This window comes from Misgurnus anguillicaudatus, chromosome 5 (genome assembly GCF_027580225.2).
Source record: "Misgurnus anguillicaudatus chromosome 5, ASM2758022v2, whole genome shotgun sequence".
NCBI classification, from domain to species: domain Eukaryota; kingdom Metazoa; phylum Chordata; class Actinopteri; order Cypriniformes; family Cobitidae; genus Misgurnus; species Misgurnus anguillicaudatus.
In genome coordinates, this window is record NC_073341.2 from 11,573,422 (window position 1) to 11,643,047 (window position 69,626).

The 69,626-nt window shown below is 37.8% G+C and overlaps 2 protein-coding genes and 5 long non-coding RNA genes across 8 annotated transcripts; 6 read left to right on the top strand and 1 right to left on the bottom strand.

Annotated features, from left to right (window-relative positions):
- The first annotated feature begins 3,208 nt into the window (after nucleotides 1-3,208).
- Nucleotides 3,209-10,148, top strand: LOC129413425 (uncharacterized). The gene is made up of 7 exons (XM_073868199.1): nucleotides 3,209-3,890; nucleotides 6,292-6,456; nucleotides 7,382-7,485; nucleotides 8,205-9,153; nucleotides 9,315-9,415; nucleotides 9,593-9,643; nucleotides 9,753-10,148. The coding sequence occupies exons 1-7, from the start codon at nucleotides 3,659-3,661 to the stop codon at nucleotides 10,146-10,148; spliced, it is 1,998 nt and encodes a 665-aa protein (XP_073724300.1). The 5' UTR covers nucleotides 3,209-3,658.
- Nucleotides 10,149-10,210: 62 nt separating this feature from the next.
- On the top strand, nucleotides 10,211-12,634 carry LOC141363830 (uncharacterized). The gene is made up of 5 exons (XR_012369409.1): nucleotides 10,211-10,350; nucleotides 11,342-11,471; nucleotides 11,578-11,669; nucleotides 11,803-11,874; nucleotides 12,499-12,634. It is a non-coding gene; the product is annotated as an uncharacterized lncRNA (long non-coding RNA).
- Nucleotides 12,635-15,740: 3,106 nt separating this feature from the next.
- LOC141363916 (uncharacterized) lies at nucleotides 15,741-20,930 on the top strand. The gene is made up of 5 exons (XR_012369567.1): nucleotides 15,741-16,192; nucleotides 16,375-16,595; nucleotides 17,962-18,282; nucleotides 20,316-20,404; nucleotides 20,482-20,930. It is a non-coding gene; the product is annotated as an uncharacterized lncRNA (long non-coding RNA).
- Nucleotides 20,931-26,098: 5,168 nt separating this feature from the next.
- Nucleotides 26,099-50,412, top strand: LOC129413749 (rho-related BTB domain-containing protein 2). The gene is made up of 9 exons (XM_055167536.2): nucleotides 26,099-26,296; nucleotides 26,470-26,573; nucleotides 29,076-29,261; nucleotides 29,391-30,340; nucleotides 33,923-34,032; nucleotides 34,968-35,118; nucleotides 36,100-36,188; nucleotides 37,587-37,692; nucleotides 50,311-50,412. Exons 1-9 carry the CDS (start codon nucleotides 26,105-26,107, stop codon nucleotides 50,361-50,363), a joined length of 1,941 nt encoding a protein of 646 aa, XP_055023511.2. The 5' UTR covers nucleotides 26,099-26,104; the 3' UTR covers nucleotides 50,364-50,412.
- Nucleotides 40,735-42,828, top strand: LOC129427531 (uncharacterized). Of its 2 annotated transcripts, XR_012369564.1 has the most exons (5): nucleotides 40,735-41,308; nucleotides 41,849-41,931; nucleotides 42,029-42,160; nucleotides 42,249-42,349; nucleotides 42,460-42,827. It is a non-coding gene; the product is annotated as an uncharacterized lncRNA (long non-coding RNA). The 2 variants fall into 2 exon arrangements; XR_012369563.1 differs by having other exon boundaries at nucleotides 40,736-41,308; nucleotides 42,249-42,828.
- LOC141363915 (uncharacterized) lies at nucleotides 42,346-43,959 on the bottom strand. The gene is made up of 3 exons (XR_012369565.1): nucleotides 43,423-43,959; nucleotides 42,965-43,101; nucleotides 42,346-42,645 (listed from the first exon to the last, which is right to left on the bottom strand). It is a non-coding gene; the product is annotated as an uncharacterized lncRNA (long non-coding RNA).
- A 4,542-nt stretch (nucleotides 50,413-54,954) lies between the features above and the next one.
- Nucleotides 54,955-58,171, top strand: LOC129413779 (uncharacterized). The gene is made up of 4 exons (XR_012369566.1): nucleotides 54,955-55,073; nucleotides 55,306-55,408; nucleotides 56,397-56,577; nucleotides 57,100-58,171. It is a non-coding gene; the product is annotated as an uncharacterized lncRNA (long non-coding RNA).
- The last annotated feature ends 11,455 nt before the right edge of the window (nucleotides 58,172-69,626 follow it).

A 69,626-nucleotide genomic window follows, 5' to 3' on the forward strand; every position in this document is an offset into this window, starting at 1 on the left:
AGCAGTCTAATGGTGTGTAGAGTGATAATCTGTGGAGCGAGTGAGAGCGAGTCAGCGAAAGCTAACAACGGGCTAGCGGCAAGCTAAAAACACACAGTATGGACCACATATTTACTATCACGCCACCGGGACCATTCGATTTCGAGCCAAGCTCGTGGCCGACATGGATTAAAAGGTTTGAACGCTTCAGGATTGCGTCGGGATTGAAAGAAAAAGACGGCGCATACCAGGTGAATTCTCTCATTTATACGATGGGTGAAAAGGCTGACGATATTCTGAGCTCGCTGCAGTTGACAGAAGAGAAAGAAAAAGACTTTGAGGAGGTAAAAAAGGCATTTGATGGACATTTTGTTGGCGTGCATAATGTAATTTATGAACGAGCCAAGTTTAATAAAAGATGTCAAGATGTCGGTGAATCTGCTGAAAACTTTATCACCTCAGTACATAAGCTAGCTGAACATTGCAAATATGGCACCTTACGTGAGGAAATGATCCGAGATAGGATTGTGGTCGGCATACGTGATGCTAAATTGTCTGAGAGGCTGCAGCTCAACCCAAATTTGGATTTAGCTACAGCTATACTTCAAGTAAGGCAACACGAAGAAGTGAAAAAGCAACAAGCTGTTCTGCGGTCAGCTGATTCGCCAGGACAAATAGATGCACTCTCACATAACAGTAAAAGACAAGCTCAAAGGAAAAAATCCTTTCAACGCGGAAGCCATTATCAGCCTCAATTTACATCGACTAAGTCAAAACATTGCGGGAAGTGTGGCAAAACCCCAAAACATTCATAGACTGAATGCCCAGCAAAAGATGTCGAGTGTAGAAAATGTCGAAAGAAGGGACACTTTGCGGCTGCGTGCAGATCAGTTCAAACGCTGGATTCAATTGAAGAGGATGCGGCAGCTTATCTCGGGGCTGTTGACTATCCACTGTCATCCACATGGACTGAAATACTTACCATAAATGGCAACCCATTGTGGTTTAAAGTGGACACGGGTGCGTCTGTGACTGCGATCCCAGAAGCAGAATTCACACTGGATAGATATGGCAGATACTCACCACCGTGTAAGCCGCTACTAGGTCCCGCTGACCAACCTCTGAATGTTAAAGGGCAGGTGCATGCAGTTATTCAGTGAGGAGACAAAAAGATTGAGGAGGAGGTGTTCATCGTGAAAGACCTGACCATACCCTTATTGGGTCTTCCTGCTATCCGCAGACTACAGATGATCCCCCAGCTCAATAGTATCGATGATGCAGAAACTCACTTTCGCTCAACTTACCCAGATGTATTTAAAGGGCTGGGAAACCTTAAGGGGGAGTACAAAATCAAGCTAATAGACAATGCAACACCCTATGCCCTCTCTGCACCGCGACGTGTAGCTATTCCCCTCCGAGCCAAAGTCAAAGAGGAACTAGACCGGATGGAGAAGATGGGAGTCATAGCCCGTGTTGAAGAACCGACTGAATGGTGCGCGGACATGGTCCCTATAGTGAAATCATCTGGGAAAATTCGCATCTGTGTGGACTTAACCCGGCTGAACGAGAGTGTCATCATAGAGAGACATATCCTGCCGGCAGTGGATGAGACACTGGCCAAGCTGGAAGGAGCCAGAGTCTTTACAAAGCTGGATGCGACATCAGGCTTCTGGCAGGTACCACTCCACAAAGACTCAATGCTGTTGACCACTTTCATTACTCCAGAGGGGCGCTATTACTTCAAAAAGGGCTACTGTGAAGTAAAATGTCTTCTGTTCATTTCTCTGGTTACACGTTTAAGTTAAAGAAGGAATACGTAAAGTTGTAAAAAAAAGTGATTGCAACAATGGAGTAGCTATACTGTTAAATGTATCCCATGGTCTGGTAAAACAAGTATTCTTTCATCTTAAAGGAGGAGATGTAGTGGCGGGTTGTGGCCACCTGATGGGGCTAGAGGTCCAGGTTGTTAAGATATGACTGAGTAGAATAAATAAAGAGTTGTCTGATTTCATCCAGTGAGTTGTATCCTTGAATACAGTGTATAGAGGAACAATACAAAAATCTGTAATGTAAAAATATAATCTTGAAGGTTACATTTTTTTAATAAGGTCTATCTCTATTTACAGTTGTATTATGCCACATTTAACCTTCTAAGACCTGGATGTCACATATGTGGATACTTATATGTATATGTAATACTTAATTCTGTGTAACTGGAACCTATTATACACAAACATGGACAAATACACTGCTTCATGTTCATAGAAAAATATTTGGTTATTATATTAATTGGTTCCCAAAAATAGCTGGTAGAAATCTGAAAAAAAAAGACAAACCAAAGCTCGGTCTTAGGAGGTTAATTTAGGCTTCATGTTATCTGACCAAAGATAGGAGATTGTTGCATAAATTGGTTTGGGGCAGAAAATATAATTTTGGTATTGGAAACATTTTTAAGATCTTTTCCTCTCATCTCATACAGGATTTTGTCCACCACCATGACCCTTTAGTCTCTGTGGTGGTTCTTCATCAGTCAAATGTCCTTTAATGTTTTTGGGAATTAATATTAAGTAGTGTTTAGTGAATTTAACCCTGCAGTAAACCCAGCAATATGTAACTCTGTTGATGCTTTAACTGCTGTAAGGGATGAGGGATTATTATCTAACTTAATGTCTGTTTTTGACTGACTGCCAGTGTTGAACTTTTTGATATGCCTGAAGGATTTTGAACAATGAAAAAACCTTTCGTATGTATCATGCATTAAAATATATGACCTTTGATGCTTTTTAATGATTTAAATAAAATCTCCATACAATCTGAGCATGTCTGTGTTTTACTCTCGACTAATACTCTTTTTCTTTTAACATTACTGGTAATTAACATAGCGCCATCTAGTGGTTGTAAATGAATAACACAATAGGTCTAAATATATGAATACAAAATTAAGAAAAAGAAGAAAACATCTCTTATACTGGGAAAAATCTTATCTAGTTTATGATGATCTGGTTCGTGTGGCTTTGTAATGGAAATGTAACTGTTTGTTTTTCTCTGTGTAAACTATGTACGTTAATGTAGTAAGGTCTGTTATGCGTCTCCTCCTGTTATGTATGTTATGTAATGTTGTATGTTTTCTTTTCTGTAATGTTTAGTGAACATGCAATAAAAAAATATTAATACAAAATCTATACATTCTGTAAAATACATTTTAAAATGTAGTAATAAGCATTAAGTAAGACATATTAAAGAGTTTTGATATTATATATATATCTACAATAAAAAGTCCAAAAGTTGTAAATTGTTTTAATGAAACAACACAAGGGACATAAATATATATATAAAAAAACTCATCACAGTTGAACTGTAAACAGAACAAAGTCATTAAACTCCATGACAACCATACTGTAGAACACATCGTTGTCATGGAACCATTATGACATCACACTCGGTGCCTATAAAAACGCTCAGCCAGATGAGACCGGTATCATTTGACTGATCTGAACGCTTGCCTTTGGTTGACTCTGAACGCTACTGTACAGATTACCAAGTGAATTTGCAGACTTTCAAAAAGTTCGCAGCTTTAAACTGCTCGACGCACTGTGTACGGACAGACAGTTTACTTAGATTTCAACCCTCTGTGAACCGAGTCTAGCACAGTTAAGTCTTTCAGTTATTTTTTCACATCATGTTTCGTCCTGTAACACCATTGTCCGACAAGGACATGGAAGGAGCAGATGTTGAAAATATGGATTTTATTCTGCCGAATGCTGTGCCGAACTTTGACTATGTCCTTGATATCGGACTTTCGTCACAAGTCGGGCGCGCTGCCGGCTGTTTAAATCCATGTGGAGGAGAGGAGGATGATGAGGAGGAGATGGTGGATGTTTATCCAACACATGAGGCGAAACGCCAAAGAGGTAAGATGCAAGTTAAGGCAAAACGTCTGACTTTCATGCTGATTACATACAGTTATTGTGTTGTTAATGCACGTGTACATGTAGACACACCAGGTGGTGCTCGTGTACTTGACATTTTACCCGCCGTTTTTCTTGACCGGGAGAATACGCAGACAAATTTTCACTCCATTAATTTAACAAAAAGCGACCGAAATGAATAAAACATCCCCGCAATTTAAGATAAGAATTACGCCGTATGAGGCCTTGTTTTTTAATATCCCTCACGTGGGGATATTATGTGGTAAAAGTGTAGTAAGGGCTTGGGCGTCGTGACGTCATTACTTGTCGTGGCGCTCTGTTTATGGACATACTTTCTCTCAATCGTCTTGATTTGTCGTTATTTTTTTCAACCATGGTAAACCGTTGCTGTATTAATAATTAAAAGTAATTTACATTAAAAATGACAGATAAGGACAAAACTTCATTATGTTTTATTCAATATCGGAAACCAAACATTAACCTCGACCCCTCAGTAATGTGTATACATGCCATATAAATGACATTTATATATACGACAGTGAAGTATAACATCTGAATATTAATTTATATAGCTTAAGTCAACATTGAACATAAGGGAAATGTCCCGGTTTACTCGCCCAAAATACGGGAACATTTCAACATTCATCTTTCTGTTGCTATCCCTCTGCTGACAGCAAAAACTGCTGCATTAACTAAGCTACTTGTGAAGCTAGGTCGTACGTGACTTTGCTTACAGATTGGCGTAAAATCGTGCTCCCACAACAACCACGCTGTTATCTTAAAAGGCTTTTTATTCACTCTTTTTTCATATGGATCCAAACTGTTAATAGTTCTGATTTTGTCCACATACCGGTCCCTGCTTCCCTGTTTAACGTATCCCAGTAAATTCCACATCATTTTCCGGATTTTAACATCTTTATTCTTTCTTTTTATTCTCCCAACTCTGCCGCTTCTCCTACTTGCTGTATGTTTACATTCGCGAGGCCACCAACATGGCCGCCACGTCCCAGAATGCAACGCGGCGCCCAAGCCCTATTGAGTACTATTTGCAAAACCATGGTTATTTTGTGGTAACAATGGTTTAACTACAGTACCGTTAACCAGGTTTTGTTGTATGTAAATGTTTAATTTTCATAAGTGATGTATAACATTATTGAGAGTGAGGAGTCACGTGCCGATTTGGGCGGGGTCTACGCCAGTCGGCCATGACGGTAGGAGACGCTATCAGTTGCCAGGGGCAACTTCACAGAGGCGCGACTTCCAGAGCTCTTTAATTTATTATTTCGGCAGGACAGAGACGATCTACAAATACGATAAAGAAAATGAATAAAGCAAAGCAAAAAATGAGGTGAAAGAAAAGAGATTTTACATACAGGAACAAGTTCACAAACAGCGTTGTACTGGCAAAGGTAACTTAAGTTTCTTCACATGCGTTAAGTGTATTGTAATTAAGTTACATTGCATTTAGCAGACACTTCTTGACCAAAATGACAAAGTAATTAACTGCGACGGTTTCTAAACACTAGGTTGTAACGAGATGTTCAATATACACAAACGTTTCCAACACTTTACTTGAAGGGGTGTGCTTAAGACTGACATAAAACCTTCATAATTATTTATGACATTACACATGTCATGATGAATACAAAGGAGGTTTTATGCATATTTATGACAACTGTTATTAAGTGTCATTCGTTCAATTATGACATTTTTAATGCAAATATGCCATTGTTTGAGATGTCTTTGTTAAGAATAATGGTGTCTCCATTTCGGTAACCTAAAAAACTGTATTCCATTGTTCCAATGTTTTCCGTATGTATCGTGTGAGGTGCTGGAGCAGTTTTTAACGCAGCAGTAACTGCGAGGCATGGTAAATCAGTGTAGAATTGCGATAAGCTCATCTACTAGCAAGCTAAAAACACACGTAAACGATCATGTTCTGCCGCCGGAATCCTGCCAACATGGCGGAAAGGGGGAGGGGCTCTGTACCATGACGACAGCTCCTCACTCTCAATAAATAGTTAGCAGTGCATACCAGACTGCAAATGTTTTGTTTATTTACAGAAGCCGAGGTTGTGTACTATTTTTATTTTTGCTTGCTTGTTTTCTCATGATCACAACTTAATTTCTTGTTATCTCAAGTTAACAAAAGTTGTATTTTTCTCATCAGATTTACAATAACACAATACACAACATCATGTCATTGTTTGCATCCCTGTATGTTACTGTCTGATGTTTGTTGTTTCTGCTCAGCATGATTGCAAATGTGAAATATTTTATACAGTTGAATAAATAATACATTAAAATAAGTGACAAGTTTTAGACACGTATTGATCACTTCAGTTAAAGCATTCATTTCATAACATTATTTATTGAATTGCAGTGTTGGGATGTGATGACCGTGGAATGGATTTTGTTCTTCCGTGTGCTGTCCCTGAAATTGTCCCGAACAACGGACATTTGTTAGACAGACGCGCCGGGAGTTCACATCCACGAGGAGGAGTAAAGGAGTTTACTCCTGCATTTGAGGAGGCGAACAGCCCCACAGGTCAGATGGAAATTTTGTGTTCTTGACAATCTTTAAATCTGTACCATGTTTGTTCCTCAATAGTTTTGTTGGCCCTTGCAGATACTGATATCTTATTACATTAAAGTCAGTAAAATAAAGCATCTTACAATAAGAAATTAAGTTTAGACCATTGCTAGTGTGTTTTAAACAACATGATCTCACAAAGTTCCGTGGGATAGTCACGGAATTTTTTGCTCATTTTTCCGTGACATTCTCACGGATCTCCGCATATTTCCGTGGCCCTGCCACGGACTTTCTTTTCCGTGCCATTCTCACGGATTGGTTACTCAACTGCTTTTTCCTATTTTCAAACCATTGTCGCTTCGGTTTAGGGTTAGATTTGGTGTTTGCATTAGGATGTCACTTTAACTATTGGTTTATACAATTTTTTCTGATGTATTCTTTTATATTTTCTAAACTTTAATCAATTGTCACCTGGCATTGGGGTTAGAGTTGGGTTTGGGTAGGGATGTCATTTTATGTAAATCTAACCCTAAACCGAAGCGAAAATGGTAAGAAAATAGGACAAAACAGTTGAGTAACCAATCCGTGAGAATGCCACGGAAAAGAAAGTCCGTGGCAGGGCCACGGAAATATGCGGAGATCCGTGAGAATGTCACGGAAAAATTAGCAAAAAATTCCGTGACTATGCCACGGAAATTCGTGAGATCAGGTTTTAAACTCTTATTTTAACAGCGTTATTAATGCAATAATCATTGCTGTATTTTTAGGAATTTGTTATAAAGAATTAGATACTCAATTACATATTTGATCAAATAGTATCTGGGTGGACAGTTTGTTAAATGTGTTTATTAAGTATCATTACTGACAACGGTTCAACTTTTGTCATAATGAATTTTCTAATAGTTTATCGTTTGTTTTTGTTTTTATATTTTTGGTGTAGAAAAATGCAAGAATACAATCTTTAAATCAATAAAGAAGGGGTGGAACAATGTAAAGCAGCCATTCCTTCGTAATGATAAAGTGGAAACACTGATTCCTTCAGAGGTTTGTTACATCATTACATTTACTACAACTATCTGTCCATTTATAGACGTGTTTCCATCCAGGTTTTGTTATCGACCAAGTGAATATGTGTAAAAAAGGTTTTCTATTCAAATGGAGCTAAAATGGTGTCCGTGGTGATGTCACGAATAATTGTCACATAAGTTTTGGTGTATCGCAAAAAATCTGACCTTCAGCAAATTATCTACCTAATTTCTCTAATGCACTTACAATAAAAGCTTAGCCAGGTCGAGTCTGATGTTTGTGGTCTCGGTAATTTAAAATAATTGTGCTTTCACCAAAGGCACCCGATTATGAGGAGAAAAAATTGAATATTTAGGAGAATAAACATGAATCATTTTATGGATTGTGATTGACATTTCAGCACTTCATGAAGTTAGTTCAGTGCAGCTTGCGTACCCTCTGCGTATATGGAAGATCGACTCTGCAAATCAAAACAGAAAGTCTCAGGCTGCAATAAGAGCGCCCATTGTTTGCTGTTATGCCCTTCAGAGGTTGCGCGTGTTGAAGATCTATCATGTGACATCACATTTATTTGCGTTAAAGCTATTAAAAAAATAAATATTTTTTGAGGTATTGCGTTTATGCGCTAAGGCATTTTTTGGTAAAAAGCCTTGGATGGAAACATGGCTTCTAAACATGGCTTTGAAACATTTATCTGTCTGTCTGTCTGTCTGACCCACCTCTGGTCTTCTCCACAGCTTAATGCGGATTCAGCTAATCCTAATCTAAAGGATGAAGCTGGTCTGGCCAGCTCTGAATTAAACAATAAGATCAAACCGGAAAAACAACGAATGGCATTCTTTGACTGTCTCTGGAGGGGCAAGGTGGGGTCAGTGCCGACTCCCAAGCTTAAAGCGGATCCAGCTATCCCTGATGTTAGGGAAGTTGTTGATCTAGCATCACAGTCAAAGACCTACGTTGTTCCGAAGAAACAGAAACAAAAGGCTTCAAAGAGCCGCAAATCTAACCTCCAGGGAGAAAAAGTGACTGTTGTGCCAACTCAACAGCCCAAGGCCATTTCAGATATTCCTGTTGGCATGGATGTTCCTGATCTGGCCTGCCCCCAATCAAAACCAAAGATTTGTCCGGATAAAGGCATGACATTGTGGGAACGCTTGCTTGGATGCTTCCGGAGGGGCAAAGTGGAGTCGATGCCGATTTCACAGATTGAGGCCGATCCAGCTATCCCTGATGCCAGGGAAGTTGTTGATCTGGCAGATTCTCAATCGAAGAGTGTTGGCTTAAAGAAACACAAACAAAAGGCTTCAAAGAGCCGCTTATTTCACAACCCTTTGAGAAAAAAAGGTAAAAAAGTGAAAAAAGATGCCGATCCAGCTATTCCTGATGCCATGGATGGTGCGGATCTGGCCAGTTTTGGTGGCATCGCTGCAGCCAATGCCAGGCTACAGACGTTAGGTGCCATTACAGAGAATATTGGGTTAAAAGGTGGTGGAAATCCCGACCCAAATAAAGCAAAAAATCCTGGGTCAAAAGAAGATGGAAATCCTGAGGCAAAAGCCCTTGAAAATCCCAGAAATCCCTTACCAGAAGATGATAAAGTTGTCAGGCCAAAAGTTATAAATTTTGTTCAACAAGCTTTTGAACCGCCAAGCGAGAAGAAACCAGCTGATCCCTCAGTGCCTAAAGGTGAGTGTACTGACTTCATTACTCCTACTTTGCACCAATATGTGAAATGGTTTCTTCATCATATTCTTCTGTACCTGGAAATGTATGCTGTACCTTTCGTCTGTGAGTATATGAATGTTAACATGTACTGTCACCTCATCATTTTTCTGTGTGTTTTTCAGACACTTTTGATTCTAAATATAAACTCTTGAAGGATAAAGTGCTTGGGAAAGGTTTCGGTGGCAAAGTGTACAAAGGGATCCGTAAATCAGATGGCACTCCGGTAATGCACTCGTATTTATATCAAACACAATGTTTGCTGAAATTTGTATGTCCACTTGATCTAAACCATGTTTAAAAGTTTGTAGATTCTCAAACCTTAAAGTTATGTGTGCAGTGTCAGGTGAGCCGCTTCAGTCAGCTCAAGAGAAATAAACTTTTGTTGTTTTTGTGTTTACAGGTTGCCATCAAGCGAATAAGCAAACGAAAGAATAAAAGCCCTATTCAGATTGTAAGTTGTCATAAAGTGAACTAAACAGAAAATAGACAGTATAGCGATTACGCACCAATACAAGATATTTGTTTTATCTAATTGTAATTTGTTGACCATTTTTCTCCAGCCTGGATACCCCAAACCGCTCATTACAGAAGTGGCGCTGATGCTTAAGTTAAGAGATGCGCCCTCATGCACCAATGTCATACAGTTGTATGACTGGTACGAGACTAAACACCTTTACATTCTGGTGTTGGAGTACCCACTGCACAGCGAATCCTTGTTGAAATTTGTTAGTCGTGAAGAAAAACTAAGTGAAAATACAGCAAGACATCTCATGCGTCAGGCGGTACTGGCAGTGCAACACTGTCTGGATAATGGAGTTTTCCATGCCGACATCCATTGCGGAAACTTCTTGGTGCAGCAATCAACAATGAGCCTGAAGTTAATTGACTTTGGGTCTGGACTTTATCTGACGGATGATGATGGCTATGACTTTAGTGGTGAGCTGAATCTTTTTTAATATATAGCGGAGTATTGAAACCTGCTGTTTCTTTTACAAAATGACTCAACATGATGTTTTTGTACAGGAGCTTCATGTTGCATCGAAAAATTCGAGGCCATGCGAAAAAACGTCTGGGCCTTAGGTAATGTGCTGTCCTTTATGGTGCATGGATCTTTCGTGGATTCCAGGAATCGGAGAACTATGAATCGTTTATCAAAGGGTGAGTGAAAATGACTGATCAACATGCACACACAAAGCCTCTGATCAATCACAATAAATATTGTCAGAGGATACGGTCCGTCTGGCAAGATGTATTTTATTGTGTTTAGCTAAACAGTCATTTAGTGGCTCGCCAATGTATTACATCACTGTGCCATCATCTTAACCTGAGGTACTAGCTGTGTCCCAATTCAAGGGCTGCGACCTTATAAGCGTGGGACCTTAAAAATGAGCACTCGGTCTTTCAAGGTGGCAGCCTCAGAAGTTCGTGAAGAGAACTGAAATGAGACGGTCTAACCTTCGGACGACCCATAATTGGCGTCACCTGCTGCGCCTGTCAGCAGGACATAGCGGAAACGTTTCTGACTTATTAAAATAAATATGAAATCAGAAAAATATTAATTTAGTTTAGAAAATATGACACGTTGATGTAGATTAAACTATTCAACAGTATATTAAATTAAATCAATCAACCTTAGAAATATATTCATCATAAAAATAATAATATTAACACAAAACATAACTTGTAATACTAAAACAGTGACAAACTTTTTTTTTGATAAAACACACTTTTATTTAATGAAGTTTTTAATTGTTTATTTTATAATATCCAGCCGCCGTTGCAGGCGCGCAATTAATCTTGGGATATCCTCGGCTGTTAAGGATCCATTCGTTCTATCCTTAACATCGCGGAGAAATGAGGACGCATTTGAGGCTTCATTCTAAGCATCCTTTGAATTGGGACGTCCTTACCAGCCTCAAGTCGCGCTGCTGAGACGCAATCGGTCTTAAAATACGTCCTTAGAAGGTCGCAGCCTTTGTATTGGGACACAGCCACTGTCTGTCTGTGACCAGGGTCCCTTTAGATGATAGACAGACAGACTTTTTTGCAGTATTATTAAATGACAACAAAAGCATCTCTTTATGCCATGATCATTATTGCCATTTGTGCGTCATGATGACTAACCAGCTCTCTCCTAAATCTTGTACAGAAATCAGCGATCTGTTAAGAGGTTGCCTGGCCAAGAATCCAAGTGATCGTCCGACGCTCAAGCAGATCTTAGATCATGACTGGTTTAAAACTAAGTCTGACGAAGTAGAGCTACTCGTATACAAAATGAGGTAACAGACCAAGTAGGAAACTACATTTTGCAGATTACATACTTTTTATTTTCTGTAGTTAGTTGTATTGTAAGATTGGTTTAAATGTACATTTTCATCACTACAGGGCACTATCCGCACAAGGGGAATGATTGGAGATGCTGTTTTCATCATTCTGAGACATATGGAGTTTGCTAATCATGTTTATGGATAAATAAGGTAATAAATGAATGCTTTTTTAACTATCCGTTTGATCACATTATTTAATGGCATCATAATGAATTAGCTAACAGCTGTGTGTTAGATGTTGTTTAACCAACACTTCTGCATTTGTCCTCTTGTGTCTCCCTAGTTTCTACAACCAGAAAGCGAGAATAGCACCGACATTAAAAGGGCCACAATTTCTCAGGAGTTTCTGCATTATGTAAGTACACAACTGCATTTATCTTTGTATATTTTATTACAAAAATCATACATATTGTGCACTGGCGGCCGGTGACTTCTTTTTTCCGAAGGCGCTTGATGCGAAGTTCAAGTTCGTCACAACATGTATGTAGCCCGTCATGTGTGTGGTTCATTATTTCAAAATATGTGTTCTGCATGTCGAGAGATCCTATGTGCATCACATGTATGGTCAAAATAAGTGCCTGCTGCAGACGCGTCTAAAGGGTTTATGATAAAAGAGACACTTGCGTTTGCCAGATACTCGCATAATCTCATGCGGAATCAAAGTTTACTATTAAGGGAGTGTCTTGCGTGTATTTTGTGAACTTGAGCGTCTCTTTTATCATAAACGGTTTTGACGCGTGTGCAGCAGGCACTTATTTTGACAAAACACGTGATGCACATGGTTCACATGATGCAACAAACAAATATTTTAAAAACGCAAGCAACACACATGACACTCCGAACACTTATTTTCAATTAGCGCCCCTCGGATGAGCAGTCACGAGCCGCCACTGATATTGTGGCTTTAAGGTTCTAGATAAACTATAAATATGATGACTAAAAATTAAATGTTGACTTTTCCTTTCTTTCTCATCTTCAGGTTTTATTTCAGCCTCAGACTTCATGATCACAGACCGCTGGCTGAACGTCTGATGCAGATCCTGTCTCATCCTTGAACACATTAAAAACATTTTTTTAATTCTTAGGGCTCTATCTTACACCCGGCGCAATGCGCGACTCAAGTGTCTTTCGCTAGTTTCCACCCTAATTTTCACGTTTAGCGCCGCGTTGTTTAAATAGCAAATGCTTTTGCGCCCATGGGCGTTCTGGTCTAAAAACGAGGTGTGTTCCGGCGATTGTTGGCTGAAACGTGAGGAGAGCCGTTTGTAATTTCTTTATCTCCTGTTTGTTACAAATAAAGTATTTTTAGAGTACAAACCTTATCTTACATACTTTAAATTATGTTTTGATGATATTGGATAGCCATACATTTAAAGCAATTACAAGCCTGCTTTTTACTTCCATGACTAAAAGAAAACGGGTTTTAAAGGTTTTAATAAAAAAAATTTCAATACAAGTGAAAAACAACACAATTATTTAACATTAATCTTAAACTGGGGATCTTCTACCTCCGCTTAGTTTTTCAGTTTACAAAGTCCGTCATCTAAATAGGGATTAGATATAGCGCCAGCGCAACTTGCTTTTAAAGGGGATGAGAGCTGTGACTCTCATTGGTTTACTGCATGTTATGCCCAAAATACTCCCATTACAATAGGACCAACCCTTTTCGACCATGCGCTTGGCGCACAAACCATTTTTCCTGTCGTTAAATTAGCAAAAGTGGATTCGGACACGCCCATTTAGACGTTGCGCTGTGCGCTTTAGACAATGCGCTTAGATCGTTAAAATAGGGCCCTTAATGTTTTTATATTTTAAAGTTGTAGTTTCTAATATATAGTTTATCCTCTATAGAATCAGCTATGTCTGGCTCTCTCTCTCTAGGGTTGTTTTTCTCCTAGGAGTTTAGGGAGTCAGGTTTATTAATGTAAAGCTGCTTTGAAATAATTAAACAATTGTGAAAAGTGCTACAGTATATAAATAAAATTGAACTGATATGGAAGACTTTTCTTATCTTTTTTATTTGATCAAACTGATTAAATAAACTGATTGGGTTACTTATGTACATGTTTTTCATATCCAATATCAAACCCTTGACCTTGGTATAAAATACTGGGAGTTAACGTAGTAAATCCAATCAGACACAATGTTAAACCTGATGCTGTTTTAACTCAAATAAATAAGTACACTTGACCTAAACCTTAAAATATACCCTTCTTTAATCATTTGCATGATTTCTCTCAATCATCAAGACATTTTGATTAACTTATTTGATTTAAATCTGTGAATTGAACATTTCACCAATCATGCATACATTAAACTGCTACTCTGCAGCTATTTCTGTTATCACTGTTGGCTATTATTTTTGTTGTAAAGTTAAGAGATGATTAAAAGTACATTACTTTACGAAATACATGTAATAAATATTTATGATAATATAATTGCAATTGCCCTTAAATGAATCTAGAATAAACTTAAGCTAAATGGAACTTTTTATTAAACAAACAAACTTAAAACGAGAACGAAAGATAACAACTCAAAGGCAAAAATCTAACACGGGTTTCACATTCTTTCTTAACTGTTTTCTAAGCAAGGTTTTCATTTAAGGTTTACAAATTTACATTTGCCATTCTGGCACAAATCTCTTGTATGGGTAGGACTTAACCATACTTTAATCCCATTGGCTAGTGAGATTTAAATTTACAGTTCTCTGATCAGGAATAGTGGTGGGACAATAAATCGATATGCGGATTTATCATTGTCTGTCTTTGTGCGTTACAAGAATCCATACGCTGGCATCAAATATCGATATAATAAATTAATAAACAAGTGTATATGTGAGGGACCGAGCAGTCAATAAAGATAGGGCAAGCCAAAAAATAGTTTCCCAAAGTATAGTTTTAATAAAGTTCAAAAATGAAGGAAAAATAAATAAACAAACTACATAAAGTAAGCAAATTAAATAACTAGGCCTATTAAAGAGGTCAACAGAACAAAACTAACACAACTAGACCATGTGCAAACGAACTGAACTGACCTCACAAAATGACACAAAAGGGCACAATTTGTGTGTGTGTGTGTGTGTTTGCCTCATTTAGCGCATGTAAGACAGAAAGCTTCCTGATTGGCCTGTTTCAGGACATCAACCAATCAATTGTCAGTGTGGGTGGGCTTTTATCTCTTCTCCCGAACCAAACTAATCAGTGTATCTAGAAACAGGAGCGCCATGGCAGAGGGAGAGTGCCCCAAAAGCGAAAATATAAGACACATTTTACACCAGACTACACGAAAGTGTATCCCTGTCTTAAAAGACTTAAAATCTTGCATGGTGTAGAGTTTGTAACAGTGACTTCAGCTTTTCCTATGGCGGGTTAAATGATTGTAAAATACATGTTAAGGTGAGTTCAACAAGTTTAATTTCATGTGCATATTTGCTAGTTGCTATTTAGACCTGTTTAAAGTTGCAATGGAATACAAATAAAAACAGTTTACATAAATAGTATAAGCAGCTTTAATAAATTGTAAACCTGATTGACATATTTTAACATAATGAACAAATAATTGGGTAACACTTTACAATAAGGTTCATTAGTTAACACATAAACTAATAATAAACTGCATTTATAGCATAAAGCAATTTTTTTATCTTTGTTAATGTTAATAATACATTTATTTAAATCTTGTTAACATTAGTTAATGCACTGTGAACTAACATGAATAAACCATGAACAGTATTTTTATTTACTATCGTATCAAAGATTAACAAATACAGTTACAAATGCACTGCTCACGGTTAGTTCATGTTAGTTAATACATTAACTAATGTCAACAAATAAGAATTGTAAAAAAAGAGAATTGTAAAGTTTTGCCAATAATTGCATAGGCCTATAGAAATATTATGCTATTGGGGGGGGGGGGAGGGCTTGTGAGCAAAACAATTGCCCGGGTCATCTATTTGTCCAGGTTTTTTATCAGACATGGGTGGCAACCCTAGGCATGAATGAGGTGTGGTGTGCACAGTGTGCAACAGTTTATTTGAAACTGTTCATGTTTTATTTTCTCTTGAAATTGGGACTTCCCCCACAACCTTACGGGCCTGACTGTTGCATGTTCATTCTGATGGTCAGATTGGTCTAATTTTACTAAGATGTGTGTAATTTCCAATAAATATTGCAAAACCACGAAGTGTTAATTTGATCTGGATTGTTTGGTAAATTCTCTGATCATGTGAATCTACGTATATTTTAAAAACAGAAGTGGTTACATTTAAAAAAAAAAACTGTGGTCAATTAACATGTAGAAGTCTGTTGTAATGACAACGTTATAGTTCATTGATCTAGGCTGAATTTAAGTCACAAAAAATAGTGAAATGATCTGAACAATATATATTTTCAAGGTGGTTCTTGTGAATGCAGTTTGCATGAATTATTGATGTTATAATATTAAGCATATCATTGGGAATTGTTTTATGTAAAGAGATATGATAAAGATCATATTTCAATTTGCACACAGATTTTATATTATATATTTTAAGTCATTAAAGTAAAATGACAATACGGAAAAAACCGTGTGCAATTAAGCCTGCAAAGAATGTCTATCCACTGGTGAAAACCGAAAATAAATATGCTGTCTATCCAGAGGTGAAAATATAAAATAAATATGCTGTCTATCCAGAGGTGAAAACCGAAAATAAATATGCTGTCTATCCAGAGGTGAAAATATAAAATAAATATGCTCTCTTTATCCAGAGGTGAAATATAAAATAAATATGCTGTCTATCCAGAGGTGAAAATATAAAATAAATATGCTCTCTTTATCCAGAGGTGAAATATAAAATAAATATGCTGTCTATCCAGAGGTGAAAATATAAAATAAATATGCTGTCTATATCCAGAGGTGAAATATAAAATAAAATTGCTGTTCATCCAGCGGTGAAAACGGAAATTAGCGGCGAAACGGAAATGACGTAGGCTGTCTATCCACTGGTGTCCAGCCACTGGTGTCTAGTCGGAGGTGAGTCTGCGGGGCTGCAGCTGGATGCTATTGGAAACCTCCACCACTCCAGCCATCCAAAACACGGTAACTTAAACTCAAAGAAAACTATATTAACACTAGTGGTGGGCAGAGCGAGGCTTCGTGAAACACTGAAACAGTTGAATCAATTGTGCCGTATGTTTCGAGGCTTCGAAACATCAATCCGAAACCGCCTCCACAGTGACACCTAGCGGTATTTTTCATGTCTTTACATGAAGCAGCCTTGACAAGATTTTAGACGAGCGCTGACAAATTGTATCCCACATGTTGTTTGATAGACACACAAGTGATAGAATGGGAGAGTGGATAGTGCTCTCGACTCTCATGCGTAACTTAGATCTTAGGATCGAACCCGGGAAATGCATGCGCTGCACAATCATAATAAAGTGCTTTTGTTGTTGTTTGACAACTACATGAGCTTTTACGCTCACAATTGTCGATAACTATAGGCTATTCGGGTCTATTTAATTAAAAAAAATAGAATAGAGATATACCAAATAATAAGAGATTCATAAAATATATCAAGCCATAATATGCCACATTGTTTACATATAAAGATCTTTATTTAAATATATAAATCGTTGATAATGTGTTGATAAACTCAACCAGCTTCTTTTTTACATATAATTTCTCCAGCCTTTGAAAACATTCTCACACAAGGGACACTTGTTGCTGGCATGCATTTTTTGTAAGTAGCCTAAGTGTTACATACCTATGAGGAAAAATTACTTCTTTTCAGTAATTTATAGTATTTGATCTGGCCAAAAACGCATCTATGAGGTATTGTCAGATTTGTTTCATACCCTGTCAGTTTAAGATTCGACGCAGATTCGACAGGTACGCCACCTTTCGAAATACTTGTTTGGTGTTTCGAATCACTTCATCACGTGACATTGGTGTTTCGAATCACATTTCGGAGCAGTGTTTCGAAACATTTACGCTTCGGGATCTCGACACAGTGTCGAAACGTAGTTTCGCGGGAGCAATCCCTAATTAACACAAATATATAGTACAGCAAACAAATTTGTGTGCACTCCAAATTGCTGCTGAAACTTATTAAATAAACATAGTTAAACCAAAAATAACTGAAGTCTGTTTTATTATAAACTATAGTGTGTGTGTGTGTGTGTGTGTTTGTGTGTGTGTGTGTGTGTGTGTGTGTGTGTGTGTGTGTGTGTGTTTGTGTGTGTGTGTGTGTGTGTGTGTGTGTGTGTGTGTGTGTGTGTGTGTGTGTGTGTGTGTGGGTGGGTGTGTGTGTGTTACCAATGCCTAATGTGTGACCGCATCATGACAGGCCATCACAGTATAAATATATTTCCCAGTGTTATTACTTTATGCGTTTCCCAAAAAAAAAAGGGCTCTATTCTGGTGGTAACATCTGTTGTTCATATTTTCTATTTTTGTCTTTTAGAACTAAAACCAAAAAGCCGGAAGAAAATCTGTGCTTTCTTGGCCAGAGCATTGCGGGCTATTAAAAAAGCCTGCTATTGCTGCGTAAATGGAAATGAGGACATTGTGGAGCCATTTGATCCTCAGGCAGGCCCATCCGGCCTGCATTGAAGTGCCCGTATAGATACTGTAAAGCTGACTTGTAGAGAGGTTCTGGTTTTAAGCAAACGTGTCAAGAACCACGCTATTGCCAGTCTGGTTCATCAACCTTGGACATGAGCAGCTTTTCAGGAAGTAGCTGATCTGTCGGGTTCATTGAGCCTGCGGTCAAGTGATAGTGATTGTGAGTATAATGTTATTGTGTTCTGATCTTTAATGTCGGCTTTATTTTTTCCCTTGTCAACTGTTTCTCTCCTTATTGTTTCAAATCTCTGTCCAGTTTTTGTAATACCTGCATTTTAGGGGTGTCACGATTCGTTTCTTGATTTTTACTTCTTTTTTTTTTACAAAAAATGCTATGCCTATTATTATTAGGGGAGAGCGGGGTAAGTTGTCACACGGGTAAGTTGTCACACTGTTAATAACTCCAACACTAGAGGCTCTATCTCAAAAATCAAATAGCCACTTTATGTGACTTCTTCTTCTTTAGTGAACTTCCTGTTCACATGTGGTCAAGATCACTGTAATCTGAGGTTAGCACAATTTTCTTATTTTTCTGCTTAAAAAGTAAAAAAAAATCACTTTACATTTTATGCAATACAACTTTGTTAGGTGTGAATGTTTAAAATGATTATTTTGCACAAAATAGAGGAGACCGTAAAGTGTCTTTTGATACTTTAGCTAAAGTGATATGATGAGCTAAACTTGAGATTTAGACAACATTAGCACACAAGTAAGTATGGGGCAAGTTGTCTCAATGACTTTGGGGCAAGTCGTCACATCTGACAACTTGCCCCTGTACAAACAAACACATCGAACATGCTCAGAAAACATGATATAGAAAAGAATAAGCCTCAATCTAGCAAAAAGCTGTTTCAAAAGAAAGGGAAGCAGAAATCTGGACCTATGAAAAACAAGGCAGCTAAAAGAAGAAAAATCATGCAAGAGTCATCATCAGATGATGAAGAGTGCTTCTGCCTCGTCTGTGTAGAGCCATTTTCAAAGAGTCGTCCAAAGGAGACCTGGGTAAAATGTGTAAAATGCAACAATTGGGCCCATGATGCTTGCACCTCAGGCCAGGCAATTTATGTGTGTCAGAATTGTGATTCTGGAGATGAGTCCTATTAGTCATACAGGGCATCTGTTTTGTTCAGAGGTTAAACATGTTAAGTTAAGCAAGTTATCTGCAGCGTTCCATTCAGTTATCTGGTTTTATGTGAAAGCCATAGAACATTTGAACCAAAGTTCAAAGTAAAGTGGTCTTGCCACTTAATTGAAATGTGCATTATTTGGATTGAAATAATTGTTTTTCCAGATTCTCCAGGCACGGATGTTTATATTTCCAGTTTGGTTTGAGTTTAAAAATTAAAATCAATATTCACAATTAAGTAGTTGTGTTCTTATTTTTAGATAATCTAGTGTGACAACTTACCCGCCCTAGTGTGACAACTTACCCTCCGATGGGGCAAATTGTCACAAGTGCACAGTCACTATTCAACAGTCTACAACTCTGTAATGAGATAAGATATAAAGATGTTATGAATACAACATATGTGCCCAAGACTTCCTTCTTTCATTTGGTATGAGATTTATACCATTTTGATGTATGGTGCTCAGTAAATGTTAGACAGTGTGAAAAGTGTGACAACATACCCCGCTCTCCCCTACTATTATTATTATTATTATTATTATTATTATTATTATTATTATTATTATTATTATTATAGTTTCACATGGTGATTGTGAGTATAATGTTATTATGTTCTGCTCTTTATTGTCTGCTTTAATTTTTTTCTTTGTCGACTGTACTTTATTGTTTCAAACCTTTGCCCCAAATATCGTAATAAGTGTGTTTATACGGCAGATGTTTATGTAATACCTTCTCCCTGTATTCGGTATGTCATGTTATTCAGATGGACTGAGTTCTCTTGATTCATCAGAATGACTCCTGAGCTTTTCTCTTTATCTTGTCCTGATTTGCTTATTAAAAGAAATATTTAGGTTTTTAAAAGTGGTTTCACTCTTACTTGATCTCAAACTTCTTGTTTATTCTGCTAGTAGTTGATTAGCATTGGATGTACTGAACAACTTTCCATTATCTGCACATTCTTTAAATGAATATTTATTTTTGTCTATTATATTATAAGCAGCACTGCTATTGGAGTTCATGTGAGACAAAACAATTCTTGTGTTAATTTTGTATTGATTGTTTTTCAGGAAAAATGTCATTGCTTGATGAAGATTTGAGATGGAAGAGGTACCTTAGTGAAGTGGATGAGGGGACTCGCAAATCTGATGGCAAGAAGGTAGAACCGCTCTTTATCAAATTGTTTTGCCAACCCTACATTATATATGACTTGCATATGATTATTCTCTCTTGTAGGTCACCATCAAATATATTAAGATGTCTGGCAAGGATATCTACACTAAAATGTCCTTGAGACAAACAGACCCAGTTCTGGCCACAGTGGAGGTCAACACACCACTGATCTACTTGCCAACCTTCAACGTGATGCCCAGCCGATGCCTGACCAACGACCACGTTTCATTATTAATACACTCGCTTGTAAAGTTTATTCAAAGCCGCTGTGTTTTGCTACATATTTTCTACTTTAAAAACATTACAATAAATGTGATGCCTTTTATTTTCAATATAATGCATATTTTTATTAAATATAATAAACAAACATAAATATGAAAAGCAGTTGTTTTGTTCTCTTTATTATCAACTTTATTCAATAAACAAGACATTTGTGACAAACAGTAAGAAAGTAAACTTTACCATTTCACAGTAGAATCCATAAAGCCACACAGGTCTAAGAGTTTATGACAAATGGTATTTACATCACTGCTAAAAAAAACAATAGACACCATCACAGAAATTCTATTGGTTCTATGTATTGGTTCTAATGGAATATGGCCCAAAACAGTGTAGTGGTTTTAATGGTAAAAGCTAATGGTTCCTATTGGTATTTTAAACCATTAGAATTTTCTGTAATGGTTTTATTGTTTTTTTTTCAGCAGGGGTCAGTGTCCAAAATTGCTTAGGCCTACTCATTTTCTTTCTCTATATAGGGCACATTGAACGGTTTCAGACACACCCAATTATTTCATGGAAGATACAGTAGTATTTGTCTTTCTCTGGACTGAATAAAATAAATGCTTGTAATGATTCCATTCATTTTCTGTCAGCACTGTTCTTAAAAAAAACCCAATGCCACGTTTTTTGCTGAAGTCATATTTATACTGTATGATTAGATTCACTGTGCTGTTTGAAAACGCGACAGGCATCGCGCCTCATACCCAGGATAGCGCACATGCACAGACCTCTTAACGCTGCAAGATCTGATGCTCACATGACATCAAAGTACCGCGAGATTTATTCGGGAAATAATACTGAGGAGTTGGATTTCAAATCGCTCTCGCGCTACTCTGATGTCACCCACCTGTCATGGATGCGCAGTTGGCTTGCCCACGGAGTGTGTTGGAAGAGCAATTTGTTGATTTTGGTAAAACTCTTTATTTTTATATCATTTTAATTTTATGATTCCTTGACTCGCCTGTCAAAGACAATAGGAGCTGATTTTGGGTAATATAACCAAAATTCGGTCAAAAAAACTCTCCTGTGTCTGGTTGCATAGCCGTGAAGTTAAAACTGCGTCTTCTTAAAGGTGCAGTGTGTAAATTTTAGCGGCATCTAGTGGTGAGGTTGAGAATTGCAACCAACAGCTTACTCCACTGCTCACCCCTCGCTTTTGAAACACATAGAGAAGCTACGATAGCCGACACCGGACAAACGTAATCGTCGGAGACAACTTAGTTAAAAAATGTGTTTGTTAAGGGTTCCGTGTAGAAAAATGGCGGCCCAAAATGGCAACTTCCATGTAAGGGGACCCTCGGTGTATGTAGATAAAAACGTCTCATTCTAAGGTAATAAACACATAAAGGTTCATTATGAAAGGTCTTTATACAACCCTGATAATGAAGTTTTGTATATTATTTTGCATTTCCGTCAAGAGATCCTTCTAAAAATTACACACTGCACCTTTAAGTACAAACTAGCAATTTGTTATGGCTAATTAGTCTTACTATTTGGATTAGGATTAGACCATCTACCTTTTTATGCAATGTAGGCTACTTGAAACCGTTATGATCAGTCTTAAAGAAAAAAATACATGACTAAATTTTAAGATAGCTTTCAGGTAAAGCATTTGTTTACCTGAAACTAAAGAAAGTAATAGAGGCTTCCTGAAATCAATAGAAGGACTAGAGATTAATGTTATTATTATTATTTATTATTATTTTTCATCAAGGCATCAAAATGTGCAAAAACACAACACAAAACGTAAGCTGAAACATGTCTCTCTCTCTCTCTCTCTCTCTCTCTCTCTCTCTCTCTCTCTCTCTCTCTCTCTCTCTCTCTCTCTCTCTCTTTCTCTCTTTCTCTCTCTCTCTCTCTCTCATGTTACATTATAAAATGGATAACTTTAAATATACAAAACAATTTATTTTATTATACTGTATATTGTATTATAAACTGGTGAATGATACAATCACGTTTGAATATGGTGCTGCAAGGAGGCTGTGTTGTTTTTGCTGATGAATTGCTTGGGAATTAAATATTGACCAGTGGTTTATTTGTTTTACATAGTTTTATTTTACTATTTGGTGAACTGACTCTTAGGTGATATGAAAAACACTTTTTAGGTGTTAATTTATATGTGAGTGTGAGTGAGTGTTGTATTGTATTGTAAAACCCCTATTTATTTGAGAAATAAGTGATGTAAAAATCAAAATCTCTCTCTCTCTCTTTCTGGTTACATATAATGGATAAAAATATTTTATTTATAATTTGTGTTAATAAATAAACCCAGCATTTGCATTAGTAAAGTACATTTAATCAGTTAACGTTTCGACTAAAAAAAAAAAGTTAACGTTTCGACTTTGAGGCTTACAAATGTCTTTGTTTACATTGTTAAACGCTTTTGCTGGACAGAGAGATGAGGCGATGAAAGAGTGAATGGGCGTGTGTATGTAGTGTGCCTGTGGTACAGTGAATGTGGGATGTGGTACAGTGAAACAGTGAAATGGGTATGTCATGTTGTCCAGTGTTTACAATTACATATTGACCAGTGGTTTATTTGTTTTACATAGTTTTATTTTACTATTTGGTGAACTGACTCTTAGGTGATATGAAAAACACTCACACAACGATGACGAATCAAGATGTGAATATGAAGAAATTAATTTCAATTGGTCGCAGTAGCCTAGTTAATATTTCATTTTTCTTTACTTTAATTTATGTCTTATTGAAAATATCGCCCGGTGTTTCATTTCATAAACATACAAATCGCCTAACTCTGATGGAGAAAATTGTGGTTTATTTCTGCAAAATACGCTTCAAGTGACTCGTGAGGACTTTTAAAGGCTTGAACCGGACTAGACTATCTCTTAAACGCATGCAAACACGCCATTTCTCCTCCGGAGGTCGCATTTCTAGGCTGCATACGTCATCAAGACTCTCTTATTTCATAACATTAACAACTATAAAGTTGACTATTATTCTTAATTAATCGTAAAGTGTTGTAATATGCTTATGAATTGCAAATGTGATGCTCAGTTAACTTAAATAAGCCAGGCTTAATGACGTATGCAGTCTGCATATGTGACCTCCGCAGGCTGCAGCCTTCGGATTGAGAAACGGCCGATGAGAAGTAAATTGTTTCCTTGGAAACCACGAGACTGAGATGCGATAGCAGGCTCCTCCATTTTTAAGACACGAGGTAATAATACGACTGTTTATTATTATATAAAGCATAATTTGTTTTCCTAGAAGAATTTGAAAACTTCATATTCCGTCCCATGTTCGCAATATAGATTTAATGGTCAGAGTGTTTATGTCGACATCTCTAGTAAGTACGCTATATCGTGTTCACGCGTTATACTATTTTAAGTAGTGGTTAAGGTGCGTAGTTAAGGTACAGTCAGGTGATTTAGTCTTTTCTCTGTAACGTAACCTTAGCTGACAACGTGGACTGATGAGCAGGTAACTATGACATCATTGATTATAAAATGATTATATATGTCTGAATTGGCACTGTTTTATAAAATAATCCTGAGCGGTTCATATTTTGACTATGAAGCATAGCTAAAATTACTGATTTAAATGTACTGATCATAAAATGTTTACACAGTAGGCCTATGTATGTTATACTGAGTATGGAGATCATATACAGTAGATGGAGGGAATTTAAAGCATAATATTACTATTTGAAACAAGACATTTGTCAAAACATTAAAAGAGCTTTGTGTAGCACACCATGCACTGTGTATTGCAAAGAAAAAAGTACATTAGTTTAACCAGTTACACATTCATTTGATCATTATTTGTTCCCCCTAGGATGACATTGGCCCATTTTTGTGCTATGTGTCATTTATTTTTCATTCACTTATAGAAATGCAGTGGACAAACACAATATTTGTACTCTTAAGACGCACTTGTAAATTAAGTGTATGACTGATATTGAAATAAAGGGGACATATCATGAAAATCTGATTTTTTCCAAATGCTATAATAAGGTGCCCAGTTCTTCTGTCAACCTAGAAAAGGTGTTAAAGATCAACCCAGTAACTTAGCTTTGGTAAACCATTCTCTGCAAGCATGTGAACAAATAGCTCATTGAAATTTGGCTCCCCTTGTGATGTCAGAAGGGGATTATACCGCCCCTTAATCTGCACTATACAACCACGACACTGCCATTTACTGCAGAGATCACTAAGGACATGTTATAATAAATTATCCGTGGGGTATTTTTTGAGCTATAACTTCACATATGTACTCTGGGGACACCAAAGATTTATTTTACATCTTTAAAAATTGTCCCCTTTTAAACAACAAAATATGACAGCAAACATTTATTTTAAATGAACACATGCACCTTTTAAACAAAATTTTTCACAACTAAGTGCAGGGACAGTAGTATTTGTACATTTTTCTTCTTTTTTTCACGTAGTATAGCTATTTGATGTCTGCATTGTGAATGAAGTCAGTTCATATATTTCTGAATACCCAGTCTCTACACAGTTAATATTAATCTGATTTCTGCTGGCCATGGCATAACATTAATTTTATATCCTGAAAATGCAGTGCTGGTAAAATGGTTTGATGGGACACATCCGTTACAGACAGGCAATATCTCACTTCTGCACTTTATCATCAGCATCTGCTCTTCTGTTTTTAAGATTACCCAGCAGGTTACCCCATCTGCTGTTATGCATACCCCATCTAATGGCGATGGTAACAGCATGAAATGAGTTGGCTGGATGCAGGCCCGACAGCAACTCTTTGCATGCTTTGCAGGATGAAACCTTTGGTTAGCATTATGACAATTCAAATAGGTCATATTTTAAATTTTTACAGTATGTGAAAATGACTTAATGCAGTAAAGTGTTCACACACAAGTTTGCCCTACAGCCTCTTCTGCGGTTATATTTCCTACCAGACTCAGAAAAATGTTAATATTTATGTCACAGAAGATGCCTGTGCCTCCGGGGTAATTCTGAGGATGTAAAAATCTTTTCTTTGCAAGATTGCATAGCTAAACCTGTATACACATACTGTACGCAAACAATAGGCAGTTCAGTTTAAAGTACCCTAATTCTGTATTATCTGACAATGGAGCACAGTAAGGGGGAATTAAACTATTGATCCCATGTGTTGCTCATTTTGTGTTTGCTCAATATGCTGAAGCAGCTCTGTTTGGAGAGGTGTGTGTCAGGGTTTAATAGATTTGACTTGCAGGAGGAAGACCTTGGGGTCAGTCAAGATGTGAGAATGGTGGACAATTTGCTTATACGGCAGTCATGGGACTGGAGTATATTATTTATGTAACTTAAATAAGTGTGGTTTGATCTTTTTTTGCTTTAGTCATATGCATGCTTTGCTTCACTTTACTGCATGCTTTGAATAATTAAATGTCTGATTTCTTTGTAAAAGGCCTCATTTTATGGATTCTGACATGGACTATGAGAGGCCTAATGTCGAGACTATCAAGTGCGTGGTGGTTGGGGACAACGCAGTTGGAAAGACGCGGCTCATCTGTGCCCGGGCCTGTACTGCCACTCTTTCACAGTACCAGTTGCTGGCCACACATGTGCCCACTGTTTGGGCAATAGATCAGTACAGAGTCTGCCAGGAGGTGAGAAATGTCTGAACCTTTATGGAATTTCTATATAGCATTTTAATATAGCAATTATTATTGATCATAGAGTATCTAATCAAAAACTGCCTCATGAAATGAAAGATACATTTTTGAAAGCACATTTCTTGGGTAAATCTCCATGCATGTGATAGTTATGTTTCTCTGGTCAGGTTCTAGAAAGGTCCAGGGATGTGGTGGATGATGTCAGTGTGTCTTTGCGTCTCTGGGACACCTTTGGTGACCATCACAAGGACCGTCGGTTTGCGTATGGCAGGTGAACTTTGAATATCAGCTTACTCTTAACTTTTGACAGCACAATTGAGTTTCAGTTGAAGTGTTTCGTTGCAAAATGAGATAAATCCATTTTTTTACATTTTGTCAAAACATGTTTATTATTATGTTATCATGTTTTTATTTTGTTTTATGGTGCTACTTAGCTGTATTTTTTAAGTAATGAAGGTTTAAATCAAAACAAACCAACTGCAGTTGAATTGATATTAATTGGAATGCACAACCAAAAAACGAGATTTCTGAAAAACTAAAGTTATCTCGTTTTGCAACAAACTCTTCAATTTCAACAAACCACCATTATGGCGATCAGTGTTTGCATTTCGTCAGCCCATTTACATTTTAAAGGACACACCCCAAAACGGCACATTTTTGCTCACACCCCTGGCAATCTGTTATAATAAATTATTTATATGGTATTGTAAGCTAAAACCTCACGTACTCTGGGGACACCAAAGGCTTATTTTACATCTTTAAAAGTCTTGTGAAATGCCCAATTAAGCGTATAGATGTTTCAGTGGCAACAACAAAAACAATAAGGTTTTTGTGGCCAACCTTATCTTCCGATAGACAAAGATGCACAAAGATTCTTTCTGATAACAAGCAAAGAAAATAACATTCGTCTTTAGGAAAAAAGTTTCTATTTTTGACGAGGTATTTGTTCCAAAGGTCAGTTTAGTCACTAAAGTAGCGGTGTTTATCCAATGGGCTGTCATGCCTAGGAAGCTTTTGTTGTGGACAGACCAAATATCTGCAGTGGTCGCGATGTAGTCTAGCCCCTCAAATGTTTTTTTCAGCTCATTTTCCATTTTTGAATATTCTTTATCCAAGTAGTTGGAAAAAGGTTTTCGTCCCATTCTAGAATTCAAAATCTAGTCGCTGTTGTTTGGCTGGAGGTGCTTCACTCACTTCTAATGTGTCCACCGGCACCGGGTTAGCTTCGTCGAGGCATGTAGTTTATGGAGGTGCTTCAACAGATTGGAGTTGCTGTTTGTCGCAGTAGATAGGACCTTCGATCCAGAAAGACACAGCATACATTTGACCAAAATGTTTTTGTCTTTCTGCTCAACTAAAGTGAAATAATGAGCATAATTGACTCGCCATGACCGCCGCACATACTTGAATAAACGGAAACACGCCCACAGTGCGTCTTCTTCGTGTTTACAGTGGTGGCATCCGCCAATCATACAATGCGTCACTGCTGTAAACAGGTTAGGCTGTGGGCTACACTTCAGCCAAAATTCATTAATATGAATTAATTTTAAAAAAAAGTAATGGAACAACACACCATATGGTAACGGTAACGGAGTTAATTAATTTAAAAAGTAATGCGTTACAGTATTAGTATACTGTCAAAAGTAACTGCGTTACAGTAACGTGTTACATTAACGCGTTTCTAGTAACGCGTTATTGCCCAACACTGGTCACTAGCCAGACCATTAAACAAACAGAGACTGGAAGTTAACTTCGGGCCAGATGCATAACCGCGACGTACACTCATGCGATTAAAACCTCTGTAATAAAGATTCATAATTTGAGCCATTAGCCCAGATTTTGCAGGAAATGTCAATCATTTATCACAAATATAGACCCTTTTACAGCCTACGTGATCAAATAGCCGAAACTAATAGCGAACATTTTGGCAACAGAAGTGGTGTTATTCCCCATTGGTTCTAACGTGTTAGCAACTCAGAAATGTATTAAAACGGTTTCCCAGCATCAAAAAGTCTGGTTGTTGCGTTTGGTTGCACTAATATAATATACGTATATACGTATATATGTATCTGGCCACTTTATATCTGCAAACATCTTTTATCCACTCCACTATAGTACACGGATCTGGTAGCTGTGTTGAAAAAGTTGATAAAGTCAACTTTTTAAAATAACTTTGTCTGTCTGTGTTGCTTTACTGCTGATTCTTGCCATACTTCCGTTGCCAAACTGCGCGCGCATACGCTGCCACGCCATTATTGTGGACAAACAGTAAAAGGGGTCTATACATAAGTAGAAAAGTCACCTGCAATTTTATGTTTCAAACAGAGATGGCAAAAGAGAGGCAAAAGTTAGAGACTGTTTGCAGCAGTAAGGATAGAGAAAAAGGTTACATTTGATCTCCATTTATTTGCTGCTGTTTATGATTCTGTAATTTTGCTTTACAACTATTCAAATTGTAAAAACAACGCTATAGAAATAAAATTTTAAGCAGCCAAAAAGCTAATCGTGGAAGAAATGTCTGGCAATAGTTAAGTCACGTTCACTTTTCCCAATGTTTAACTCTAAAGATACTGAAGTTGTCCTAACTGATGCAGTCAGTTTATTCCATAGTGACTCAAAAAATATAACCCAGCAACCCCCCCAAAAAAATCTTTAAATGTGTATAAGTATGAAATTGATTCAGCGTTAAAGCGCATAACGATTTTGACACACTTTGAATGTGTTTGAAAGTGTGTGTTAAATATGTTAAAATTGAATTGTCTTTGGCTAACAGGTCTGATGTGGTGGTATTGTGCTTCTCCATTGCAAACCCAAACTCCCTTTACCATGTGAGGACCATGTGGTATCCTGAGATCAAGCATTTCTGTCCCAGAGCTCCTGTTATCTTAGTGGGCTGTCAATTAGACCTGCGATATGCTGACTTGGATGCTGTGAACAGAGCTCGACGTCCATTGGCTAGGTATTATCACCATATTAATTCCAAATTGTTTAGTGTCTAGTGTTTCCCAACAATTTATCATACACCTTTATAGCTGAGTGTTGATAGTTTTTTCTAATATTCCTTAAATTTCACAACGTTTTATTTCAGACCCATTAAATCCAATGAGATACTGGCCCCAGAGAAAGGCCGTGAAGTGGCTAAGGAGCTAGGTGTCCCTTATTATGAGACAAGCGTCGTTGCTCAGTTCGGAGTTAAGGACGTTTTTGACAATGCTATACGTGCAGCCCTCATTTCCCGCCGACACCTGCAGTTTTGGAAGTCGCATTTACGAAATGTTCAAAGACCCCTTCTCCAAGCCCCCTTCCTTCCTCCCAAACCCCCTCCACCCATTATCACGGTCCCTCCCCCTCCGAGTAACATTGAAGAGCACCCTAGCCGCCTACTAGAGGACCCACTGTGTGCAGACGTCATCTTAGTCCTGCAGGAACATCACAGGATCTTCGCTCACCGCATTTACCTCGCCACTTCCTCCTCGAAGTTCTACGACCTGTTCTTGACCGAACCCCGGGGCTCTGAGGAGAACGACGGGGAACGACCCAGAGGTCCGCCGCTTTCTGGTCGTGATCTGTTTATGCGGGCAGCTAGTTTTGACGTTAGCGAGAGCAACGGTGACGGAGATAGAGCCAACTTGCGTGCCTGCACCAGTGATGGAACTCTTAAGGGCGGAGATGGAGATCGCCGCGGTCGCCTGCTCCCTGCTTTGAGCCGTGCTTTCATCAGCATCCAGGAAGAAACTGTAGATGACCCTGTCACTTTTAACCCTAGAAGGGTGACTGTGGTGCACATGGACCCTTCGATGCAGCCCGGTCCTTTTCACTCAGTGTTGCGATACCTATACACGGGTAAACTAGATGAGCATGAGAAGGAGCTGATGCAGGTGGCTCACATTGCAGAACTGCTGGAAGTGTTTGACCTGCGCATGATGGTGGCAAACATCCTGAACGATGAAGCCTTCATGAATCAGGAGATCACCAAGGCCTTTCATGTGAGACGCACCAATCGAGTGAAAGAATGCCTGGCCAAAGGGACGTTCTTTGGTAAGTGGCTCTGGGGATTTGCTCATCCTGAATTAATGGTGTAATGAACTGCATTTTTTGATATTATAATGTTCCCTAAGGCCCACTTTTGCCAGCAAGAATAAAGTTTTTACATCAGAGAACATCAAAATCTAAAAGTAGTTTTATTTGTTAAATATCTATCAGTTATCCTATTAATGGGCAGTGCTAAGCATTTAAAACACATTGGTGTCTGGTAAACGTGACCCTAAAATAGCCTTTCCTAAGACAATGGATTTTGTTTGGACAATCCACCCACTATTTTATATAGACTGCGTCCGAAGCAGCTGATTTGTTGCCAAGCTGCAATGACTTTGGTGGCATGAAGAATGGGAAACGCATTCGGACAGACTTCATAGGCAGCGTAATGGCATTCAGTTTGTGTTATAAACAGAGAGCGTGTTTGTAATGACTAATCCCTTATTTGAAAACTACAATATTACTTTCTTGCTTGAAATGCAAGTGTAAAATGTGAAAATATAATTTCATTTACACTTAATTTGTGCTCCAGCCACTTTCTTGGCCGGCATTTTATTTTTTCAAACTCGACCAGGCTCGACCAATCACATTTCCCGCCCACGCTTACGCATGGAATTGTGGAACAAGGCGATAAAGGTATCTCAGGAGACAAGAAGTAAACCAAACATCAGACTCGGACGTGCCTTGATGCCTTCCTGCCTTGGGATGCTGCCTCCGAAGGCAACATTTAAGAGCTTTTGGAGGCAGCCATAGTTAACACATTTGTTGTTGTTTCTGCTTGCATTTTCAATGTTCATCTTTTTTGGTGTAACCTTCATCTGTTATGAAAACTAATACTGTCAGCTGCATAAAAAAATAATTTAAACCTTTTTTTGTTGCTTTTGCACACATTGGTTGTACAATGTCCATCATACAAGAAGATTGTTCAGCATTTTTTCACTGTAAAAAAAATGTTGGTTCAACTTAAAAAGATTAATTTTGATTAAATTAATCTTAAAAATATTAGTTACTCCAAAAAGTAAAATAAAAGGTCAAGTGTAAAATGTTGTGTCATAATTTTAAGACAACCAGATAGCTTACTTTTTTTAAGCTCAACCAACTTTATTTTACAGTGAGATTACCAAAGCAATGTTTTTATTTATTTACTGTACAAATTTGTTTAAGCAGAATATCCCTTACAAGCATTTTCCACTCCACTTTACTGCAGAATGAAACAACTGACAGTCATTCACCCCTGTAGAGAAAACAAGTCACTATATTTTGTCAGCTGGCTTTCTAAGATTTTATAATCGATGCTTTTCTTGTAGATCCAGTGTGAGTGCGCCATTTTTTCATCACTCTCAGGGTTTAAAAGACATCATGCTGTCTTCAAACGCTGACCACACTTTCCACCCTAACATAAACATAAGCATTTTTATTATACTTCCCTTAAGCACTGTATATACATTTTACTGAAATGTACTGTAATATTGACTCACTGACACAAAATGCTTTTTGGGTTGTAAATATTAGGTCTTTAAACAAGTGGATTAGGCATCTGATAAGAATGACATTTTTTTTTCTTTAAAAAACAACAACTTTTGATTAAAGACCGAGGGGCAATCTTCCGATCTCTCTGATGAAGCCAACACCGAGATGATTTAAACTGCAATTCATCGACTGGCCACTAGAGGTTGGCTCCAAAAGGGAGTCAATCCCATAGACCTCCATGTTACAAAATGCCCTAGAAAATATGTTTACAGCCTGGTACAAAAAGTGTTTTTGGTCTGTATAGCTATTTTTGCCCTTCATGACAACTGTGAGGGGGGTGAATTTTTTTGTAACTCCGTTTAAGTTCTGCATAATTAAGGGGCGTGGCCTCTTGAGTGAGAGCCACTGCTGTCACTAGAATTGAGTTATGTGGCTGTGCTTTCAGCAACCAGCCACCTCAGCTACACCCTTGTCCCGCCTCTTTACCCATTCTCGGTTATCCACGAGTGATGCACTGTGACACGCGGCCAAGATGGCGACGACAGGCACCGCCTACTTTAAGCTTCAAAAATGCCCTTCACAAACCAATGGGTGAAGTCACGAATACTATATCCATATTTTTTTGAAAACTATGTAAAGACCCACTGAAGTGCCTTAAAATGTGCAGTTGACGTAATTTTACATAAACATGAAATCATTAAGCATACATATTGAGTAGAGGTCTACACAGAAGACCCGAGACCCGGGACCCGACCCGAGACTCGTACGGGTTCGGGTCTATATTTTAAATGATCAGCCGGGTCCGGGTCGGGTCTCAATCTATTACTTCGGGTCCCGGGTCTGTTTAACATTGTGGGTAATACCCGAGGTCGATCGGACTGGGAGAACACACACTCGCATTTAAATAAAATATTTCAAAAACAGCAACAAAAACTTAGATGAAATGTCGCATACATTTTTTCTATGACGCTAAAATTGCGTTAAAAAGTTTATATTTGGTTGCTCCAACCAGGCAGCTAACGCGCATGTGCTCTTATAATGTTTCTCTTGCTACCAGTCAGGAGCTTCTGCAGTGAGACGCAATGACTTTACCTTTGACAATTGGCTCTTTTATTTAGAAGGCGGGACTTATTCCACCATACCGTGCATTTTGCACTGACTTCTCCAATTTTTAAAATAATATTATAAATTGACCGTCTTGCTGTTATATCTAAAGTTTTCGCGACTCTGCTCAAAGAGCATAGAGATGATAGCAAAGAAGTAAAGCTAACGAAAGCAGCCATGGCACTGAACGAGCAATTGTTATTATAATCCAAATGGGCAAACATTATTAAGCAAGTTGACCCGATACACAACAAATGTAAAACTGCGTTATTAATCACCATGACTGTAAAGTGCAAAGAGTACAAAGAGGGAGAAGACTAACTTCTATGGGTAAGACAAAAAGTTTAATTTTCGCTACTTGTTTATTGACTTATTAGTAACATTTAGCTAAAGAATATTTGCCGGTCGGGTCTGTGTCTTCCCGGACGGGTTCGGGTCCAGATTTTAAATAATAGACGGGTCCGCGTCGGATCCGGGTCCAGCTTTTAAATAATAGATGGGTCCGGGTCGGTTCCGGGTCCAGCTTTCAAAACAACAGACGGGTCCGGGTCGGTTCAGTGTAGCACATTTACGGGTCTGATCGGGTTCGGGTAGGAATTTTTGGACCCGTGTAGACCTCTAATATTGAGTAATTCCTCCCCCTTTTAAAATAGCCAATAAGGGCAATTAGTTCACCTGACAGCGTGATGTTTAATGAGAAACTGAAGTGCAGAGTGATGTCATAAAAATCGCTGATCTGTATTGGAAGAGATAAGAGATTGCAAGTTTCAAACACTTATTTTGTCAATGTTTTGGAGCACATTAGTTTATATACTTCAGGCTAACACATTTATACTAAATTCCAAAAGTACTTACATTTTGATACCATGGGGACTTTTAGAAGAGAGATTTGTTGTGATAAGCATGTTTGAGTCATATAGATGGTTATTTTAATGGATGGTCACTAGGTTTATTATAATGTAAAAGTGATTTGAAAAGCTTCAGAAAAAAATGTTGTGTTCTCTGCTTCAGATGTGGTGTTCAGGTTGGATGATGGCACTATCAAGGCCCATAAACCGCTGCTTATCTCAAGCTGTGATTGGATGTTTGGTGGACCATTTGTGGAGAGTTGTACAAAAGAGGTACAGCGCACTCACTGTATGCTAAAAATAATAACAAATCCGTATTATAAAATACATTATCTGTATTTAAAATAAAAAAAATAATGTACAACTTAAATTAATTGAAATGAAATTGTATGGATGCAGTGATAGCAGTTTGTATTACTGAAGTATAAAATTTAAAGGCTATATAGTTTATTATGTTATGTAAATCTTTTGGTGCCTATTGTGTGGTCATACTGTTTAAGTAATATTTTTGGCACAATTTGTATTTTATATATATTCATATTTTTACATATGTGACTATGTCTGTATAATCCAACTTAAAGGTGCAGTGTGTAATTTTTTGAAGGATCTCTTGACAGAAATGCAAAATAATATACAAAACTAAATTATCAGGGGTGTATAAAGATCTTTCATAATTAACCGTTTTGTGTTAATTATGTGTGAGACGTTTTTATCTACATACACGAGGGTTCCCTTACATGGAAGTCGCCATTTTGTGACGCCATGTTTCTACACAAGCCCTTAACGGACAAACTTTTTTTACTAAGTTGTCTCCGACGATAACATTTTTGTCCGGTGGCGGCTACCGTGTCTCATGTGTTTTAAAAGCAAGGTGAGCAGTGAACTGAGCCGTTGTTTGCACTTTGCAACCTCACCACTAGATGCCACTAAAATTTACACACTGCACCTTTAAAGTCAAAGGAGAATAAAAGTAAAATTTTGATTCATTGATTTCAATCTTAGACATGACCTTACTCATTCAAAATTAAACTTTATAGAATACTCTTTACATTATGTAGAAAACATAATGTGATGTTGGGTTAAGGGGTGGGGTATTTTTTTTAATAATCAAACAAAATTCCAGACATTATGTTCTTGCTTGCTATTTTGAAACTTTAAAACATTTAGATTTTTTTGCTATTGTATGTGTTGCTGTTCTGTTGTTTCAGGTGCTATTTCCTAACACCACACGTAGCTGTATGCGTGCTGTGCTGGAGTATCTGTATACCGGACGCTTCTGCTCTCGTCCAGATCTGGACGCCATGGAGCTTATTGTGCTCGCAAACCGTCTCTGTCTACCTCATCTGGTGTCACTCACAGGTACACGGTCAAATCTACAAATGAACACACGCTTTCTGTATAGTGTAGGCCTCTGCAGACATACAGTATAAATTTATATATACACACAGATGAGCCATTACATTATGACCACCTGCCTAATATCCTGTAGAGCCTCCTTTAACCTGCAGTTATGAGGTGAAGTATTGATTTGACAAGGTGGCAATAGGTTAGCCTGGATTTCCCCATGCTGCCTTGCACGCAAATTTATTCACACTGCAAGTCTAGCATGGAAACTATGGACCAATTTTGCCCCTGAAATAGGGAACCAATCACAGAACGGGGAGGGCGCAGCAAGACGATGACAAAGTCTATGCGACACACCCAAGCAGTTTTGTTTATCCAACACGGAAGCAGATGCGAAGTTACTTTTACTTTTTACTTTATCAGGTACGTGTGCACACCTAACAACTGTCAGAGATGGTGCAATTGTGAATACATTTTCTCAAGTATCCCAAGATAACACCACCCAGCCGGTTCGTCATTTGGCCATCCGTGCACAATTTTTAATATATAGTCACTACAGTGGCATGTGAACAACACACAAGGCGTGCCACTTCTGAGATTAAAAATTCCAGGGTGCCATGCCATCACAATTTGTCCTCTAATAAAATGGTGCAGTATATATACTGCTTTATGAACTGCATCTGTGCCACCTTTGGTTGCCAGTTCCACTCATTGCTCTAGGATGAGGGTGGACAATATGTAATAGCTCATCGGTGTATGTAGTATTTATACAGTGTGGAAACAATGACAATAACAAAAGCAATTTTTAGTTAATTAAACAAAATCTATTTATTACATTATTTTTGATATGTTACATAACCATATATTTACAAGTACCTTAAACTTTTCACAGTACTGTACTGTCCAGGTATGCGGATGAATGTTTATAAACAAAGATAAAACACAAATGTGTTATATTAATTTGTATTAAAAGATAGTTGTGTATGTGTTTTCTAGAGTTATACACTGTGACAGTACTAACAGAAGCTGCCATGATGGGAGCTGATATAGATGGAGATGTTCTGCTGTACCTGGATATGGCTCAGGTAAGTGGACCTCTGAAGTTATAGACAATTTTTGGTTTAAAATGTTAGCATACACTTTTGGAGAAAATAATGTCAATAATGACAATTTTTTTTGTTTATTTTGGTGAACATTTTGCTCAAAGGAATTGTTCACTCCCCAAAAAAATATGTATAACTTACTCATCTTACTGTGCATTCACACCGCCACCGGCCAGAGCGTCAAAGTGTCCGGAAGTCATTTATTTTCAATAAGTGCCAGCAGCAAGCTTCCTTGAACACCTCATGGACAGTGTGACCATCAAGGAGAGTAAAAATCAGCTCAACTTTATGGTAATGAGCTATGACACAGTTCTGTGGCAACCAATCGGAAGGTGAAAACGCTCAGTGGCAACCAATCGGAAGGCGGAAACTTCCGCTTGAAAGGATTCCATAGAATGCATTCGAGCTTCAAAGCTCATTTTCTATAGACGGTTTCATCGGACGAACATGCGCTGACGCGATACACATCCGGATCCTTACTTTATTTCCGGTTTCGTTTTTTTAATGCTAAACTGATCTATGAACAAATGCCTTGTCGAAAATAACAAATGTTTTGGTTTCCTAGTTAATCTTTGTGTTGTTTCTTTGCTTGTTATATAAATAAACTACGTTTAAAGAACTTTGTTGTTATTAATTCTTAGCGGAGTTTACCGGAAGTTACGTACGGACCACGAACGCCGCTTGTTTATGTTGTTACTGCTAAAACCGTCTATAGCGTCGTTGGCAGGGCAGCCAGAGCATTTTTTAAAACTCTTGCCGGTGGCGTTGTGAACGTACAGTTATGCCATCCTAGGTGTATACAACCTCCTTTCATCAGACATCATCAGTTATATTAAATAATATCCTGGCTCTTCATAGCTTTGTAATGCATTAAAAAGTATCTGGTTTTCTGAAACCCATCCATCCTCAATGTCGGCAGGTAACACAATAGGCTGAACCGACAGAAAGATGACATCAAAATACAGCGAGAGCGATTGGAGAAATCGATGAGTGATTTCGAATCATTCTTGTGGTACTGTGATGTCATCCGCCTTTTGGTTCTTGCGGTGCCGCATGAAGTCGAACGAGTTTATTCATTGGTTCTCGCAAGTCTTGTGACTACTCATATGTGATGCAACAAAACACGCAATCACGATACACGCGAGAACCACAACCGCGAGTCTTACTTACCGACATGGAGCCGACCTAGAATGGCATTAAGGTGAGTAAATAATTGGGTAATTTTCATTTAAGGAAAAAAATACATTTCAGACTACATAAATCACATTTTTTTGCCAATATATTACAAGAGGTTTAAAGGAGGGGAGGTGGGGTAACATCTTAGTAAAGTGTAATTTTGTCCCTTGTGTTTTTATTTCTCTCATTTGTTTTCCAATTTAGTTTCACTGTGCCCATCAGTTGACTGACTGGTGCCTTCACCACATCTGCACCAACTACAACAGAGTTTGTCGCAAATTCCCTCGTGACATGAAGGCTAAATCTACAGGTATCATCTGAACAGCTCTCAAATTAATGCTAAGACCCCTTCCCCCCAGTGTTGCATATTTGTTAAGACGTGTTTTTGTTTTTATAAGCCATGAATGTATTTAAACACTTTACATGCAGTGGCGGCTCGTGACCCCTCATCCGAGGGGCGCTAGTTCAAAATAATTGTTCGGAGTATAATAGGGGTGGTTCCCTTTTCCAAAATATGTGTCCTGCGTGTCGACAGAGATCCTGTGTGCATCAAGTAATACTTTGTACAACCCCCTTTTGCCAACACGACAGCACTTAATCTCCTCCTATAACATTTCACAAGATTAGAGAACACAGTGAGAGGGATCTTTGACCCTTCTTCTTTGCACAATCTTTCTAGATCATCCAGTGTCCTGGGCAGGAAGTTAACTTTTTTGACCACCAGCCACTGTGGCAGGTGGATTTAGAAATCCACCTGCCACAGAGACTTTTTACTAGCCAGTTTTTTTTTTTTTTTGCCTGAATAGTGAATGATAACACTGTCTTTATTGTATGAATTAGATATAATTTTTTTTCAGAGCTACAAAAGTGAATTTCTCTTTGTCTTAGGTTGTTTAATTAACATTAATGACACAGACTTAGGGCTCAGTCACACCAAAAACGTTTATGGCAGTTGCAGGCGCCTTTTTTGAATGATATTCTATGGGCAGGGTGCGTTTGCGCGCTGTTTATGTGCGCCTTGCGGTTTTCTGCCGCCTGCCGCGCACGCGTTTTTGAAGGAGCGCTGAGAGCGGAGAAGCGCCTGACGTCATTCGCGTCTTCCATTGTCGAATCGAATGAGGGGAGAGGCGGGCCTTACGTTGTGGTGAGGGAAGTTTACAGTTGCTTTGAAGAACCGGACTCCACTCGCTCACTCTCTCCTGCGTGTTTGTGCACCTCTCATCCTCAAACAAGGTCAGAGCAAGCGCCCTCTTTTTAAAGTTTCTGCTAATATGACAGTTAACAGCAAAAGAGCGCTCACGCTTCAATATTTGATTGACAAGACAGCTGACTCGGTGGTTGCTTAGCAATATGAAAAGCCGCGCCGCACTGCTCTTTTTTTAAAAAAGGCAGTGCGTCGCGCCTTGCGTTTGCAAGCGTTTAAAGCGCTTTTGGTGTGACTGGCCCCTTAAGTAGGTTAATTGAGGTTACTGTCTCTTTAAGACCAGCACAGGCTGGTTTTTGACTCTCTATACATCAGGGATGGGCAACTTTGATAATGCCGAGGGCCAGCATTTTTCTCCTTTATACCCAGGGGGCCAGAACCACACACACAATTTACATCATTCTTAATTTCCTTTATTAAGAAACCACAATATACAATTAACCTGTCTTTAAAGATTTTAACTATAAAACTTAGCAATTATGCTGATTTTCATTTCTAAATCATAACTTTATTTTCATTGGACAAGCATTTCAGATAAAACTTCTTAACTGCATTGCTTTAACATCTGTAACAAGCAAGGCACTTTTAAATTAGTAGAGGAGTTTCTCATCCCGCCCTTAGAGTTCAAAATTATTTGAAATATTTAACATGTAATTCTTAAAAGAACAGGTCATTTCCATCATTCTGCATACCAAGATCGGTTGGGGAGTGTGTCTTACGCTGGATAATAGCCTTGATGTGCCTGTCACAGTCAAGTGTCTAATAAGACAAATCAACACTCTTATGACTCTTATGTACAAGAGCAAGATGACAAACACTCCTGAAATTACAACTACCAAAGGTGCCTTCAAATGATTCCAAAGTGGTCCTAATATTGATGTAAACCCCGTGTCCCAATCAGATGAGAAAAGACCATGATCTTCATTTAGTTTAGCTATTTGTTTGTGTAAAACTTTAGCCAGATTATGAACCACTTTCCCAGAACCGTCTTTAATGTATAGGCAACATTCGGACGTAATTACCTTACATGTGTCATGTGCCCCCTTGAGAAGCTAACAGCATGTCAAACGCCATTCGATTCTGCAGAACAGCCTTTCTAATTGCGCTTACTTCATTCGAAATATTAGCAATAGAAATTAAAGTGGAGTTCGCTGTAACATCAAATGCTTCATACAATGCTTGTACTTCATTTTGTAAATCAGTTACTTCACAGATTGGAATAAGTCCTCCTAACCATTTCTTAGTATCAGAAATCAAGCGTTAAGTATGTCTCATGATTAAGTGCATAATCCTCTGACACTACTCGCATCGCTGATAAAGGTACAAATAAGAGTTTACCTCTCAGCCCTTAGGAAGTAATGGATAAGCTTTGTTACCACAAACGAAGTGTGTACCATTAAAAGCAATTAGTGTTTCATTTGTCATTATCAGAAGAGCTTTGTCACATCTGGAAAACTGGAAACGCATTTCTAGTTTGTAATGTTTACCCCGTTTCCTTCAATATCAGAAAGAATTCCCTTCAATTTTACATTTAGAGCAAATAGATGGTTTGATTCAGTACTGTTGTATGCAGGCAAATAACAAAAATTACTTGGATAAGATAACTTTTTGTAGTGGCAAACACTGCTTGTGAATAGCAGACTGCTTTCCCATGAATAATCGACGACAACCTTAAAAACACATCTGTAAGGATTTGACATTATCAGTGGTTCAATAATCATACACTTGTGACTTGACACCAACTTCGCCTTATGATTTGGTACAATTAAAATCCTGCAAAAATCATGAAAATATACTCTTTACCATCCCTAAATGCCTATGCTATGGTCATTTCCAACTTTAACAATTTCAGCCATTTTCAGCATCTCTTACCAGCAATAGGGCATAGTAAGATAAACAAAATGTCTGGTAAGGTTGCAACTTATACCAAAACCATTGACTGGTGTTCACCAAAACTATCAACTGTGGTGCACTACTTGGAGTGTTCAAAGATGGAATAGAGGTGTCGATTATCAAATCAATTAGAATTTTACAAATGTTACCCATGTTACTTTGTTCAATGATGGAGATTAAATCAGACAGCGGTAATGGACGTACATACAGATGTAGATTTTTGAAGAAAAGATTGACATACCCAACAATTGGAAATATTAAAGAGCACCTATTATGAGATACACGTTTTTAAACATCCTTTTGTGTGTAAGTGTGTATTAGTACATGCTAACGATATTCAAAAAGTACATACCTCAAAGAAAACGATGACGCGAGTTATCGTCTCTAACGTTCGAGGACTACAAAAAACACTCGGATTGTAGGCAACAGTTTACTTCCTGGGATTGGTGACGTAGATAAGACCAACATTATCATAGTTCAGCCCTCTCTGCTTGGCTTGGGTACGCCCTCAAAGACGGGGGTGGAGAGCGCTGAGTCAGAAGAGAGCTAAAATGGCGGAGGTTGGGAGTCCCTGCTTTGACCCTGTTTGCAAACTCTTGTTTCATTGTTTAAGCGATTAAATCTCTCGAGTAGACGCTGTCTCTTTAGATGCAAGGGCAAAATAGCACTTTATGGACTAACACAGAGGACATCATGTTTAATACGGTTCCGGAAAAATCCAGTCAGAAGTTGTTCACGGAGTTTTCACAATAACTGCTTCTCATGAACCAAAGCTGCGCGACGTCTCCTCCTGAAAGTTGGATTACCGTGCACTTCTGGATCACAGGCTGTAAGTATTCATGTTTATTATTTGCCTTTACTGTAAGTTACGTTACCGGTAACCGGAGCTTAACATTATGTGCTTGTAGAGCTCAGATATATATCTATGTGTAGAGCTAAGCTTGCAAGCTAATTGTTTTGTGTTGTAATAATGTATTTCATAAACAACGTACCATATTTACACACGTGTGTGTTGAATTATGCAGACTATCGTTTTTATCGATGTTTATTTAGACGTGTTTACAAACTTGCTAAGCTGTTCCAGCTAAACTGTTACCGGTAAAGTTTGTTCTCATGATCAAACTCAAGAAACTCGAAGTACAGATGATTTGTTTAACGTGATATGTATTTTACTGTTGTTTTTACTTTAAGCTTTCTTAGATTTTGAAACGAAGTAAACACGTAATGTGTGTTGCTAATGTTGGGCCATGTAACATGTAATACATTAACGTTTTAATGAATAGTCTAACGATTTATAATCGTTGTACTCTATTGTTATAATATGTCTTTTTGACTGAATACATGTTTGTTTTATTTGTGTATATCCTAGATTCGCAGCTGGACACATCCTTCTACACTGTATGCAAACATGCAACATCATTACACACAGTACAAGGCATATGAGGAGCAAAGGTGTGTAACACATATGATGTATTTAGCTAGTGAAACCACTACCAGTCTTAAATGTATAACTGATGATGACAAAGTTTTTTTCTCTGCATAATCATAGGAACCCAGGCAGTAGCATCGTTTCACAATGTTTCAATCACCATCATCAGTGGATGCCTTTGCCGTCCGTAGCCTGAGATTTCAGATTTGCAGCAAAAAATGTGACTTTCCCATTTATTGGAATGCTGTGCAGGTATTTAGGTATTTTAGTAACTGTGTTAAATAAAGTAAAGTAGTATTTACTTTTAGAATAAATGAATTGCATATTTATATTTTTACAGGTTGTACCTTGCAGCCATCCATTACAATGTCACCAAGCCATAACAAAAGCAGGAGAGGGAAAGTACAAGGCTATGTTCCCAAAACACACAAGTGACATACTGTAAGCAGTAATGTTTTATTTCAAATACATTCATAATTAAAAACTTAATGTATGAAGCAGGGAAATAAATTATCAAAACAAAAGATTTATTGACTGCAATATTTGTACAGTTATGTGGATGATGTGATCAGGCTTGTGTTTGATGAGGTATTTGAAGATAAGCTGAAGGAAACCCCGATTCCAATGGACCTGGCATCACAGTTTGAGAGACCTTCAAAGGAGGACGTGATTGCATGCCATCTTCAGTGCAGGGGTCGTCGGAAGCCAACATTCCGATCAGGAAGCTCCAAGCATATCTGGAGAACAACACACGACAGGATGATAACCCTAAAGTGTCGTCTTAGATAGCACCAGCTGACAAAGCTTTGATATGCCATTTATCTGAATAGATAGCTGTAAGAAGTGAATTGAACAATTTTTTGAAAGAAGAGCACAATATGGTTACTAAAGTATGTTTATTTGTATATTGTTTAACAGTTAAATAGATATTTGTAATAAATAAACTTTTGACTGACTACTATATTTTCTTTAAAGTTACATCTTTTGTTCTTTTGGGTACTTTGTTACTATAATAATACTTTAGTGTTATTGGTTTAAAAATGTAATAAAACTTACTCTAGTCCTGCGCCTCAAAGGCTTATAGTCGGTACAATAAATGTTCTGTGTGTAGGGATTTAGACAATTTGTGCAAAACCTGGATGATGAATCACGCAGGTAAGAGGCCCTGGAACCTGTTGCATTCTCCTTAAAACCTAATAAGTAAAAACATAGCACAGTAAAATAGTATGTAAGCAGTATTTTATAATGAAGTTTACTATAGTAAAATAATGTAGAAATTACCAAGTGAAATCGTTTTATAATCATTTCAACAAATACTTTCTATGTGCTACATTTGGTGTTTCCATATAGTTTGCACAGTAATAGAGTATGTAAACAGTCTTTTATAATACATTTTACTATAGTAAAATAATGTAGAAATTACCAAGTGAAATCGTTTTATAATCATTTCAACAAATACTTTCTATGTGCTACATTTGGTGTTTCCATATAGTTATGTAGTACGTTATAATTACCTTTTGGATGTCTTTGCAACACATTTTCGTCTTCGTTTAGCATTCTGGCAGAGCTAAGGACACCTAAAAAAGTTAAATCCAATCGCATTCATTGACGAAGATCGTTTATATCGTAACGGCCTTCTGAACTCTCTGGATCGAGCTCGAAGTGGTAAGGCAGTACAGACACCATCGTTTATAGAGAAATATAACGCTTGTTTACGTTGCCTCTGAGGCTGTGACTCTCTCAGTCAGAACCGGTGTGTCAACCCACACGTAGTCAGGGGCGTAACCTTTCAAACACACGACGAACCCAGCTGACCAATAACAGTTGAGTAGTCATCTGACCAATCCGATTACACTAGACATTTTGGGAGGCGGAGACAGGAACTAAACCGAGCGTTTTTCAGACAGTGGGAAATCGGTGAGGTATGTAAGCAATTTATAAGACTCACAATGCATTAGTTCAAGTTTTAATAACATGTATGTACTATGGGATACTGCATTTACGTGCTAACGTGCCAATTTATTAGCATAATTGGTGCTCTTTAAGCATCTTAGCGTATGTATGAGCTAGAGTTACTGCCGAATTAAGATTACTGTGATGTTCTAACCATGGATGGAATAATGGATCTGAATCGTGAATCAGAATAGAAATCAACACAGCAAATAATGTTTGTGTTAATTTGGCTCATACACTTCAGTGTCATAATTAAAAATGACCCATTTGCCTGGTTTTAATCTGGATAAAAATCTTGTATAACAGCCTAGTGGCTTAAATTTTAAAACAAAACCCCTGTACATATGTTAAATAATAGCCAATACAAATACTGAGTGCATACATTTAGAGTGAATACATGAATCATTCTGAACAGATGTGAAATACACATCACATCTAATATATCTCTAACTCTGTGTCATGTCATGAAGACAACACTTGCAACCATGTCAGTTGTGATTCTTAAAACTCAGAATGTCTCTGTTGATGGAATCAACCGGAATCCACGAAGTCTCGCCAGTCCGTCCTTCCGGGTGAATCTCGAAGTACAGCGGAGTTCCAACTGCTGTCTGCTGGAGGTTGGCGCCAATGAGACTCGTAAACATGATAAGGCTTTATTTTTCAGCGAATTTCTTGAAGGCCGCCGACATATATCTCTGTGAAAACATAAAACAAAAGAGAGGAAAACAAGAGAGCTCCATGGCCAAAAAACAACTTTGTATAAACAGATTTGTTAGGAAATATCTTCTTTTGACTATTGCTAGTAAATAACTAGTTTTGACTATTGCTAGGAAATAACTAGTTTTGACTATTGCTAGTAAATAACTAGCTTTGACTCCCATAGAAACTATAGACACCCTCAGACGACTAGGCTGGTTCTGGAGAAGCTAAACATTTGCCCCCCACCCCATATCTTCAACATGAGGTGTCCCCCCCGTCCTAAAAAGCGGGGTTCTTCTCATGACCCACTCCGTCCCACAGCATTTCGTCTGTCTAAGATTTGGGGAGTATAAGCTAATTTTGCATCTAGGTTTACCTAGCAACTTCACTGCTGAGTTTTATTGGTGAATTTTATTGCTGAGGGGGTACCTAGTAGGACCGCATAAGGATCGTCCCATCTTGGTTTTAGACCTGAGTGTTGTAAATTTTTATTAATTATTTGCCCTGGCACAATATTATGTCGTCCATAATTTTTACAGCATCCTGAACCTAATTTTGCTTTTTTTGTACTGCTTCACTCAAAGCCATACAATATGTAAAAAGAGTATCTGATATTAAATGTAAATTTACTTCTGCAAGGTCTGAAGTTCATGGCAGCTATGCCATTGAATCCTCAAAAGCCTACAGACTTCCTGACATACCTGACCAGTAAAGTATTTACCCTGATCAGAATCAATAATGTTTCATTTCATCTGGAATGATGTTTTCGAACCAGCATATTAGCCATAAAGGCAGCAAAGCCTTTCTTTGTGAAAAAACCTATACACCAAACGAGAAAATTTCTTTTCGCCCACAATTTGCCTTAAAATGTGAACACATTTGAAAAACGCCTAGGCTTCCGACACTGTGTATCTGTGTGACCAAATAAGGAAAAGACTTTTGGATTTACGAATTGGTGTTAAAATTTCGAAATATTGTCATTTGCCAATTGTCAACTATTTTCAAACCATTCTCATTTCTCCTTTCTGGAGCATTAAATTTGAAAGTCAGTTTCTCAGCTTTTCTGTGAGCAGTTTGTCACCATAGATGACACATTTGAGCAGTAAGAGTTCTCTGCCGTTTCAGCTGGCAAATTGTCTAAGAACACTTAATGTTTGTATATTATCTATACAGTCAGAATCATGGCTGTTTGGAATTGCTTCAGACGGACCAAGTAATGTAGCTGGATTTGATGGTGTGCCTTCTTCAATGTCTTTAACATCAAAAACAAAACTATTCATGTTACAGAAGTAACAGGAGAAAGTTTGACATTTCTCAGAGAAACTCAGTGTTATGGCCTAGGCAGCAGCTTTGCTGTGTGCCACGCAGTTGTGAATTCTGTGTGCGTCATGATGTTGGCTGGCCTATTGAGATAGCTTGTGTTATCTCATAACTTATAAAAAAACACAATAATAAAAACACTGTGATTGTTGTTGTTGTGATTGCTGCTGTTTCCAGGGTGGGCCTTGCTCTCTCTGGTTTGGCTGCCAGTTTTGTTGGTTCAACTGTCCGCCTTGTTGATTCTGCTGCCAGTTTTGTTGATCTTGGTTAGACCATGGGTTATTTGGACATTCACTTCTGGAGTGTCCAGGCTGTCCACAGCCCCAGCATCCTTCACATTATCTTTTTGGTCTGCCTTGTCCTCTGTCTCATTGCTGTTTTTGTCCATTCCTGCTGTTTTGGCTTTGCACAGATAACAATGAGATTGGCTTGCTGTTGAGCATTAACCAGAGTGGGTTGGGCTGGTGTTGCTGTCTGTGTTTGCTGGATGGTGGGGGCAGGTGTGTTGATGAGCACCATTAAAGCTGGTTGTTCCTCCTTCAGAACAGCTTGTGTTTTTTTTCTTAGTTTTGCTCACAAGGTCGTCCAGCTGTAACTGTGCCAGCCCCCTCTTCATCTCTTTCTCTATTGTATGTATTTGCCTTCAGATAATTCTTTAAGTGCTGCTTGACTGAATGTGAAACATGATCACACAACTCCTTCTGTGTTTTGGAGTTCAGTCCGACCACAACTTCGAGTTTGGTTTGAACAGGTGCTGGCATAGCCTCCACTATTGCGTTCCTAAACAGTGCAGCTAGAACAAAGTCTTTCTCTTGGTCTTTCTCCATATTTTCACGCCACCGTTTCAGCTGTTCTTTGTACATATGCTGTTGGATTCTCTATTTCCCTCAGCATCTTCGAGTCAATCGGCATGGGATATTTTCTGTCTGTTCTAATATTGTCAATTGCGATTCTCAGTCCAGCATTGGTCAAGAGTTCATTCAGCTTGGTCCCAACAACACACTTCACCAGCAGGGCTTTAATGTCTCCTATGGCCAAGACACACCCTGTTGTCTTTTGCTCAAAAATTCGTATCAATTTTCTGGCTCCTTCATGTATTTCTGAAAGACGTGCAGCTAGTCCATCAATATCCTGGGTGGCCCAGGGTATGTATTGTCCTTGTTGTCCCTTTATCAAGATTGGGCACATTGACGCAATTCCTGGTCCTGGAAAACATGCAATCTCTCTTTGTTGCAAATCCACTAGATCCACACAGCTTGCTGCCCTTGTCAAAAGTTTTCCAGGTGCATGGTCCCATGCTTTAAATCCCCACTCTCTTTCTTCATCTTCAAGATAGACGGCTGCCAGTGACTTGCTTTAGTTTTCCTTTTGTGCGAGGTTCTCTCACTGATCTGGTTTCTCAGCATGTCTGTTCCCTACTCTACACTTTCTCCTGGGGTTGTGAGGAGGTGTTTTCATCCATCCATGTTTCCTCCCTAATGTCTTCCTCTTCTGAGAATGCATCTGTCTCATATGCCTTTTCTAAATAAATATCATCACTGTATTTGTCCATCCTTAACTTAGGCCTTACTGCTGTCCCTAAATTTGGGGTTGTTATCTGATGTAAAGCTGTGGCTGCACTGTCATATGTGTTGTGTATCTCTGGGGGCGCCATAATCTGTTTTAATGCTTTGGCAGGATCAGCATATGCGTTAAGCACTGGGCTATGACCTTGGTGAGTATTGGAATGTGTGCTGGAGTGTGTGTAGGGGTCAGTGAACTAATTGGGGTATTGCAGGGGTTTCTCTCTATTCTTTCCTTAAATTGTATGTCACCTGTAATCATTGGTAAATGGTTATTAGGTCCCTTATAAGGAGGTGGATCAGGAAATGTTTCTTTATCTTCCATTGTGACTTATTTATTTGTCATCATATTCTAGAATTTCCCAAATCTCTTTCACAAATTTCAAGAAGTTAATTAACTTCCCTCCTGAATAAATTTTATACAGTTCTTTCTGTCTTTTCTCATCCCTTCTTGTGCTTTTTTATCTTAGGGTTGGTAATATGTACAAATGCTTCCATGTCCTCACATTGTTCCCTCAAATTTCCCATCCTTTGGCCATTTTGTCCTCAAGTGTTTGGTATGTTTGGTCCATTAGTTTGGAAATTTTCTTTGGATGCCTGGATTTCAGACTTTACAATGATGTGGGTGTCCTATCTGTAGACACACTTCACCATAATAGAATTAATAACATGGGTCAGTTTGGAAAATTAATTTCTTCAAGGTTTCTCCCTCAAATTCTCCCACAAATAATTTTATTACAATCTCTCTGTCACAAGCAATCAAAAGCCTACGTTCACAATGCACCATTCTTATTTATGCATGCAATACCCTATAGCTTTAGTACAGAGCAGCTGGGTTAAAACATTTATTTTTATATTCTGTACATCTTGTATTCATCTCTAATTCAGAGATAAAAGTTAATTTATTTCAATGTGTTTTATATTATTACATGTAATGTTCATTACGTCATCCTACATAATGTTGGGTTGAAATGTACTTGTAAAACACGAGGCGTGTGTAACCAAGTTTGCTATTTGATATGTGATTGGAAGTAAATGGCTAAAACCCGTCTCCCATGTGGGTTCCTGTAATGTTATTGGGTGATAACGAGTGAGTGACTGGAGAGAGGAGATACGAGATTTAGGCTACGTTTACATGGAAACGATCTGAAAAGAAACCGCAAAAGTGGCGTTGCGTTATCACTTTTTATTCCGCGTTTATACGAGCGTTTTGAGGGGGAAATCTGCGTGCATATGGTGACGCAAAAGTGTGTGATATTCTATGTAGTATGCACTCCAGACGGCTAGGTGGCAATGTTAAGCACTGACACACAACAACACCAAGTCTCTGTGCCTGCATACAACCTTCTTCCTGGTTCTCCCTTCTTCTTCTGGTTTGCCTCTGATGAATTGGCGCCTTCTCTGATCAGTAATACTAGCTGTGAATATTTCGTACAACTGCTGAAAAGACTTGTATATTTATCAGAGCTGATATGGCAACTTGAAGGTCTGACGTATGGAAATAATCCGACATGTTTGTTGTTATTTTCCTGAACTGGCGCATGCCTGTGACGTAAACCCGTATGCAGCGAGAGCCACCGTGAGCAGACTTTTGCGTTTTTACTCTTTAGATGAGAACGCAATGGTAGATCGCTTTAAAGATTTCCACTCTGAAGGGTGGTTTAACTTTTTTGCGTTTTTAAGCCCCCAAAACGCCGTCGCCGTTTAAACGAAAGGCACATCCGATAAAATATTTTTACGCTTTCACCCTCGAGCGTTCTCGTGTAAACAGGCCCTTAAACAGATGAGAGTTTTCTGCAGTGAGTGAATAACTTGCTCTATGTGATAAGCGTTGTTTATTGTGTTAACTCCGAGTATTTCTTGTGAGTACACAAAATAATCTTTGACTCAACATCTGAGTTTAAGTTTTCATCTATTTGCGTTTGTTTCAAAAGTTCAGGACTTTGATATATCTGCGAGCCAGCTCACGCTGTTCGCTTGGACACGAGAGACACGTTGAGTGTTATTTCTGTCTGTCTATGTTGTTTTTTCTACTGATTTGCCATCCGGTTTGATCGTAAGACACGATTAAGATCGCCTATTGAGCCCAAAAGGACGGACTTGTTTACATCCATATTGTAAAGAGATATCCAGCTATTGCCCGTAGCAACGGATGCTGTCTGGCGTTCCTACGGTTACGAGTGATGGGTGAGCATTATCGCGAGTGGACGCGGTTGCCCGGTACAGGATCTATTGCTGCTGGTTAAGGAGCACAGGTACCGAGTTTGCTTTGTTTATTTGCTCACACGAGCGAAGCTGCCATTTTAAAGTTTCAAAGGCCTCTACGATCTCAACTACACAGGCCTGCCATCGGGGTTGGGTACTGTTGTTTGTGAGAGTGGGCCCATTCTGTATATATGGTGGTTATTTATTGACCTGTTATTATTTGTTTACTTTGATACTGTGATAAATCTGTTAAGATTGCATCCCATGTTATAATGAGGAGTAACAATAAGCTAAAGGTTCTCATGTGTGTATGAGAATACCATTTTGCACTTTTACCTTTTGAGATTTTGCATACCAGTGTGCATTGTAAAGTGTTATTTGGGGTTTTGCAGTTCTTCTCTTTGCTATAGTGTGTTATTCTGTGATATATGCTGTGTAGTGTAAAAATAACAGTTGAACAGTGGTCACACTTAAAGGGGGTGTGAGCTACAATTTTTGGAATATTATTTTCTTATAAAATTCTATTCTTTAAACACAAATATATATTTTATTGCATTCATATTCATATTTTTTTTCTATATTTTGATAAAATAAATGCACTTAAAGTGTTTATTTCAAACTGTTTGGGTTATGAGAGTTCCTAAAAGTGGCTTTAACCCCCAGGGATCCAAAAACGCGGCGCCATTCTCACTCATGGGAGAAGAAAATATGGATAACTGGGTGGAACAGGCACGTCTAATGATAACGGAGTGTGAATGTTCAAAAGAGGAAAAACGACGCAGAATTATTGAAAGTGTCAAGGGACCTGCTATGGAAATTATTCGAGCTGTTCGCTTCTCTACTCCAGAGGCGAGTGCAAAGCAGTATTTGGAGGCCATAGAGAGTATGTTTGGATCATCAGAGTCTGGCGAGGACCTGTACTTAAAGTTTAGGTCAATGACATCACCATAGCAACGGGAAAGCATGCGTAGTCGTATGCGCGTGAGATAAATTGTGGAAAGACACAGACAGTAGGTTACTCACAGAAACAAACTGTCATCATCAGTATTGTCTATTTCCCCTTTAAAGTACAAGGAAGGAAACATCGACGGATACAAAGATGAAACCAGGATCTCTTAAGCTCCCCGAGCCGCCTGTGGTTGGTAAAGTCACTCATCATAGCATCGAGCTGAGATGGGCTTATGAAGATAACAAACCTCAAAACGGTCCACCTGAACACTGGACCCGTTTCTCTGTGGAGCACATAGACCCCAAAAAACATACATTCAAGACAATATACTTAGGCTACGGCACCCGTTGTGTTGTAAATGGATTGAAGACCAGCACTTCTTACAGTTTCAGAGTCAGGATTACGAGACCTTCAGGAGAAAGCCTTCGTAGTCCTGTAGTCTCTGTCGTCACAACCCGAGTGCCGTCTACAGGCATATAGAAGATAATGCGAGGCTGCATATAAATGTTATAAAAAGAGGAAAATTCTGGTTTGGACCTTAAATCGTTAGATAGACTTTAATTTAATTTCTCTCCTCGTATTACTGAATGACAGCACACTTCGTTGTAACGTTGGACACGTGAGTTATGTTCTCTTGTATCTCATGTAAAGACGGTACACTGGAGGGCCCTGATCATCACTGTGGAAGAGAAGGCTTCCCCTCCATGACAGACGCCACTAGCAACTTGTTACAGGGTCTTTTGTTTCAGACCCCTATCTTGTTATGTTTGTCAGAGTTTTAATATTCTATTTGTACTTGTTCGTTTATTGTTTCTCCAGAGTTTGTGCCTCGCCATCTATCATCCTTTAGATTTGAATGTTATATTGAACAGACATGACAAATAATGAAGTAAAAGTAATCTCTTTCAATGTGAATGGTTTGCTTAACCCAAATAAAAGGAAAAAAATCTTGAGCAAAATGAAAAAAGAAAAGGCCCATATTGTATATTTACGAGAGCAACCCAGTATCACGCTAAAGCGTGTAATAGACACGCTGGTCCACTAGAGGATGCGTGTCAATGTCACGCTTTGCCTCCTCTAGGCGTGAAAATGACACGCATTTATGAGGATGATAACCAATAGGGGGCGATAATTTCTTATTGCCAACAACTTCAACAAGAGAAGCGACGCAGTGATATGCGTTCTCTGGAGTTCCATGGGTAAGGCTTTCTTGGAAATTTGGTGATTAATGTTACTAAAATTGAGGAAATCATGTGTTTATGTTAAGTCTTTGTTGCAACGTTAGCAATATAATATCACCGCTAAGGCAACAGACGAGTCGCACGCGTTTGGTCAGAATCCAATTGGCTCATATTTAGGACATAATTGTTGTTCAGGTGCGGTCATTTAAGAAATCCTAAAGTTGGTGCAGCATAACATTTAATTTGCGTATGTGGACTATGGAGTTATCTATAGTGGTTTTTACGTTACTAAGGTCAGAAACATTATTGGATGACTGTTTGATAATCAGCTAATGTATTAATCACAGAAAGCTGCAGTGACTGCATTATATTATGTTGCTAAACAGTTGTTCTAGCGTTTTTAAACCAATAGTTTTATTAATTTCGCGCGGAATGCAGTTCGTGAAATAAGCTCTAAATGAAAAAATAACCGATTTAAGTAAATAATTGTGTTCATTGTAAATCTGCTCATCTAAACATACAAGGCGGAACCAATCGATCACAGAGAGCGATCGCTGCTGACACCGTCAGCAGCACTTACATTCAGATTACAATAATATTTCACATTATAAGTGTTTTTATATCAAATAAATGCAGCCTTGGTGAGCAGAATAGATTTATTTAATTATTTAATATTATTTATATAATTAGGCTAGTTTGTGCAGTTACATTTATGTCAATTGATCGTTAGAAGGGATTAAAATTGATTGTGTTATGTTCTGTAATTGTTGTTAATAAATCTGTCAGAAGAAAGTGTGTAAAAGTTTGACTACAGTAACCATATCTAACCAAGCTTCAAGTACCAAGATAATTATTTCTCTGAATTCAGATCAACTGTTCATTTATGCAGTTTATGCTTTATTTATAGGTAGCATAACTGTTACCTTTTTTTTTACAGTTCTGCATATATAATATGACAAACCTAGGAGACTTTGCTGTAAGAGAATTAATCATGTTTTTGTTTTCTTTTCTCAGGTCCGGTCAGTACCCACCACCCTTCCCTGTTAACATCACCCACACTTTATACTTTTTCTTAGAAAACCAACGTCTCTTTTAAGAGCCACTTCAATAGACCCTTTTACAGCCCACGTGATCAAATAGCCTGCGTGCGCATTTTGGCAACGGAAGTGATGTTATCTCCCAGTGGTTCTAACGTGTAAGCAACTCAGAAAGTTTATTAAAACGATTTCCCCACATCAAAACGTCTGGTTGTAGCATTTGGTTGCACTAATATAATATATGTTTAGTATTTGGCCATCTTCTAACGTCTTCTATCCACTCCACTATAGTACACGGATCTGGTAACTGTGTAGAAGATAAGTCAACTTTTTAAACTAACTTTCTCTGTCTGTGTTGCTTCACTGCTGATTCTTGCCGTGCTTCCGTTGCCAAACTGCGTGCGCATACGTTGCCACGTCATCATTGTGTACAAACAGTAAAAGGGTCACTCACTCACTCTTTCGCAAGCTTCTCTGTTTTCAAGTAAGTATTGTAATTTTATTCATTTTACTCTCTCTCTCACTGTCCAAAACACTTAGCCTATGCCTCTTTGTCTGACCAATGTAGTATTGTTGAAATGGCTGCTGAGCAAGACAGAGGGAGAGCAAAGGATGTTATTTTCATAGCAGACATGCTTCTTTCTCAAATCAAGGTGAGTATATTTGTTGAGATTGTGTTCTTGCAGTATTGTGATAATTCTAAAGTGTGTGATTTAGAGTGCAATAATTGTGTGAACTGCTCAAGAGTTGGCTGTATTTCAGTATTACCATACAAATACAGTTTCAAATGGTACGATAAAGAATATGCATTACCTGACACTTGGTTGAATGAGCCTTGGCATGCATGACAGAAAGGACAGGTCTCATCTGCAGTAAAGGCCTGAGTTCCAACATGGAGACTGACGCCTTCTCAAGGTATGGCCAATACTTGCAAGCAATATCTGTTCAAAAGAACTCTCCGTTTGTGGCTGCTTGAAGCTCCTTCTGCAGGTATAGGTGGATAAGAAAATATTACTCCCCGGCACATTAAGAGCTTTGAGTAGCACTCGGTGTCTGCAAACAACCACCTCAAGGGCCTCTTCATCAAGTTTGCTTACTTTTCTGTTAGTTTCAAATTACATCACACCAACAGGCATCTTTATAATGATTGTAGACAATAAAGGTTTACTTTTAAACTAAAGGTTTTTCAGGATTCATGGAGCATTAAAAAGTTCATCTTCTGCTTTCTCTACTCCAGGTACACAAACTAGTTGAAAGTCAGGGTGACAAATTGATATGTAATAATGAATGACCAAGCTATTAAACTAACCACTTTGGGTGCCAGCACACATTCCCATATCCAAATGATTATATTTGTAAAACGCACACCTAACCTGTCAAATGTCTTAAAATACCCAAAGCAATGTTTGTGGTAACTGTGGTATAAGCAGAATAATTGACTCCAGTCCTTTAAATTATTTGAAAATAATGCACACCTGCTGCGTAGCAGCCCACTGTCAAATATTCCTTACGTATTATATAAGCTCACAACAGCTGGGATACATTAACTATTTAATAAAGCAAAAATTACACATTTCAAATGATGGATTTAAATCAAAAAGTTTATTTTTCCTTAAAACTACAAGAGTAAAAGAACTAACTCTTTTGACTGACGGAATCTGTAGGTTTTTCTGTTGCCATCTGCACAAAGAGCAAGCATTGTTGGGTGCACATGCCGGGCAGGTGAAGTGCTCTACACTGGATGTTTGCATGATCACAAGTGCAGAAATGTGGAGGTCTCACTGTAGGCAATAAACAGACTGAAAACAGAAGTTCAATAATTTGTGAGAAAGCATTAACAATGGGCACAGTAATATAGCTTAGAAAAAATGAGGCTGACAAATCACAAATAATCTGGTAGAACATGGATACCTGTAGCTGAAGCTTTGTATCTCTTCACTTCTGCTTCTTTTTAGTAGTGGACGTCCTTCAGCATTTTCTCCACCTATCTGACATTAAATGTACTCCCTTTAATGGATATTGCTTTGCCCTTGGGTTCCTCTGCCTTGCATAAAAGCATTATCCAGCAGATACATCAAGGTCTTATATTATGACTGAGTTATATAGACACAAAGATTTTTCTCACTTTTAAAGATTGCAAGGACAAACATATTTTTATGGCATTCTTTCAGAGACGGGAAGATTTGAGCAGTGAACTGGGGTGTCCTGAGAACATTGTGAATCAGTGGGTACAAGATGTCAGACAAAAGGCTACTGATGGTAATGTATTTTATGGACATTATTGAAATTGGTTTACAATATTGCAGTGTGATAATCAATTTTGTAACTGAGAATCTTTTCCATGTATAAGTATTTAAGTAAAAGTATGTCCTGTTTTAATCGCAATAAACTTGTGTCCTTGTAAACTCCTTTGAGACATTAATTTGATTTGGGACATGTACAACCTAAAAGACATCATAATCATTTACTTGTATTATTATTTTTGCTTTAGGATTTGGTAGGTACAAGATGTGATGACCTACATAACCTTCAGAAATGAATTGAACAAATGTTTCTTAGTCTTCATCGAAAAGCCAGCCTTTATAATCACACTGGTATGTTGATAACTCATCTAAAACATTTAGTCATTTTTGTTGATTGCAGTTATACCAGGGGTATGTTGAATGCTGTATTCTGATTGGCTGAGAAATGTTCTGTGGGTATGCATTAATTTCTGATAACTGCACACCTAACTTGTCAAATGTCTTAAAAATAGGCACCAGAGCAATGTTTGTGGTAACTGTCAGGGACGTGCACAGACATTTTGAGGGGCAGGGGCTCAAGTGAAATAAAGGGCACTTCTCATGATTATGTATTTTTTTACTTTTTTAAACAAAAAAGTATATATAAATGCAATTCTGACTTCCTTCAAATTTATTTAAAAAGTTAATTCATTTTATCTTCCTAAAAGGAAGGGCACTTTTTCTCCAGGAATAAAAAGGGCAGGTGCTCAAGCCCCCTTTGATGTCTATGTGTGCACGTGCCTGGTAACTGTGGTATAAGAGGAATAATTGACTCCAGTCCTTTGAATTATTTGAAAATAATGCACACCCGCGGAGCATCCGGTTTGCGTCGTGCCTCATTGCACCAAATGTGCTTTTGCACCAAAAGTGCTTTTGAGAGAAACGACAGATAAAGAACAAACATAATATTTTTTGTCTGTACTTTTAAATTATTGAGTGACACAATTACAGTATTTATTTTAATTTTACTGCTACTCTGAAGATTTAGTCCATTATTTTTCATTAGGGTGATGTTGAAACTAGGTCTTCAGCAGGCTTACACCACATGTGATATAAGGAGAATTATTTAAAGGCTCATAAGCAGCAAAGAAGTTGTTCTTATATAGATATAAAGATAATGGGAGACCATCTTTACTGTGTGAGTGTTTCTTTTTAACCTCTCATAGCCAAATTTCTGAATCAAATATTTTGCGCCCTGCACCAGATTATGGGCTGTACATGCACTGCTTTTGTTTTGCTTGCTTTTCAGAATATACCAGTCAAAATTGTGTTTAAGATGTTGTTATGTGTGTGACTTCAGAATCCAGCAACACCCTCACCAAAAAGATTTTTTTGATGTATACATGTCAAAAGTGCGCCTTCAAGAAGCAAAGATCATTGTGATGAGGGAGATGAGACACCACTGCACCGCACCTATCTCAGAAGCCTGGCTAGGAACATCAGGAAAATGATATCAGAAATGTCTTCAGGCAAAAACAGTGGTAAGAGGCTAATTTTTATTACCATCTTGCAATGATGCATGCCATTGGTTTCTATAAATAAGGGTTACAACAGTCTCAAGACACATGTTAGTTTCACATTCTGAAATCAAGTTCCTTTGTCATTTGGTGATAAAAATCACAGATAATCTAGATGATTAGACACACTGAATAGCAAAAGCGACAATAAAACCCCACTCATTTTTAGATCCTGAAGTGTAACGTTATAGTTTTCTTGTGGTTGGATCTTAATGATCTGTAGTTCTTTACATAGAATAGAAACAAAGAAAATCAAGACACAATGAAAGCATGGCAATTGTTGTATATAGTTTAGAAAGGAGTACATGGAGGTATTTAAATTTATTTCCTAATAGTATAATGTAATTAGTAATACTAATGTGAAATCTTTAGGAATATAATTGGACCTTCATAATGAAAGCAGTATTAACATACAGTAATGTACAAAATAAGCCTCAAGTAAAACCTCTAAGTATTTTCATGCATCCCTTCAATTTTTCCTTTTAGGCAGTATAAGTGAAGAGTGTCATCGCTGGCTACTGTGTCGTCTTCAGAAAAGGCTTGCAGATGTAGAGAAGAAGTTCCAAGTTTGCTCAAGTTACAGCCAGGCTTTGGGACGGTGTTCTTCGCTCCCGGCCCCGGGGAGCCGGTGTCCTGCAGACTTTGGCTCCAACCTTAATCAAACACACCTGAAAGCTAATCAATGTCTTCATGATCTCTAGAAAATCACAGGTACGTGTGTTTGATTGGGGTTGGAGCTGGGCTCTGCGGGACACCGGCTCTCCGGGATGGAGAGTGAAGAACACTGCTTTAGGACCAAATGCTGTTTCTCTGCTGGAGGATGAGCCTGAGGAGATACTGGAGGACCACAAAGAGCTGGATTATGAGAGTTCAGATGACATTTTGGATTTGGAACTCTGAACTGGTGTATGCATTTAGACTGTGTGTCACACTGAACTGCAGGTGTGTTTCATGGAAAACATACAACTATTTGGAAATGTAATGGATGACTGATACAGTGCTTTTATTTTAGACCACCGTTTCCTGCAGTGTGTAAGCAACATTAGCCTCATAGATTGATGGGAAACTACTGTTAAATAAGTTTTTGTATGATAATCCATATCTCCGTTTACAAGCAGCAGGTTAGCTATTAGGTTTCCCCTCCACCTCCGATGTTTCACAGACTACTCCTACAGTCAACTGTGTTGCTGCAACTTGCAAATGCCACAATCCTCTTGCAGTGGTTACTTCACCAAACTGTGCCCAGATCATCTTGTCAACATAATGACATTTACTGTAGAAAAATGTGCAAATCTATTTTGCCTGTGTAACATATGTTACTATTATTGTTATATAGTTTTATACTGTATAAAGTTTTTTTCACAGTGATTGTGGATACTTTTGGAGTGAACTAACTGTATGTCATTAGATGAAATACTTTCCATAAATGACTGATCAATAGCCTACCCATATTTGATGCATGAGTTAATACTGTTGTTACCTTTTCAATGAAAGGAAATGTTTTACAATGCCATTTTCTTGAGGTAACTATTAAACTGTTTCATATATGTACCTGCAAAATTGTAACTGCTGCATAACTTTAGATAATAGTATTAACAAAAGACAGTTCAAAGATGATTAACTTTTAAGTTATGTATACTATAAATACATATATTTACGTATAGTATGTGTGAATGCTTTTGGTCTTTGATTAACCCTTGTGTGGTGTTCGGGTCTGTGGGACCCGTTTTTAATGTTTACTGTAAGAAAAATTATGTAATTAATTGTTGTTTCAACCTCAGATTCATTGGCCTTGGCTCATTTTCTATGAAGAACATAAAAATAAACAACTTTATAATTACTGTACATCGTGTACCCCCCCTACACATTTATATTACATATGTGGTGTTCGGGTCCACTGGACCCGGGGGTAATAAGAATGTGAAAATTGAATTTGCTATGTAACTTTACTCTGTTTTTCTCCTATCTGCGACTCCTGTGAGTGCATGAGTGTGTTTGTATATATGTCTGTACATATGTGATGGATGCATGTCAGAGTTTTGTCCTTCTACTCTTGCTGTAATGCCGCAAGCATCCAACATGTTATATATCATGCATGAACATTTGTCTGCCCCCACTGTCCCAAACACTTTACCTTCTGTCTAACAGGAAACATTCTACATTTTACCATTATATCCCTTACAAAAAATAACCATGGTTTTACTGTAGTAAAAGTGTAGTAAAAAAAAAATGGGTTTACCACAAAACCTGGTGTGGGTGTGTGTGCGTGCACGTGCGTGCGGCCGGGTAATTATCACGTTGTGGGGACCAATTGTCCCCAAAAAGATAGGAATACCAGTATTTTTGTGACCTTGTGGGGACATTTTGATTTCCCCATCAGGAAACAAGCTTATAAATCAAACAAAATGATGTTTCTTGAAAATGTGAAGTAGCAGAAGGGTTTCTGTGATGGTTGGGGTTAGGGAATGGGGTAGGTAAGGGGAATAGAAATAAAATGCATTACATCTATGGAATGTCCCCACAAAACATGGAAACCAGAAACATGTGCGTGCGTGTGTGTACCTGGTATTTATCACATTGTGGGAACTAAATGTCCAACAAAGATGTGTGTGTGTGTGTGAGAGAGAGTGAATAATAGAGAAAGTAAAATATTATCCATGAATTTTCATCATTCTAAGTTATGTTCAATAGCAACACATTGTATAACATGTGTGTGGACATAAGATGGACACATTATATGTGTATAAAATGCAAGAAATGCATACGCAACACAACTACACAGTAAAATTTTGCTTCTAATGTGTTGTGTTTGCTGGCAAGAACAGGTTATGTGTTCAGTGTAAATAATTTCTTAAGATACGGCATCTGTTCAGTTGGGGCCTGTGCTGTGTAGACTGACACAAATGTGTACAATTTCAAAAAGTTCAAAGAATATAACATCAACAGTGATGAAAAACTTGGTTTCATTTATACTTATTTATGATAAAATAGTTTTTCCCCCAAAATCTGGATCAGAATAGAATTTTCTTCTTTTATTTCATATTACCACAAAAACGAATGGCACTTTAGTTTATAAATAGTCCTCTACCAGTGGTAAATAACAAATATTAACCATGAATTCTGTCTATGTTACTTGCAATAAGGCTAAAGTAAACATCTGTAAAAAATATTACATGAATTTGTATGACTGCATTGGTTTAAGATACTAATAATGCTCTGGGTCCAATAGACCCACAAACATCGTCTAAGTAACAAAAATATGAACACCACACAAGGGTTAAATGCTTGTCAGCACGGGAAAGTGCTTTGTAAATAAAGTTATTTTTATTATTTGCTGTGTTTTCTGTATTAAAACCTAAAAGTTAGACATACTAAACTTAACCCAAAGAAAATGAATACAATAGGATAATTGGAGACCCTAAAATTTCTCTGGAGTGTTGTTTCTATTAGTAAATCAGTGATGGTGACCAGTCCGACTTGAGGGTGTAGCATCCAGCCAAACGGATAAGCAATGGATGGATAGAAATAAATAGCCAGCCCCTAACATTTAGTGCCTAAATTTCAATCTGAAACGCAATTATAAATAATGACATTTTAAATGATTTCTTAGCAATATCAGTATCTTTTTCCCCCAATACGTTTACCATACTTAGGCCTATATGTGTCTGTGGTCAGGCTGTTAGCTTAGCAACTAGCATGAACTCGTTTGAATTCTTACAATATGTTTTATTGTTTGGCAATAGCATGTCTGTTAGAAAGTCACTTTATACTATAGTTCTTTTGAAAATATGTAAACAATAGGCTACTGGTCCAGAGGCACTTCCGGTTTTAGTTTGTGACTGTTATTTCACACATAGGCTATATCATTATCTTTAAGATGTTTGTTTAACTTTTTGACTCAGTTCTATATGTTCTGTTGGTTGTAATTTATCCCAACATTTATCTAGTGTTAAAAAACTGAAACAGGAAGTGCTTCTGGACCAGTGTTGTTTACATCTTTTGAAATGGTCTATTTACAACCCTAGTTTGCAAACCTAAAAACTACATATTTAACAGTCTATAATACACTGCAACAGGGAAATTATTTGTAGCTATAGTGTTTTTCATGTCTGGAATATTAAACCCTAACGGAAAAAACAGCATAGACCAGCATAATTCCCATGCTGGTTTGGTGCTTGTTTAGCTGGTCACCAGCATACCAGCACCAAAACACAACATATAGCATGGTGTTCTTGCTGATATGACCTGCATGGGATTGGTGGTGGTATGCGATGACCACCAGCACCAACCCAGCATGGGAATTATGCTGGTCATCAGCAAACCAGCACCAAAACACATCATTTCCCTGCTGGAAAAAAACAGCATACCAGCATGAGTATGCATTTAGGGTTATGCAGAAGTGAAGCACAGTAGTGTTGTCAGAATTAAAAATTATTCATGACAGCAAAGTGAAATTTAATTTGTATCACGTTTTGTGATGCTATCTATCAGTGATCACACCAAACAGTACTCCTCATGATGGAAGAGTTCAAGGGCTTTATAAAACAGTTGGTCTCATCATTGTAGTCCCTTTCTTTTTCTGAATGATGAGACTCACATATATGCATCAATTTTTATAGTTCAGAGGTCAATATATCAAAGCAAAGCAACTGTATATTTGGTTTAGTCCTATGATTAAGCTTTTTAAATCGGCAAGATAGAAATAGAAAGATAGAGCAGAAGCAGTAAAAGTGCCTATTTAATAGAAATTATTACCATTATAACATCAGTCACATTCATAATCTATAGACCTGCACTGTCTATTAATATACTATACATAGTATTGTATTATATTGAGTTTGATAAAGGGGGTCTAATTGCTTCATATATCAGTGCAAAAACAGTAAGTGTTTTCATGGTGCTTTGACAAACAGTGTCAGCTTTGTAAATGGCAAAGAAAGTTTGGGGTGGTTAGATTGATGAAATATAATGTGAAATTAATATTAATTTTCAATAAATCAAAGTATTGTGTTGTGTCACACATTATTAGTTCTACGTCACATGTATAGTAGACCATTATTTGTCAGTGGGTAATAATTGCCTTTTTTACCGGCTACCACCACCAAGTAAATTTCAGATCTTTGGGAAACACTGCAACGTTTAAGAAAACAAGAAGGCATGTGCAAAAGATGGCAAGTAAAATAAAAAGCATATCTGTATGCAATACAGTTTCATTATTGTTCATTATTATCCAGAGCACCTTAATATAACTTGAAAAAAATATGTGCGACCAAATCATATTTTGCGCCAGTAACTGAAAAAGTTGGTAGCGCAAGTGCCACCAGTGGAAAAGGTTAGTGTAGTTCCCTGTTTACCTCAACTTAGATGAATACATGCATATCTTTTTTTCAATGCGTGCACTTAATCTTTGTACAACGCTTCTTGAATGTGTTAGCATTTAGCCTAGCCCCATTCATTCCTTAGGATCGAAACAGGGATCAACTTAGGAGCCACCAAACACTTCCATGGTTTCCACACTTTCCATGTTTTATTTTGTGCCACCATACTTACTCATGTAACTACTCATGTAAGAGTCTTTAAATATATGGAAAACATGGAAGTGTTTGGTGGCTTCTAAATTCATCCCTGTTTGGATCCTAAGGAATGAATGGCGCTAGGCTAAATGCTAAAGCATTCAAGAAGCACTGTACAAAGATTAAGTGCACGCATTGAAAAAAGATATGTATTCATTTGTCTAAGTTACATAGTAAATATTGAAAATGGTGGTGTTTTCCTTTAAGACACACATTTAAACTTCAGCTGTTTTCCTAAAGCTGTGTTTTGGTGGGGTTTTATTAAATCACAGTAGGATATGCAAGTCAACAATGCAAAAGAAAGCCTTCATTGTTCTTTTACATCAATTTTGTGTTAAAGCATTACTTGACTTATTGCATTTTGTTCTGGTAACTCCAAAGAGAGGAATGTGAAGTTCACATTTAACTTTAAGACAACATATGTAATAAATGAATCACAATGTTAACATTGTTTATGTCTCAATTTGGTGTTTTTAACAATTAAAGACAAGCCATGTGCAAAATCATTATTCAACAACTTTGTCTTTAATTATATGGAGAAAATATTCTGCAGTCTAATTCCCCGTAGTTTAAAATCACCTGTGTTTCCAACGTCACAAACATAATATAACCAATCACATCAACACAGTTGAACGCGTGCATCAGTAGTATGTATGTATGTATGAATGTGTGTATGTATGTATGTATGTATGTGTATATATAGTCTAAGCTCAGCAGTTATGCGTCTAGACAGTGGTCACCAATCCTGGTCCTTCAGGTGTGTTTGATTAGGGTTGGAGCTAAAATCTGCAGAGACACCGTCCCTTCAGGACCAGGATTGGTGACCACTGGTCTTAGACCATATACATGTAAGTAGATGCTACATACAGATGTTTTAGCTGTGCAATTGAGTAGATTAGCATAATCATAGATCTGCGCATACAATGTGACAAGCAAAACTTTTTTTATATTATTATATAATATTATTTTTTTTATTATGATGTTCAAAGATGCATTTTAACTGATACAATTCTTGACTAGAATGAGACTTTAAAGAAAAGCACATGAGCAAGGTAAATCTATATAAATACCTAGAGACAAGGAAAGCTCATTTTGCAATGATGCCAAAATCTTAAATTTTGTCTCGACCTTATCTTCTACAAGGAGTTTAATGGGTTGACAAATCCTCAGAACTATGACTTCACGCAGGCCATTTAGTTTGGGCATACTACCTTAATTTCATTATTTGCCTAAATTGTTTTGCATGTTAATTGTGGACAGTAGGTGTTAGTGGCAATTAGATATACTGACAACAGATTAAAATTAACAGTGAACATGCCACTTCTCATTGGCATGACTGAGACGTTGTACAGTACATACCAAAGTTTGCACGGCTCCCACTCCACCTGCTTCCATTTCTGGCCCTAAAAAATAGTGGGACTTTTTTAGTTTCAAATATTTACTGTGTTTACCAATAAGTTTAAGACCATTACATCAATAACAAAACAAAAAAAACTATATCATCCCTTTTCAACTGGAACATTATATAACCTGTGTATTGTTTGAGTTGTATTACATTTAACCTTAATATAACTCTGGATTTGGCAACCCTCTTCACAGGGTAAAAATCCTGTCTCCCTGTCACATTGTGTGGGCATTCAGAATTTCTGAATAATACATTTTAGAAAATGGAATGGGAGTAATAGTCTGACATTTTTTTTATATACACTCCTTAAATCAAATCCGTACTTTCCCATAGAGTGCAAGAACCACCATGTACAACAGTTTCCACACTGCAGATAAGTACTGTTCATTAATTCACAACAGACTGTAATACACTACATACTAGTGCTGCACAATTAATCGCATGTGATTGTAATGCGCATCTCGTCAGTAAATCTCGTCCTTGTTTAGTAGTAAATGGCCATCAGCTGCTTTCAGATGGAGCGCATTTACTACACAGAGCCGTAGTTCACTGACAAGAGGGGAAATATTGCATTAATAATCGCACGCGATTCATCCTACTACATAAATATCCCCTCCTGAATTTAAAGGCCATTGCTGATTCATCTAGTTAGATTGTGATCTTTTTCCCCATCAACCAATTCAAATTTAGCTTAAAAGTCATTTAACTGTCCGTTGTCAACACACCTTTCCTTTGATCTGGCCGCACTGTAGTCAGAGCTGGAAAGCCTTCTTTCACACCATCTGTTTACAACAGAGAAACATTTAAAATGTAGAAATTATTATGAAAATTAGTCCAGTTTATAATAAAAACTTATTTTCATAAAGGCTGCACACGGTGAGCACTGGACGCAAAAGGTCTTGTACAGTCAGGAAGAAATAACGCCATCACAGTAAAGTAATCACAACAAAAAATAGCCTATTATTCCACAGCTTTATAATCTCAAATAGACAGTTTAGACTTGCATGGACACTTGCACGTGACTGGGCAACTGGCCAATGAAACATGATCATTAGCAGTTCCAAGTGGGCTCTAAATCTAACGCAACTAAGCCACACAGTCAACAGAAAGTATGCAGTTTTTCTTTATGATATTATGCAATGAAATATTGTGATAAAGGTACAGAGTCAATATATATTGCACCCCTAATTGGAGCCCACCAAAACGATGTCTTAGATATAGGCAAACACAGGCATGATTTAAGTTATGACAACAGCATTTCATGGAAATTGCCAAACACACACAAAACTGTTATTTGATTGATGGTACCTCTCGTCAAAATTCATGCAATGCTGTTTTCATTACTTAAAGTGGTGGCCAAAATGATTAGAACACCTGACAGATTATTAAACCCACATGGGCTATGAGATAACATTACCGATAAAGTTCTGAGGAAATATATTGACACTATGCCAGAGAGATGTGCTGCTGTAATTGCTGCAAAAGGTGAACATACCAAATAATAAAGTTAAAAGTGGATAAAAACAGTACGACTCACCTCATCTGATATTTGTTGTGCTTAAAGCAACCATTGTTATGAAAAGTAATCATGTTTTGGGATAAAAAAAAATCAATATTTCAGATCTGTCAGGTGTTCGAATAATTTTGACCACCACTGTATATAAATATCAATTTCTGCAACTCCTATTCCAAATGCTTTGAATGCAGGGATCCCAGGACTCTTAATTTGATTACAGTTTCACATTACACAAATTAAGAGTATGGTTTTTTATAAAGCTTAGAATTTATTTTCAATGCACTTCCTAAAGGTCCTTTTTTGCTTACCTTTTCCAAGAGAAACTGGGGAGGCTCTTGGGGGTCCATCTGGGTAATGGGTTTCTTTTCCCAGATTGCTGCAGTGGGGTCCTAAAAGGGATACTGGCTGTCAAATTGGGGACTTTGGTGGTCCAATAAGGGCTACTGGTGGTCCAGTTGGAGCTGCTTTGGTATGAGGCAGGGCCACTGGTACCTGGAGATCAGGTTGGGCCATTTGTGGTCCAGTTGGGGATTCAACTCGGGCTGATGAGGTTTTATTGACTTGTTTTGCAACACCTTGTGAGGTCCCGCCTACATTTTCGAAATACAGAATTATTTAGAAAACACTGATCAACCGTTTTAACAATTTTATAGACCAAACACCTAAACAATTATTTTAAGAGAAAAACGACAATAAAAATAATCATAATAAATTGCAGCCACAGTAGTAACAAGAGATGTAGACCTTACAAATGTAAAAAGTGCTTATTGTTCTACCAAACAGTAATAATTTAAAATAGAAATGTGATGGATGTTTGATAGTCCGGATGTTGACCAATTGTGCCACTTGTTCTACTGGTATACTGAAATTGTATAACTACAATATTCATATTTACTATTTACAGTGTCTACCAATTCAATGTGATAGTTAAGGTTATAAACAAATGATAAAATATATGCAATTGTAAAGTTACTCTGATAGGACCAGTGTTATCACCTTTAGGGGTGGTTTCCTGGTCAGAGTTGATACTAGTCCCAAAGTAAAATGCATGTTTGAGCGTTTTAATTAGAAAAACACCTTGTGCTGACATATCTTAACATACATCAGTGCCAATGTTTGGTCTCTAGATGCAGACACTGGTTGCTTGATTAGTAGTAAATCACCATCACCTGCTTTCAGATGGAGCAACATTTACCACACAAAGCGAAGTACACTGACAAGCTACACAATATTACATTTATCATCGTTGACAAATTGCCTGTGACAGTGAACTGGATATTGCTTAGCTTTTCAGAGAAACACAGCTTTGTGTAGTAAATGCTGCTCCATCTGAAAACAGGTGATGGTGATTTACTACTAATCAAAGAACTGACTTCACTGATGAGATGTGCAGGACAATTTCATGCAATTTATCCTGCAGCCCTATTTGCAAGCATTTGTAGAATAAAATGTCAACCCTTTAATCCACAGAGTTCAAGCTTAGTCTGTCGTCCTGTGTCTGGACTGGATCGTCTGGTGTGTGCATTTAATTTAATTTTAGATTAAACTGACAACCAAGCAGATGGAGTTATTAATGTTATTTTATTGATACTTAAACATGATCAGCTACATAAAGCTAGCTAGCTTTTAACCTCTCCCAACACTTGAGAGCAGTTGTAGCTGCCCACTGTTCTGTGTGTGTGTGTTTACTACTCACTAAGATGGGTTAAAAGAATAGTTCACACTGTCATCATTTACTCACTCATTATTTTATACCTATATGAGTATCTTTAGTCCTTTGAATGCTAAAGATGATAATTTGATGAGCAAGGATGGCAAGGATGCAGTTGACAGTACTCAGTGACTTCCATAGTATTTGTTTTAACTACTATGGAAGTCAATGAGCAACATCATCATACATTATCAAAATATCTTTTGAATTCAATAGACAAAGGGAATTCATACTGGTTTAGAACAATGTCAGAATGAGAAAATAATGACAATGTTAATTATTTGGGTGAACTATCCCTTAAAATTGCATGGGTCACTTTCGAGCATGCATTCAACACTTGACAAATGTGTCACACACACACACACACACACACACACACACACACACACACACGTCAGTTGTAAACTAAAAGCATCAATCACAATCTGAGTACTACATTAGTTGAGAGAAGGCACCACATTTTTACCTGTAATTTGTAATATAATTTTTTTATTTCTTACCTTGAATAGGTTCTTTAATCTTTCCAAGCATGTAATGGATGTGACAGTCAAGTGTCAAAACCTCAGACCCCCAAGCATTTGGTTTTCTTACAGGCCTTGACAAATACAAAACATAACAAACACGCAAAATAACATATATGTTGCTTGTATGTATGTATATAAAACAATAATCGCAATTTCATACCAGCATATCTTCCATATCTTCATCATGCACCCAGCTCTCCCGCTTCTGATCACATTTCTTCAGTTCTTTTTTACCCGAAGCTTATGTGGCTGCTCTACCTTGCATGTGTTGTAGGTTTTGCAAGCTACATTTAGTTGTGTATGGCAGACCACACACACTTTCTAGTTGGTGACCCCTGGCCTGGCATTTCTAATAAAGATAAGAGTAAACAGGAGAGAGTGAAAGAGACTTTGAGAAGTACAAAGCAGGGCAAGATTAAAAAAATTAAAAAGCAATACTTACTTGAGGAGAGTGAGTGAGTTGATTATTGAAGTTTCTCCTAAAAGAGACGTTGGTTTTCTAAGAAAAAGTATAAAGTGTGGGTGATGTTAACAGGGAAGGGTGGTGGGTATTGACCGGACCTGAGAAAAGAAAACAAAAACATGATTAATTATCTTACAGCAAAGTCTCCTAGGTTTGTCATATTATATATGCAGAACTGTAAAAAAAAAAAGGTAACAGTTATGCTACCTATAAATAAAGCAAAGAAATAAATGAAATAATTATCTTGGTACTTGAAGCTTGGTTAGATATGGTTACTGTAGTCAAACTTTTACACACTTTCTTCTGACAGATTTATTAACAACAATTACAGAACATAACACAATCAATTTTAATCCCTTCTAACGATCAATTGACATAAATGTAACTGCACAAACTAGCCTAATTATATTATATAAATAATATTAAATAATTAAATAAATCTATTCTGCTCACCAAGGCTGCATTTATTTGATATAAAAACACTTATAATGTGAAATATTATTGTAATCTGAATGCAGGGCCGGCGCCACGAGGGGGCGTGAGGGGGCGTCGCCCCCTCACCGGCACTTGCCCGCCCCCTCAGATCACCATTAATGTTGAATGGGATTTTATTAAAATTTTATTTAAACATCACATTTGCCTTGTGTATTGTCTTCCTAAAGTGAATTTTATAGTCTAATTATTTAAGAAAACAAAAAAATCAAGTGTGCATGTATTCTACCGTGACATTAATAAACACACGCCCACTCCATGGCTTGTTACACTTCAAGCTGCGCCACTAGAACTGTGAGGTGATGACGTCAAAGCGCCGCGAGAGCGAGACGAAATTACACTTTGCATGATTTCTCGAATCGTTCTCGCGGTACTTTGACGTCATCCGGCTGTCGGTTCTTGCAGCGCCGCATGGAGTTGAACAAGCCTTTTGTGTTGACGGCTTGACGCATGTCAACAATGAGCCTGCGTTCTCAGTCTCAGCGGGAAATCAAGATGTCGAAGTGCGAAAGTATATCAAAAGTTACAGAAAGGAGCGGGAGAGTGACCCGGGCCTGTAGCAATGGATATATGTAAAATAGCACTGCAAATTCGGCATACCGGATTTCGGATTATCACACATCAATAATGCCGTGGCGTGGATTATTACCGGAGCATTTCAGGTGCACAGAACCAAATGTTCGCCTGTCATGTCAATTCTGGCACCATGAACTTCAGCCAGACTGTAGGGGAGAGTGGGGTAAAGTGAGACATTTTTTACATTTGCTCCCCTCTAAGCAAGCTAAAATGATATATCAGTCAAATTTACACATTTCCCATTAATTCAGGATGTTTCCTAGCTATGTAAATTACCAGAATGTATTCAGGACGAAGAGCAGTGAAAATATGATTGTTTTAAAAAAAGTGGTCTTGTGTCTCACTTTACCCCAGCTTAGGGGTAAACTGAGACAGACCAGAAAAATCAAGGGGGTAAAGTGAACCAGCTCGGGGTAAACTGATCCACTTACTTTTTCCACTCTGAAACTACCATAGGAGCACATATTGTAACAGCTAAAATCCTGACAGCTAGCTTGACAACCACACATTCCAGAACTAATGTTGGACTAGTAAAAGAATCAAGGGGATTGGTCAATTAAGAACATTATTTTTCTAAACACTTGAAAGTACAGTAACTCTGAACCAAAATCAAATATAACATAATATTAGGGATGCTCCGATCAGGATTTTTGCAGGCCGATACCGATCACCGATTTGTTGTCTTCGTGATCGGCCGATACCAATGCCGATACCGATTTTTCAAGCTGATATGCAAGCTCTTTGAAGACTGTA

Excerpts from the sequence above, each read along its gene's own strand:
- LOC129413425 (XM_073868199.1), top strand. The coding sequence starts at position 3,659 with ATGTTTCGTCCTGTAACACCATTGTCCGACAAGGACATGGAAGGAGCA. Across the intron at positions 6,457-7,381 it reads GGAGGCGAACAGCCCCACAG|AAAAATGCAAGAATACAATC; the intron begins GTCAGATGGAAA and ends TTTTTGGTGTAG. Across the intron at positions 9,154-9,314 it reads TGATCCCTCAGTGCCTAAAG|ACACTTTTGATTCTAAATAT; the intron begins GTGAGTGTACTG and ends TGTGTTTTTCAG.
- LOC129413749 (XM_055167536.2), top strand. The coding sequence starts at position 26,105 with ATGGATTCTGACATGGACTATGAGAGGCCTAATGTCGAGACTATCAAG. Across the intron at positions 34,033-34,967 it reads TGGAGAGTTGTACAAAAGAG|GTGCTATTTCCTAACACCAC; the intron begins GTACAGCGCACT and ends CTGTTGTTTCAG. Across the intron at positions 35,119-36,099 it reads TCATCTGGTGTCACTCACAG|AGTTATACACTGTGACAGTA; the intron begins GTACACGGTCAA and ends TGTGTTTTCTAG.